The sequence below is a fragment of the Liolophura sinensis genome, chromosome 3 (assembly GCF_032854445.1).
Source record: "Liolophura sinensis isolate JHLJ2023 chromosome 3, CUHK_Ljap_v2, whole genome shotgun sequence".
In the NCBI taxonomy this organism is placed as follows: Eukaryota; Metazoa; Mollusca; class Polyplacophora; order Chitonida; family Chitonidae; genus Liolophura; species Liolophura sinensis.
The window spans coordinates 1,968,261-2,040,349 of record NC_088297.1 but is presented as its reverse complement, the minus strand read 5'-3'; the positions used below and the strand labels follow the sequence as shown (position 1 = coordinate 2,040,349).

General features: G+C 40.4%; 4 protein-coding genes across 5 annotated transcripts in view; 2 read left to right on the top strand and 2 right to left on the bottom strand.

Moving 5' to 3' along the window:
- Positions 1-18,608: 18,608 nt before the first annotated feature.
- LOC135463962 (neuromedin-K receptor-like) lies at positions 18,609-19,700 on the bottom strand. Its single transcript, XM_064741432.1, has one exon. It carries the CDS (start codon positions 19,698-19,700, stop codon positions 18,609-18,611), a length of 1,092 nt encoding a protein of 363 aa, XP_064597502.1.
- Positions 19,701-28,241: 8,541 nt separating this feature from the next.
- On the bottom strand, positions 28,242-40,809 carry LOC135464171 (uncharacterized). Of its 2 annotated transcripts, none has more exons than XM_064741672.1 (4): positions 40,677-40,809; positions 38,018-38,218; positions 35,869-36,504; positions 28,242-29,068 (listed from the first exon to the last, which is right to left on the bottom strand). In XM_064741672.1, exons 2-4 carry the CDS (start codon positions 38,160-38,162, stop codon positions 28,791-28,793), a joined length of 1,059 nt encoding a protein of 352 aa, XP_064597742.1. In that variant the 5' UTR covers positions 38,163-38,218; positions 40,677-40,809; the 3' UTR covers positions 28,242-28,790. The 2 variants fall into 2 exon arrangements, with proteins under 2 accessions (XP_064597742.1, XP_064597741.1); XM_064741671.1 differs by lacking the exon at positions 40,677-40,809 and adding an exon at positions 40,497-40,581.
- Positions 40,810-40,923: 114 nt separating this feature from the next.
- On the top strand, positions 40,924-56,276 carry LOC135463698 (myoneurin-like). The gene is made up of 5 exons (XM_064741084.1): positions 40,924-40,980; positions 44,525-45,077; positions 47,677-47,838; positions 49,403-49,478; positions 50,082-56,276. The coding sequence occupies exons 2-5, from the start codon at positions 44,580-44,582 to the stop codon at positions 51,659-51,661; spliced, it is 2,316 nt and encodes a 771-aa protein (XP_064597154.1). The 5' UTR covers positions 40,924-40,980; positions 44,525-44,579; the 3' UTR covers positions 51,662-56,276.
- An 11,101-nt stretch (positions 56,277-67,377) lies between these two features.
- The window catches only part of LOC135463896 (uncharacterized), a 20,641-nt gene continuing 15,929 nt past the window's right edge, over positions 67,378-72,089 (top strand). Inside the window, exon 1 of the mRNA XM_064741360.1 lies at positions 67,378-67,470. The gene's annotated coding sequence lies outside the window, so the exon portion shown is untranslated. The remainder of the gene's footprint in view (positions 67,471-72,089) is intronic.

Below are 72,089 nucleotides of genomic sequence, written 5' to 3'. Positions count from 1 at the left end.
TTATCCTAACTATCAATGCATCATTCGGGGTCTCCGTGGCCGAGGAATTGGCACGCCACCGCGGCGCAATGACCCAGGAGTTCAACTCCAGCTCTTGGAGGAAACAGGGCAGAACAAGAGGAAGACAACCATCCATAGGTTGCTGGCAGACCTTCCTACGAACATCATAAAGCTATTGTAATTAAGTGTGTTAACTATGGTATTAAAAGCACTAACAAACCTACCTATGGTCGTGGGTTTCCCCCGAGCTCTGTCCGGGTTCCTCTCCCCATAATGCTGACCGCCGTTTTAGGAATGAAATATTCTTGAGTACGTCCACGGCGTAAAATAACAATCAAAAAAATAATGAAAAACACGAACACACTGATGATAAAATAGTAGAAAGTATGTTAGTTGACATCACTGAAGAGAAAACATCTATTGTTTATGCTGGTGGAATAATGGAGAGTTTCGAACGAGAACCCAAAAATGTTTCGATTTGAAACAAAAGGGCATCAAAATTATTTATTCGTCGCTCACCACATAGATAAGATGATGGTACGGCTTTTGTTTAAGGATAATTGGGATAATAGATCTCAACTGTCCTCCAAACTGCTTGTAATGTATCGCTAGTATTGTAAATCACTTGCTCCACAATCTATCTAACTACACTAGTAGTTTTACTTGCAAGACTCTCGAGCTGACACATTACGGAAAAACTTTTGTGTTTTGTCTTTCTGTAACGAAGCCACCGTTTTCCAAGGTTTATTCCCGGAACATGAGCAGATCTCGTGAGATCGTAGTTAACCAGTGATTGTTAAGCACAATACACGCTTGTAACTGTTTTTGCCAATGATAGAGACTGGATCCACCTTCGAAAGGAGTTACATACGGTTGTCTGGTTGACATTTTGTATTGTCCACGTTACTGAGCATGTCGACAATTTACCAACACTAAATAGCCATATTGTACTGAAACAAATAAACCCGCCTATCCAATTTGGCGGTGAACAATGTTTTGTTGACAAAGTCAGCTATTGGTATATAGCTTACAGTTATGGGATAATTGATGTAACAGGTAATCTCAGTTTCCCAGCCTCTGGCGACAGAGCAGTGGGAACGGCTATTGCTATATAGAGACACGGCAAACTTTGCGTTCTGAATAAACATTTGTGACGGCCACTCAAGAAGCTCTACCTGAAAGACATGCTGTGCCCAACAAGTTTTCATGTGGTGTTATCTTAAGTGAAGATCCAGACAATGAGACGAGACTGGCTTAAGGCCATATAGCAATGCACATTTCCGCCATCAACCAATGGTGTTAAAGCATCTTTTAAACCTAGTGCTTCTTGCAGTCTTTAATTACTGTGTGGTTTCTCCTAACAGAAGAAGAAATTATTGTAAAATTGTTTTAAACATAGTACTTTATGAGCTGTCATCTCTCAGCCTGTCCATGGATAACCTTGGTCACCCACATGCCTTGTAAACGCATAGAGTATTAGGGGACACACAATGACAGAAGGACTATAATCCTATACCTTTTTGAGGACGTCAAAAATACGAACATGTGAAAAAAAGGCCGAAAACATGAAAGGCGAAAACGAAAAACTGCGACGCGAAATTGCGAAAGAAAACCTCGATAATGCAAAGTTAGTACAGCTTTACGCTCGGATTTTCTCTTCGTACATGTATACATTCTAGTTTTTGCCTCCGCTCTGGGCTCAACTACCAATATGGTGAGTGCCGTGACAACATTTGAGCGCTGTAACAGTAACAGTTGTAAAGCGCACCAGGACAGAGTTGCCAGGCTTTTAACGGAGCAAAATTTAACACTGGATGACCTGGACAGTGGATAGTCTGCCAGAAGCGACCGGAAGTGTTTATCTGGTAAAGTCAACGTAGTATTAAAGCGCTTTACAAAGTCTTGGCAGTCAGCTATGGTCATTCGATCAATAAAAGAAGCCAGCAAGAGTTAGCAAGAACTCAAAAGGTTAAATGGACACATACATTTTATCCATTGTTTTCTTTTAAAGTAGAAAGATGATTGTTTACACAGCGTGAACGCTGACTGTTATTGTGGCTTCTCGCCCGTATATTTCTGCGCGAAAACAGGATGTGGGCTTCTAAGTCTAATTTGCCCTTTAGAAATCCTAATACCTAAACATCGGGGTTACTCATATAGTTGAAGGTATATAAGCATTTAAACGGAGAGCGTTTCCAGTCGTTGGCACAACAAAAAACTTAACACAGCAAATCCCTTGTGCGAAAAGTAATCCCCGAGAAAATCAAACGGAAAAAAGTAGTGCGTTGAAATACACACAGCAAAACTTTTGATAATATCCGTGTCATTCCCATGAGCTAAGTTTTGGTGAGCTAATATAATCCCACTGTTACAAGCACTCTTGTCTCATGTATTACTAGTCTTGACTGTCCGTATATCAGGCGAATCGTTATATAACCGTCAACCTAGTACAAGTTTTTCGTCAGTGCTGAAATTATAGTACGTCAAGGATATTCAGGACACCTATCTAAATACGACATATACTCCGTATTTATCAGATTTGGACGCTATCAACTGTGACTATAAAACGCAAGTGTGGACTTCCTGGATATTTTCTAGTACATTTCTACTACTGATTTCTGGTGCTTAGACACTCATATTAGACTTTTACGCAAAAAGCGATTACCAAATCAGAATGTAGTACTTTACATACCGCAGAAATAAATTCTGAAATGAGTTGCATTTGACTCCTAAGAAAATCTACTGGGCCTATATTTTACAAAAAAAAAAATGTCATTTAAAAAAACTGTAAAAGGAAATTCGTTAGTGGTTCAAATTGTCCAACCAACGATTATCATGCAAATGAGAAGGCGTAAAAATTCCCACAATACAACGTTCGCTCGAGGATCACACATGTAAACAATAGCTTTGGTTGAAAGCGAATTATAAGCCTAAGTACACCAAACGCGATCTTACTTTTTATCGATGATGTTTGATAAACTATTTTCGTGATAAAACGGCACGCTTTCTCCAAGGGATATCCAATCCTAATGCAGCGCATTATCTCTCGGGAATATCCGATTGTATAATACATCATCTAACAGCAATATCCAATTCTACAGCAAGCTACATCCCGACGATATCAAATCGTACGGCACATTTCTCTCCATGATATCTGATTGCACTGCACGTCATCTTTAGGTGATATCCGATCCTAAGGCACGTCACCTATATATAAATGCTAGCAAAATTTAGGGACTTACCGCAAACATGTAAGCCAGTGTCAGAACTGCGTTTACCTTTGTTTAAAACCCTAATATACCCCTCTATTTGGACGGCAGTGATAGACATCTAACGGAAGTGTACGGTTTGCAGATTTTGTACGCTAGTAGACATTTCTTTTCAATGGCCTACATCTTGTTTTCCAGAAAAAACCTGAAGTTGGTACTAAAATATTGTGTTTAACTGCTTAACAGCCAAATACATTTGTTTACCAATGACTATAAAACATATACGAATTTATATTACTATCAAGTGCAATATAATGTTATCCTTATAATCGTTGCAATGTAATAGAAATAAGAAAAATGATAACTATCCCTGTAGAGAAGAGCAAAAATGTTCTTCACTGGAACAGTGTGGTAAAAAAATCTAATTAAAAAAAAACAACATCTAAATATCTTCTCTATGCTGCTTCCCCCCGGAGAGCTATACAGATTAGTTAACCAGGCAAAGTTCTGAAGTAATGAAGTGTTTGATATGGAAGCACGCTGAGTGGTCAATAACTGAAAGATAATAAAACAATTCGAGTAGATATAACACACATATTCTAGAGACATAAGTTCAAGTTGTAAAGATGTCATGAGGGCACGACATCGTGTAATATGTATTCCGTATGTACATGTATCAATGATTGTCAATCAGTCTCATAGAGTTTACGTAAAAATCTACGAGTTTTAACACAGGCGTTGTTGTTGTACAACTGAACATGCTTCAGTAAGCCTCCATTTTCGACACATAATTTATAATTTTGTTTACATGTACATGTGCATTTATATAACAATTAAAAGCAAACTATAACTGTTGCTCTAACACTGGGTATGGTCATTATCACGTTTGACTGGTTTCTCAAGAACAGGAATGAAAGCGCGTCATGACTGATTTCCTGATATCCCTGATATTTTGCATGATGAAAACTAACTCTAGCACAGGAGAGCTCCACATGTGAGCATTCCTAGGCAGGTTTGACATTCTTTGCGCACATTAACAATTGCGGCCCTTGTCCCTTCATAGCCCAACTAGTCCTCTCCACGTCAATATAGCCCTCATCGGCACTCTCTTGTCGAGAACAACTTTCTTCTTGTCTATTCAGTGCAGAAAGGCTAACTCTTCCTACACGGTCGATTATATCGTCGATTAGACAGTGACTGGAGATGACCGGGCTCGATATACTATACAGAAGCGTTTTGAGAAGGTTGTATAACGAAGAGGAAGCAGCTAAGACCAAATCGAGACGTCAAGTCGGAGGGAGTGGAAAAATTAGTGCTTAATGAAAGGACAGAGAGACAAGTTGATTTGATATAATGGCTCTATTTACTGAGTTCTATATCAGCGAGAGTGTACATCAATGATGGGTCTATAACGGCACCCAGCTCAAAGCGGCGCTGTTGGTTTTATCTATCTTGATAATCCATTACCTGTCAGAGGCTAGTTTACCTAGCGTTGCCAGACACTTAATTCTAGTCGATGAATCCAAGTTATATAGCTTGATAAGCCTATTTAGTCTCCATACCACACGGATGCTCCCTAATGCGTTGAGTTTGATCTGACAGCGTTATCCTGGTCGGTAAAAGTGTGTCTTACGCTAAATAAATCCCAGTCACAGATCATCACGAAGAGGTCTGGGGCGGGCACATTGATGATAAGATATATATTCTAGTGATTTACCTACAGAGTTAATAATGCCTTCAATTTACTCGATACAAGCACCAACCAGGAATTCTGACCAACACGTACCAATTTGTAACAGGGTCGATAACACTTGTCTCTGCACGGTAAGGAAAGGCTCAGCTTGGTACCAGTCATTGAACTTCCCTCCAGTTGCAACATCAATCCTCAAATATCAACAGTGTTGTCAATCCGTCAACCAATGATCCGATCACTCTGTGGCACACACATTCTAGAGTTCGAGGAATAGTAACAACCATTTAAAGATGTTTCCCAGATCTTCCCACGAACATCATACAGCTATTGTATTTAAGTGTGTTAACTATGGTATTAAAAGCACTAACAAACCAATTCATGGTCATGGGTTTCCCCCAGGCTCTGTTCGGTTTCCTCTTCCCATAATGCTACCCGCAGTTATATAAATGAAATATCCTCGAGTAGATCCACGGGGTACAACACCAATCAAATACACGATGAAAAACACGAACACACTGATGATAAAACAAACCAATTCATGGTCATGGGTTTCCCCCAGGCTCTGTTCGGTTTCCTTTTCCCATAATGCTTCGGTTTCCTCTTCCCATAATGCTTCCCATAATGCTACCCGCAGTTATATAAATGAAATATCCTCGAGTAGATCCACGGGGTACAACACCAATCAAATACACGATGAAAAACACGAACACACTGATGATAAAATAGTAGAAAGCATGTCAGTTGATATCACAGAAGAGAAAACATCTATTGTTTATGCTGGTGGTATAATGGAGAGTTTCGAACGACAACCCAAAAATGTTCCGATTTTAGACTGGTACTTTTAAAACAATAGGGCATCAAAATCATTTATGCGTCGGACACCACACAGGTAAGATGATGATATGGCTTTTGTTTAAGGATAATTGGGTTAATAGCTATGAACGAATCAAACATGCTGCCTATAATCTCTTTATCGTGTTATTCGTATTTGCTATTATCTCCTCCAGACTGCTTGTAATGTATCGCTAGTATTGTAAACCACTTGGTCCACAGTCTATCTAACTACACGCTTCTGTATCTAACTAATTACACTAGTATTTTTACTTGCAACGCTCTCCAGCTGACACATTAAAAAAAACTTTTGTGTTTTGTCTTTCTGTAACGAAGCCACCGTTTTCCAAGGTTTATTCCCGGAACATGAACAGATCTCGTGAGATCGTCGTTATCTAGTGATTGTTAAGCACAATACACGCTTGTGACTTTTTGCCAATGATAAAGACTGAAGCGACCTTCGAATGGAGTTACATACGGTTGTCAGGTTGACATCTTGTATTGTCCACGTTACTGAGCAAGTCGATAGTTCACCAACACTAAATAGCCATATTGTACTGAAACAAATAAACCAGCCTATCCAATTTGGCGGTGAACAATGCTCTGTTGACAAAGTCAACTACTGGTATATAGCTTACAGTTATGGGATAATTGGTGTAACACGTAATCTCAGTTTCCCAGCCTCCGGCGACAGAGCAGTGGGAACTGCTATTGCTATATAGCGACACGGCAAACTTTGCGTTCTGAATAAAATTTTGTGAAGGGCACTCAAGAAACTCTACCTGAAAGACGTGCTGTGCCCGACAAGTTTTCATGTATTGTTATCTTAAGTGGAGATCCAGACGATGAGACGAGACTGGCTTAAGGCCATATAGAAATGCACGTTTCCGCCATCAACCAATGGTATTAAAGCATCTTTTAAACCTAGTGCTTCTTGCAGTCTTCATTTACTGTGTGGTTTCTCCTAACAGGAGAACAATTTCTTGTAAAATTGTTTAAAACATAGTACTTTATGAGCTGTCATCTCTCAGCCTATCGATGGATAATCTTGGTCACCAACATGCCTTGTGAACGCACAGAGTATTAGGGGGCACACCATGTCAGAAGGGCTGTAATCCTATATTTTTTATGGACGTCAAAAAGACAAAAATGTGAAGAAAACAAAGATCGAAAACATGAAAGGTGAAAAAGCAAAACTGCGACGCGAAAGTGCGAAAGAAAACCTCGAATATACGAAGATAGTGCAGCTTTACGCTCGGATTTTCTCTTCGTACATGTATACAATCAGGTTTTTGCCTTGCAGTTTTGTGTTTTCGATTATTTGCATGTTAAAAATGTGGACTTAGCTTTAAATGAAAATGCTATACAATGGAATTATATGTTTTTATGTCTTCGTAAGAAAGAAAAACGGTTTTAAACATCATCATTGCTTACAAAATTCGCAGATTTGAGGTACGTTTGAAGTCCCTTCATGTTTAGACTTGTCTTTTGAGAAACATCCTTTGCTCCTCCTGGATATTCATTGTGACGTCACTGTCCTTAATGTTTTAGCCCTACCTTATAATTAACGTGAATTTCCTGTCTCAACTAAATGCATAGATATAATGTGATAATCGTTGATTGAAGGTCTGCGGAAGCCAACTCTAAAAAGAAGAGTATGGGATGCATTAAAGGGCCATATCTTGCATACATGCTTGGTGTAGGATGTCAGAATTTGTCAGGAATGCCACGCCTTGAATATTTACTAAGCAAACCCAAGCACAATGACTTATGTAATCTGTTAAAATGGTATCTTAAAGGAGACTTCTAAGTGTTCGAAGTTTAACTGTTAAATACTCAAATGCTGGCAGAAAATTGAGATAGTTTATTTAACCTTAAGTACTGCTCATTCAGTTAAGGTGTGCGCTGTATAAATGCCCGCTTTTCTTTTAAGGTCGAGAGCGAAGTTGTTTTTGCGTTTTCACCTTCCGCTTTTGTTTTTTTTTTTTTTTTTTTTGCGCTCTTAGGGCTCTTTGTTTTGACCACTAACCGTTAGGGCCCCCCTATGCAAGCAAAATCAAGAGTGTAGGACATAGCACTAGATAAGATATAATTTCAGTTTGTAGGTTTGACATTGTGTTCCGCATATCCCATCTGCTTTGAGGGTTGTTTTAATGTGTTGTCTGTTATGCTGTGCAAAATGGGCTGAAATGTAGACTCAAGTCCAGATCTGCATATTTTCTGAGAAATTTCACATTTGGATATCATTAATCAGATTTTTACCTCTCATGTACTCCAACGAGTGTTAATTTTATGTAACCTGATTATACGTTTTGAACTGGGTGTCGCGCTACAGTCCATCATTGCCGTACATGTCAGACGAAGCCAAACTGGCATCTAGAAAATATAGATTCTGTTCTAGAAATTGATATGATTTCCCATGCTCGTGCATGCCTTATTAAAAATCCCTCAAAACCGAACATTACACGTAATAAAGAACTCGCCGGCAAACAATATAGCGTCAGTATGGAAGTGTGTTATCACCATTCTCATGGAGTGTTTGGTCTTCGCTGAAGCCATGTGTCCATTATGTAACTGTTTACCCACACCTCCAGCTTAATCGACAGTCCATACATGACATGACGTATTCCACGTAAGATCATCGTCAGCAGGGACATCTTGACGACAGAAGGTGTGAATTCAGCAAAGAAATGAAGTCGAAAGAAGGCTTTTTGCTAATAAATACATGTTTGCCATCGTTACACGACCAGTTTTATTTTTTTTTTTGAAATTAAAATTACTCTCATTAACTCTCTAGAATTACAATGCAGAGGCCGGTTGGCTTCCTTCTACTCCATGAACCTCTGTTGACCAATGACCAATAGTAACGACCGTACTCTTGTAAGCCGTAACATGTTGGTGTTGTCATTACTGTGTCTGAACGTAGCGGGCGTATGAATACGGGCCACATTTTACCCAATTCGTTGATAGAGATTGGATTTTCAGTATAGAGGCTATTCATCATTCACTCATGGGTGATCTGTGACGCCGGTAATTAATGATGTAGTTTTTACCTCGTTGGATAGGTAAGACTCTGTAGTCTGTGTCTAATTTATGCGAATATTCATGAAAACACATCTCAATGTGCACCTAAACCAATGAACACTCGTTCGCCTTCGTGAGTACTCGGTTTTAGGATCTGCACGTAGAGTGTATATTGAGTCACTCGAGCCTGAGCCGATGTGACAGGTGGCCACTTACAGTTATACAATATACACCAGCTGTTTTCTAGACGCAAATTGCGGTCTCTTTTTACCTTTTAGAGACATAATATATACACGCTGCTGTCAGAAAGATAAGCTTTCTTGATATTTCTTTTCCAATCTTCGCGTAATTGTTGTTCTATAAATTTGGCAGCAAGAGGGTATTTTAACCTTCCTTTAAGCAATTTTATTCGTAACTGGGAGAAAATTTTCGTCGAATCCATTTTTACCCATCTTTGGATAATCAATTCTTGCAAGCAGGAAGAAAATTTCAAAGACAAGCGACTATAAACTCTCCGACTGAGCCCACAAAACTATTTGAAAATAAAAATGACAAAGCGTAGCATGTACCCGAACCGTCGAGTTCGTATTCACTAACTATGTGAATTTTACTACGGTTCAGTATTTTCAAACATTTCCGATACCCTGCTGACTTGCATTTGTTGGTAACGTCAAAACAGAAAGTCTCATTTGTAAAAATCCATCAAATGAAAATTCATCTTTAAGTTAGGCTTGTCATTTCATCACCTGTATAAAGCCCAATCCAGATTATCCAACACCACTCAGCTTTTATTGACTCAACAAGAGTCAGCTTAAAGTTGAGTCAACAAGTTGAGCCATGTTGAGTAGTGTGGACGGGTTCTTCAGCTTCGTTCAACAACAATCAACACCATCCAACATTTTTGAATCGGAAATATGCATGTGTATTTTTTTGTCACCAACTTGAGTCAAGTTGATTTATTTATTTATTTATTTGATTAGTGCTTGACCCCGTACTCAAGAATATTTCACCTATACGACAGCGGCCAGCATTATGGTGAGAGGAAACCAGGCAGAGACCGGAGAAAACCCACGACAATGCGCAGGTTCCTGGAAGATCGAGTCAAGTTTAGTGAAAGTAGCCAATCATGGGGCGTGTAGAAATAACGTGACCGTCTTAAGGCACGTGACCTGGGCAAATTGGCGGCACCATAGGCGAAAGAGAGAAACTGGTCTCAGGATGAGAAAGTTTCATTGATACAGAAGTGTGAAAAATACCGTTGACTGTACAACACTCTCTCTAAAGATTACAAAGACAAGGAAGAAAAAAATTATTGTGTCTCATGCATTAGAGAGAAAGCTCAACACACGACAGCAGTGTTGGACAATGTTGACTTATATGATTTGTATTTATTTATTTATTTGATTTTTGTTTTACGCCGTACTCAAGCATATTTCACTTATAGCATGGCGGTCAGCATTATGGTGGGAGGAAACCGGGCAGGGCAGGTTGCTGGAAGACCTTCCCGCGTACGGCCGGAGATGAAGCCAGCATGAGCTGGTCTTGAACTCACAGCGACGGCATTGGTGAGAGGCTCCTGGGTCATTACACTGCGCTAGCGCGCTAACCAAATGAGCTACATGATTTGTAGTGTAAACTGGACACTCAACCTAACTCAACTGCATTAAACTTGCTGTTAAGTCAACGAAAAGTTGAACAATGTTGGATAGTTTGAACGGGATTTATGTCAGAATATTTCTCACTAGCAGGAGGCTTGTGGATGAACACCGTGCTTAAGAAGTTTTAGCTCCAGGATAGTGTGTCTGTTATTGGTGGAGTAAACCGGCCTTGCCAACCATGTAGTTGGAGGATTTGGTCATGTATATACAATGGTCTAATTAAAAGCGGATAACTGTGTCGCTTTGTCATACGAAGCACCGAATAATTCCTGAAACGATTGACTGTGGAAGAAAAATATGGCAAATAGAAAAATCATCTACTATTTTGCAGACGATCTAATACAAGGCCACCGCGACCAAAGACCATACAAGGCAACAAAAGAAAACCAACCCTGCCAAAATCTTTGGCTTCAAATGTTTTATTTTCTCTTTTTCTCTTTGTTTGCACGGAACCTTGCTTGGCTAACACGGATAACGCCACTTTTCACGTCTCAGAAAACTAAGTGTTTTTCAGCAGAGCATAGAACAGAAAGATTAAATTAGTCCCTCGTCGACAGAGTAGACGCATTTATGCATTCCAAAACTAAGTAGCTTTAAAAACTTTTTTATGGTGTCTTACTGGTCTGGAGGAAGGCTTGAGTTAGAGTGAAAGTTATTCTTTGGATAGCATACTTATCACAGTGTAAAAGAAAAAATGAGACCTCAGACCTCAGTCCACAGACCTCAGAACTCAGTCCTCAGACTTCAGTCTTCAGTCCTTAGACATCAGACCTCAGTCCTCAGTCATTAGTCTTCATACCTCAGACCTCAGACCTCAGTCCCCAGACTTCATTCCTCAGACCTCAGACCTCAGTCGGATATATATCGTATAATCCAATACCATGACGATTAATTCTGACATGTAGATAATACTTAAACTGAAGGGTTCTGAGAGAAGCCTGCACTGTTAACTTCCACACTTTGATTCGCCATTTTATTTCCAGAACGAAAAGACCGGGGTTATATTAAAAGAGAGCATCTTTATCTTCCCCAGAAATACTGTTTTAAAGTGACACATTATTCAGTAGCCAACCTACAGCAGAGGAGCTTATTTCCTTCGTAGTACCTACGTATCTAACAACTTAGCTAAAGTGTCTGCTCGCTCATTGCCTTTAATTGCTCCGTGTAGCTGGTAAAATACTCAAAGGAAACACAAATTCCTTGGTTACAAATTCTTCAGGTTCGTTGGTTATCGTTAGGATGTTTATGTTCTCGTTGTGTGGATGTACACTATACCAGTATTGGCATGCAGCGCATGCGTAGGCTATTGCTTTCTCATGTACCTTCACGTGTATGACTACAGGCCTACTCCTTGCCGCTCTGAAAGATCGCTTTGCCACCACAAAAATTGCTAGATCCGTGGAGCCTGTGTCTGGCATATAAGCTTATTAACCCCTAGCCTCACCACTTGCGTCATTGTCGAGGAAATATTTAATAGAAATCAAGAATAAAATTCTTTCAGGTTTTAGTTGGAATAATGCTATGTTTACTTTAGATAAATGTATGTGATATACAATAGTATTAGAATCAAAGAGTGACCTCGAAGTCGTTAAGAAACCCAGCACAAATTGTGCTAGTGGTCATGCCGGCGGAAGTGATGTAAAGTGAACGTCGAGAGCGACGCATGTGCTATAAGGAGCCTGCGAGTGAGTGCTTGGTGTATAACGTCGTACCTAACAACTTTTCAGTCGAATGACGACGAAGGATTCCTTAGCGTTCAGACCGTAGGTCTAGTAGACGTAGCCATGTCTCTCACTTAGGTCAAATCCATTGTTAACACAGATCATATGTCGTGTTTGTTTAACCTGCAGTCCTAACTCAAATAGCCGGCAATCGCCTCTCTCTGCCGCGCAGCCATTGGCTATTGACTCGGGGCTCGACTTAGTTATGTCGGGGCCCGGGGCCCGACTCAGTTATGTCATGGCCGGGGATAATCATCCAGTGATAGTGTCACATGCATAAATGTTTCAACAAAAGCGCGAAGCACTGCGTTCCATTGGCTTATTTTGACAGAAACCGAGATCTTTTGTGGGTTTTTTCTTTTGCTCTGCTCAAAATAAAAAAAGAAAAACACCCACCCGATCTCTTTTTGTCGGAGTGTCGAAAACCAACTGAAGGAGTCTGTTATTTATACATGGTATTTTAATATATCTATATTTTGTATAAAATTTAGCAATTAATTCAGTCAATCAGACTGATGCGGACCGTTCCACATAGCCGACTGTAGTAATCCTGCTGAGCTCTAGACAGTTTTACTTTTGTGAAACATACTAGTCAATTTGAAACGGGCAGCGACGACAGATTGACAGTTTGCAAATGAACACACGTAACCGGTGAAATACAGCCTCTTGTCTATTTACCTCACTCAAGGTTTTATTCTAACTGTTCATGTAAGCTCTTCAACAGTATGAAATGACACACCAGCGAGACATCATCTTGTTTACTCAGAACTGTGTTAAAATATTGACGCCATGGGTCTAGAATCAGTGAAACTGTTGTATGGTTGATACATTTCATTTATTTATTGATTTATTTATTTATTTGGTTCGTGTTTTAAGCCGAATATTGCACTTATGACCATGGCCAGCATTATGCTGGGAGAAAACCGGGCAGAGCCCGGGGGAACCCAGGACCATCCGCAGGTTGCTGACAAACCTTCCCACGTACGGCCGGAGAGGAAGCCAGCATGAGCTGGGCTTGAACTCACAGCGACGGCATTGGTGAGAGGCTCCTGGGTCATTACGCTGCGCTAGTGCGCTAACCAACTGCATTGCATAAAGCATCACAATTAAACAATGCAAACTTGCCAGGTCTTGGGGATGCTTAGCCCACCAGCAGAATCCTGGTTTATACAGAAATTCAACATAAAAGAAATGAGTATATAGAGCACACAACGTTTAAAGCGGAATGTGGTTGCCTTTTTAAAGTCCGCTTTTCTTGAAACATTCCTTTTGTGAAAAGATGATTTCTCCTGTAAAATAAATTTGCTTTTGTGGGAAAGATTCTGTTCTTTCTAAAATGGTCATTTTCAGTGTAACAGCATGTTTCCCTTGAAAAAACTTTAGTTATAAAGTGTTTGCCGCACTAAAAGTGTAGGTATAAAATATACAAAGAATTCGATGTGAAATATAAGCACTAATAAACCCTCGTATAATCTGCTAACAACGAACAGGTTCATTGACATCAAGCTGCTATGCTTTCAATCTTCTTTTCTCGGAGACCACCAGTAAGTCAACTCTTTCTGATGTCATGGTGTGATTCATATAAACTCGAAAAGACAAAACCAGCGGATGGTCGTGGGTTTCCCCGGGCTCTCCCGGTTTCTTCCCGCCATAATGCTGACTGCCGTCGTATAAGTGAAATATTCTTGAGTACAGCGTAAAACACAAATCAAATAAATAAATAAACAACAAGACATACTCCTTACAGCGCATGGGTTGCCCTCTACGATCAGTTTATATCATCGCCACAGACAAGCTTTACCTGTAGAGTCTGTAGGACGTCTCTGTACGTAGAGTCTGTAGGCTTGCTTAAGCCTAGCATATAAGCACTAATGTCGTGCGAAATTATAATTACCACTCGGGGCCTCGGTGGCTCAGTCGGTTAGCGCGCTAGCGCGGCGTAATGACCCAGGAGTCTCTCACCAATGTGGGTTGCTGTGAGTTCAAGTCTAGCTTATGCTGGCTTCCTCTCCGGCCGTGCGTGGGAAGGTCTGCCAGTAACCTGCGGATGGTCGTGGGTTCCCCCCCCCCTCCCTCCCCCGGGCTCTGCCCGGTTTCCTCCCACTATAATGCTGGCCGCCGTTGTATAAGTGAAATATTCTTAAGTACGGCGTAAAACACCAATGAAATAAATATATAAATAAATAATTAGCACTCTGCAATAAAAGTGTTTCACAGGTGTTGCTTAGAATCATGCTGTGCATATTTTAGACAAAGAGAATGTGTGTGTATAAAAATGATTAGAAACACAGGGTTTTCTTTTCCTCCCTCGCCACTGTTACCCCAATCACCTCGGAGAAGATCAAGATTTTTGCGAGTGGTAAAAGTGATGTACATCTAACTTAAAGAGCGCCGCATGCGCTGTAATGAGTATGTCTAAAAGGACGTTCTTCCTTTTGGGCTCCGCTTTTCGACAGTAATACAGAGTGGTTTGATTAAAAAAAAATCACGTGCAATAGGTAACCGTAAAGACATTTAACACATTATAGGTTTAACCGAATCACACCTGATGTAATTGCCACTTCATAACACATGTGTGTTATCTGTAGTACTTGAGAATCTGAACATTACGAAAAATTCGATAAATTCAGCTTTGTTACTTTTCATAATGCACTGTGGGGTTCAGTTTACCGGAAGGAGGTAGAAGGGTCGGGTCGTTACCGTGTAGAATTACTGTAGCTTATCCCCTACCAGTTTATTCTCACATCAGCAACAGGAAACACGTGTAGAACTTTTAAAAGGGGCACAACCGTCGATTGATGTCGGAATCAATCTTAACAGCGATGTTAAAAGCCAAGAAGAAAGCAAACCGCTAAAGAGAATAAGCTTGTAACATTGAGTATAACGTCGTAAAAGACGGCATCGCTGTTCGAAGGAGCACCACAGATACTACAAGTTAAATATTTCTGGTAGTTAGATGCAAAGAATGTGACGGTATGTAGGCATCTAGTAAACATGTACGGCAACACGATAGAGGAGACTTTCCACGCCAAAGCCAACGTAAAGGCGGGCGATCTTGTACTGATAATTCCCCTTCCGCTATGAACAACCTCTCGGTTTACCTTGTAAGTGTGTATTGTACATGTCACCATGGTTGCTGAGGAAGACAACGACAGCTTTGTCCAGGTCGCCACTGGAGTGAATATATTTTGCACAGCTATATGTTTTAGAACATAATATACGGTAAAAAAATCCCAATAGAACATTATTTTCACAACTAATCTTAGTCCAAAAAACATATAATCAATATTTTTCAACACAAATGGATAAAAATAAGATATATATATATACGCGTCAAGTATTAATAGAAATGAAGGCTTTTCTTTATCTATTTTTTCGCTTCCTGCATCGTCACCGTCACCATACAATGACCTTGGCTAATGGTGTTAGTAGTTGTGTAAAACGAGGCTATCGGGAGCGTACATGCGCATTGAGAAGTATGACGTGGAATATCTTTATGTGAAATTGGTGGCCGGACTTGTAGAATTTCGGGGCACATTGTGATCGTGTGCAAATGTGTGATTGGTTAAAAATGCGTGTTTGCTGCAATTTGCCCGTATTTTACCATGGTATGTCGTTATTTTCTCGTACCCTCGGGCTCTGTTCGATTTCCTCTCACCATAATGTTGGCTGCCGAGTGAGCTATAAGTGAAATATTCTTGTGTACGGCGTAAAACACCAATCAAATCAATAAATAAATAAAATATTTTTTGAAATGTGTAACGGAAGATTAATAGACAATATCCATCTCGGGATCCACATGGTATCAAATTTATTAAACGAAGGGGAAAAGACATCCTTCCGCTCTTTTGAAGCGGTGACAAGAAATTAGGGGTAAGCCCAATTTTTTGCGTAAAAATATTTGATAGTTTTCTTTTAATTTAAATGCATCAAAAAATTCGGGGCGCCAAAAATGTACTAGTACGATTTGAATGCTCTCTACTGTTCTGCCTCCGAGAGGCACGATACGCATGACACCAAATATGACACCAAACCATGCTGATGTTGGCAAGGAAAAGATTGTTCTCTGAGCACTGTTTCATGTGCTGAGCACCGAGCAGAGGCAATTGGTGCCAGTTCACAATCGATCTTGTATAGGAAATCTTATTTTGGACCTATTGACTGAAATTGATCATGAGCTCGATATGCCTTACATTCCCTCTCTTTGACCACACAGTAAAATATTCATTCTAACATTACCTTCCATATACTATACATAACGGGATTCATCATTAATGTCAGGATAATAGACCTTTCCAACCTTTCAATCAAAAACACGCCATTGACCAGTCATAAGCAGTATTGCTGCAAATAGGTTAACCGGATGCCCCACACGTTGGTAACAAATGTTCAGTCTTTCTATGACGTCATGACGTCACAACTGCTTTCACCGGGAATGGAAAGAAAAGTAACGTTATTACGAGTGGGGGTGGTGGGACACCGGAGGTGTTGGATCCATCCATTCTCGACATACAAGAAACAACATGATACAGTACGTCTGTAATGAACAAAATTACAAATTTGTAATACATGAATGCCTTTATAATTGGGCAAATATACAATTTATAATATGTTAAGCTCCATGTGAAAAACAAAGTTTACAACATGCACCAAAAGACATCGAGCGTATGCAATGTACATATAAGAAGCGTTTCTCAGAGAATTAACTTAGTGCCATTCAGCTCTGCTGCAGTGCGAAGTCGTATATCAATTACCGATAATGGACTGTAAGCTATATAAGTTGACATTACCTTTATTTATTAATACCTCTATGCAGGAGACTCAGGGAAAGATAAGATGGTCCTTATACGCATGACTGGGTGTGAGACAGTGGAGTGATAAGTGTGATTTGATGTGGAAGTTCTGCCTCACTAAACACCGAGTTTGAAGTTTTCAGGCCCACACATACATTTGCACAATCACCGTAAGCATAACTGTATTCTCCTAGAAATGATCTGTTTTGTGGTATACGTTTTTGCCACAGCCATATTTTGGAGCGTCCAACTAATAATATGCCTTAATTATAAGGGTAACGAGCTAAATGGATACTGAACTGATGATAACTGACCTGCAGGACATCCGGTGTGAAAATGTATTTTTTTGTCACACTTGAACGATTTTCAATTAAATGGTATTGTACCTGGAAATCAACCCTGCCTGGGCTTGCCTGTCTCTCACAACAGCCAATAATCAACGACGGAGTATCCGTTTAAGGCTAGACAGCTCAGAGGCTCTCATTCTTATGATGATAGCAAGGTAATATACAGTTATGCCTAAAACCTGCCTTTCTAGTTGGGTTTGAGTGCTTTCCAAGAAAACTGTACTACTTACAATTAAGAATCATTTAATACAAATGTCTGGTGCTGTACCATGTAGAACTGACAAACTCTTCCCAGTCCACAACAAAGCGATCTAAAGATATGTATACTTTGTAGTACATGTAGGTCATTTTTGAGTCCTCATGAAACGGTACATGTATGTTTGCTCATGAAACGGTACATGTATGTTTGCTCATGAAACGCGTACATGTATTTGTGCTTATAGAACATGTACATGTATGTGTGCTCACGAAACACCTTAGGCAGTGCACGAGCACAACAGCTTTGCAGCAGAAAACAGAAATGCTTTTTCTGCGATTTGGACGTCCTCACAAGCGTGCGAATATCTCCAATTGTCTACGTGATCTCTCTTGGACTTTGCTACATTGCGATAGGTTCATGCATGAACTGAGCTGTTCCCGGAAAGTCATGGCGACGTAAGTTCCACATATCGTCGGACGTGCCGTTGGGGTCCCATCAAGCCAATGTTAACATGGATTATTCACACAGAATTAAGCTGCCAACTGGTATGTGCAACCTGACTAAGCCAATCATTGCTTATTGATTTAGACCAGGGGCCGATTCCACAAAACCATTTGTGACGTAGGTCAGAATTTAAAATATTTCCACAACGTTCAGTTTTTGATATTGGTAGTTGAAATTTGGATACATGTGGCTTAAGATAACACTAATGAGGTGGATAAAACTTGACTTTATGAAACCGAAAAATAAGCATTAAAATCCTATTTCAAATTTTGACATAAGCCAGAAATGCCTTTGTAGAATAGGCCTCTGATTTCTTTACAATCCAATCTTAGAGACGTCTTCAAACGAGAAACCATACCATTGATAACGACACGTCATTCAAAAATACATTGTAAAATTACTGTCAGTACGCATCATTTAAAACTTGTGCGGTCTGTCAGCAACCTGAGGATGGTCGTGGGTTTTCCCCGGGCTCTACCATAATGATGGCCGCCGTCGTATAAGTGAAATATTCTTTAGTACGGCGTAAAACACCAATCAAATCAATCAATAAATAAATAAATAAATAAAACTTGTGCAGTGTTAAGTTATGTGAGCATTTACAGTAGTGTATGAGAGAATCTCTGATTTTAATCGCTGCCTTGTGTTGTTTCCGTAGTACCTTGCTGGTTGTCCTCAGGGAAAACACGGCTCCTACAGCAACACACCCTCCAGTATCGTATCTTCTTTTTCAGCTCCACGCGGAAGTTCCTGTTCAGATAGCAGTACACAATGGGATTGAGCCAAGAGTTGCTGATGGCCAGTACTAGTGACCAGACGCGGGCCCCTGAGAAGGACGCCGTCTCCAGCTCCAGCCCTTGGGTCTCCAGCGAGTCGTGGATCACCTCAAACAGGTGAAACGGAGACCAACAGAAGAAGAACAGAGCGACAATGATCAACAAGAGGCGAAGTGTTTTCCGTTTGTCTCTAGTCGAGCTGTTGGTAGGGCCTTTGGAGGCCCACAATTTGACAGCGACCAGCGAGTAGAGAACGGACATGACGATCAGAGGAACGAGAAAGATAACAAACATATCTATGACGCGGAAAATAAAGTCGTCGCTCTCGTCCTCCAGGAAGTTGCTGCAGATACGTTGTTCTTGATGCTCTTTAAGCATCGTTTCCGTTGTTCCGTTGGCAGTCTTATTCGTTTCTAGCCAGTCTTTCGTTGTGGATGTGTCTTCGTCAGACTCGTGTTCCTCACTTGCTGCAGACTGAATGAATGTACGACAGGCATATAAAAGCGCGACGATCCAGACTCCGGCCAAAATACAGCAAGTGGCCCTCAGGGAAAAGCGCGGTTTGTTTGACTGCACAATAGTTCGGTAGCGGTCTACCGCAGTAGCTGTGAAAGACAATGTACACGCAGTGATGGCCATGATTTCTAGGTAAACAAACATAACGCAAACCGTGAGGTGGGAGGTACCGATATCTTCACTGGCGGTCAACTCGTGTAGTGAGGAAATGCATGTAAACAAACCGACGAGAAAGCTGGCAAAACAGATGGAAGTGATGTAAATGTTTGTAGATGTCCGCATCTTAGCACTGCTGAGAAGGACGTAGAGAACAGAGAGATTACTTATGGCAATCAGCGGAAAGAAGACAGCGTACAAGACCACAAGTACGTTCCGCGGGGCGTACCGGAAAATGTCCAAATTCGATACGTCGTCATCATCAGAAGCCATCCTGATTTTTCACAAAAATTCCCTATGATGGAATAAGAATGACCTCGCCGTGGGTTGTATGTAACCCGTTATAAACGCAATATAAAGTTTGTCAGGAAACTTTGATTAAATAAAAGTATCCTTTCCTGATTTTGATATCAGTCGCAGTGACCCTGCCCAAAAGCTAGATGTTCACCACAACATGTGAAGGAAAGTTGTCACTAAACACGATAATGGTAGTTCGTGACGGTACCGTGACAAACAACTCACCTCGGAGTACTCTTTGAGAATCCTTAATAAAGGTACATACCATAATCCTATTGTAAGCTTGAAAAGGAGCTGCATGAAAAACGGGACTTGTGATTTTGTAGCAAAACTTGGAACGAAATCCGTCAGACCGTTTGACTGGCCGAGCAAGGGGTATGTCCAAAGTACTGAAAATATCCACGAGAGGCTCGCAAAGACGTTTTCGAAGATCTACACTACCGCGATTACCTTTCAAACGATGCCGAAAAAGTTCATGTATCTGGCAGCATGTCCTTCAAGCTAGTTTGCGAAGCAGAGCAGCGGATTTACTGTCTTGAGGGAGTAAGGAGCACTTTACAAACTGCAACTAAAGGTACCCTTGGGGCTTCTCTTGATGCGGACGCAAATTTCTGCAGAAAACACTTAACCTATACACTCACGGCATCGTTGCTATACGAGAGAGTAACCTAAATAGCCTTCTCCACAGTCGTTGACTAATGTGTCTCGTTGCTGCCTTCAGACTTGTGCAATTGAACGTTTCTTACGAGAAAACTGTTATGACGGCTACACTCTTAAAGGTTCGTTATCACCTAGCGCCCGCCGACCAATCATGTGTTGTTTTGTCGTCTTCCCAGCACTGCGTGGTTTGAGCACCGCCTCTCTCACAAATTCTCGCCTATACGATCGCACATCGCGTCGCGATCCCCATGTATACACGCCTGTATATAGACTGCAGATACCAGCTCACTTACAATTCTAGAAAGAAAATCAATGTCTGACTAACAAGAAATGCCCAGCGCAATTAGGACTACAATGTTTTACTGTACAGCATGCTCATTTATCGTTTTAGTTTATCTGATTGTAAGTTCGCTGATTATACAAATGATATTGAGAACAGCCGTAGGTGTAATTGTCCTGGGGGTGTCTGGAGGACGAGTTTTTCCCAGAGAAAGTAATACTTTGGAATGTTTTATCATTACTTCATCATTAGTCAGTAGCCTTAATGAATATATGGCTGTTGCTGATGTCAGATAATTTAATTCAAAATATCGAATTATTTTGTTGTATATCAAATTACTCTGGGCATGTTACATTCTATAATCCACACCAAGGCATTTATTTCTAAGAAAGCAAAGCAAAATCTTATTGATTTATTTCTTTTTCAGAGCTAATGGTCATTCAGCCACTATTATAGACGTACTTCTTATTTTTGTATATATGTATTTGTTTTGGGGCGTTTTACGCCGCAACTCAGGACACTTTAACTTATAGGAAATCGACCAGCATTATGGTACAACGAAACCAGGCATAGCCTGGATGGAGACCCGTCACAATCCACGGATTTTGAACAGACATTCATATACGTACGACCTCAGAGGAAGCAATAATGAATTGGACTTCAATTCACAGAGAAAAAATGGTACTTGTTACTGCCTTGCTTGGCGCTCAGCACTTAGAGTTTAGAGCAAGGAAAGATGAAGGGTTGGCATAGTCTCAGTATAATGAGACTGAGTTGGATGTCATGTCTGGTGTTTTCCGCATGATGCTTTCGGCATGATGCTTTAGGGGCCGCCGGACTTTGACGGCATCATGAGGACACAATTTATGTACACACACCTTATGACTCCTCGGCATACTGCTAAGTACGACGTAAAACCCTGAGCGCATATATTAATTATAATTTATTTGCTGTGTGATGAATGTAAAGAAATATAGAACAACTATATGTAATGAGCATACTCGGAGTAAGGGTGCCAGAGGTAAAGCATTGTCCATTGGGAAGAATATATTATATTTATTAATTTTATAGCGTAGTGTAACTCATAACGTATCTTAATTTTATGGTTGGAGTCTTCGTGATAAACCACCAAAGATTGACAAAGTATTCGCAAACTTTCCCGCGTGTCATTTGCACACACGCGGAGTATTGTTGAACGATAAGTGCCGTAGGGTTGCGCGGAGGCACCTCAGTGCCACCCAACGCTAACTCTAACCAGGCAGGGAGTCAGTGACAGTCGGGAAATTTACTGACCTTCTGTGCAACCTTTGGCAAATAGGTGGCGAATTTCCATAAGCATCCACCGTTGTGAAAACATTCCAAACTACTCCATCCGCGGTCAAGGTAGTCTCCAATGTCCACATTCCAGTCTCGAGAAATTCAAATGCGGTGTCCCATAGATAGGCACGTCGTCTTTGCATGTATTTGCATGTATTTGTTGAATAGGTTCACAATGCTAAAATATATTTTATTGTATTCCATGAAGGTATGCTGTACCCTCCTTCCCTGAATGTAGCCAATTTTACGTTCCCAAAGCCTTTGTTTCCTATGGCCCTCCCAAGATGAAACCAGTTTAACATTGCAAAAGCTTTGTTTGTCACCGCCTTCCCAAATGTAGTCAGTTTAACAATTCAGTAACTTTGTTTGTCACCGCCTTCCAGGAATTTAGCCAGTTCAACATTCCAAAAGCTTTGTTTTGTCACTGCCTTCCAGAATATAACCAGTTTAACATTCAAAGGCTTTGTTTTGTCACCGCCTTTGCGAAATGTAGCCAGTTTTACATTTCAAAAGGCTTTGTTTTGTTACCGCCTTTGCGGAATGTAGCCAGTTTTACATTTCAAAACGATTTGTTTGTCACCGTCTTCCAGAATGTAGCCAATTTTATAGTTCAGAAGGTTTTGTTTGTCACCGCCTTTCTAGTAGGTGGTAAGGTTTACAATCCAGGAATGTAGCAAGTAAAAGGTTTGTTTGCCAACGCCTTTCTTAATGATACCGGTAGTACGTTTTTATTACAAAAAGGCTTGCTTCCCCCGCCTTCTCGGAAGGTATCCGTGGAAAATTTTTATTTTACAAAGGGTTGTTTGTCATTGCCTTCCCAGACGGTAGCGAAGGTTCACATTCCAGGAATATTAGCATATTTACACGTCAGACTGCAGTGTTAGGTACCCCCTTCCCTGGATGTATCAAGTTTTACCTTTCAAAAAGCTTTGTTTGCTGACGCCTTTCAAGAATATAGCAATTTTTATATTTAAGAAACCTTTGTTTGTCACCGCCTTCCCGGAAGACGAAACGTTTTACATGCCAAAAGGCTTTGATTTCAAAAGCCCTTCCGGAATGCAGCAAATTTTACATTTGGAAACGTTTTCTTTGCCACCTCCCACCCAGAATACATGTATATACCAAATTTTACACAGCAGCCAGTTTTGTTTCCCACTGCCATCGCGGAATGTAGCATTTTTATTTCTTGCAAAGCTCCCTCTTGAATGCTATGACAGCCCGGAATGTTACAGTTGAACGTCTTGTTGTTCAGAGAGGACTTATTATGCCTCCACCTAATCCTCACTCCCAATCACAAATTACATGCATGTATCTACGTGTACCTGATTTGAATCTCCCACAGTGTACATGGAGTAGAATACTAACTCTGCTTAATAAACTCACTATTGATCACTCGATATGAGAAGGCAGTCAGCAAGAAGAATATAATGGTCTGTATTGTTCGAACAATACTGACATATGGCTGGCCAAATGCGTGTTTCTGGATGACAGTTGGAAGGGTGGATCTTTTAAACAGTCCAGCCGAGAACATTTTAGACTATTGTCGCAGAACTATATGACGCGTATTACGGACTCCTTCCCGCTTTCCATGACAGCTATTATATGTCATTACTGTAACTGCTGGGTTGTGAAGAATGAAACGGTGGAATAACTGACAGTCTATATAATTGATTGCCATTCAAGTTGCTCTTCATTACCTTTCTTGAGAATGTACATGTACAATTAAGACAATATCATACACTAAAGCAATAACACGACAAACGAAAAATATCAGAAAAAAAAAAACAATGATAAAAGAATGGACGCCTGTGGTGGAGGGCTTTGGGGGCCAACGGATGTGGACAGGGAAAGTTCAGAAAACTGACTTAAACAGAGATAATGACTTACGTTCTGGCTGGAAATTCGTTTGATTGTATCGGGGCCTGTAGTTTTTACAGGAATGCGTGGATCTGTTAAAATAACTTGATGGATGTTTTTGTTTATAGTTGGTTACAGTCCAACGGCTTCATAAATGCCATGGAGTCCTGATGGAAAGACATTAATAGCCAGATTTGCCGTTTTTCCATGGCTTAGGCCCATGTACCTTTACAGAGTAGTTCATACCCATCATTCATTTATCTACAGTATAATTTTGCGAGGCTGACATCTGTGTCAGGAAAATTGTAGATTATTTATAACCATTAAGTATTTACATGGCTTCGGCGGCACATTTGCTGGAATTTGCATGTGCGTATCACCCGAGTATGTTTTGATCAGCATTAATAATAATAATACAAAAAAAAAGGAAACAGAAATTTATAAGGTGTTGCATCCCCTGATTCCTTCGCAAAGCAATGGGTCAGTTGCTAATTAGCTTCAAGAAACAGGACAAGAATAACCAAGGAAGAGCTTTGCCTATAAAACATACGTCTACGATACCCGAGTCACCACCAATTCCCAGTAATTCAAATACGACAACATTTAAATTCGAAACATTTCCCCTTACCTTCAACAAATTCATTCACAGGAGGTTCCGAGTTTGCCGGCATGTATTTGTCTGTTTGACGGAAAGTTTACGGAATTTTTTTTTCAGATTTTGGAGGAATGCATGAATGAATGCTTAGGGCTTAACGTCGTACTTAACTTTTTTCATTTAAATTAAATTTTGTGGGAAATTTTGTGCACGGCTTGGTTTTGAACAAAGCGCCAATCCATGGCAACTGATGGTGATGCGTATCTGGATGCACGATATTTATTTCACGGATCGGGGGTGGTGGTGGAGGGTGACAGAGTGATGGAGGTGTATGCAGATGTCTGCAAAAACAACCCTTCTACATGTAGTAGTATACCTGCTTTAAGTGAACGGTTCAAAGCTAAAGGGAAATGACCACACATAGTCGGGGGCCTCCGTGGCTCAGTTGGTTAGCGCGCTAGCGCAGCGTAATGACCCAGGAGCCTCTCACCAATGCGGTCGTTGTGAGTCCAGCTCATGCTGGCTTCCTGTCCGGCCTTACTTGGAAAGGTCTGGCAGCAAAATGGTCGTGGGTTTTCAATGGGTTATGCCCGGTTTCCTCCCACCATAATGCTGGCCGCCGTCGTATAAGTGAAACATTCTCGAGTACGGCGTAAAACACCAATGAAATAAATAAATAAATACACATGGTCTACAGAGGGCTGTTTTTCAAAGGGGCCGTAACTTTACATTGATACAATTACCAAAGACAGTATGCGACGTCATGGTGATTAGGCTGGCGTAACGTTGCGACCCGTTATGGGAAACAGCCCACAGAGGCGTTGACTAACTAGCGTTGATCTTGGCGTGACCAACGGACTGAATAATGTCCATCGGCCAGTTGCTTACCACTGGTAGTTTTACTCTCTTGGTTCCGGTTTTTGACTAATTGTCCTAATCAACCCAAGAATTAAATCAAATAATTTATCAGATTATTACTTTGCAAACTCAGCTATATTTCAACCAGTACAATGTATTGCTTCTTCATGATTCGCCAGTTCTGAAGTCGCTAAGCACTTGTGGTAGAACGCTTATGAAGATATCTGGCACAGGGACTCAGTTTGTACAAACAATAACGGAAAGAAGCACCTGCCACGGAATTCCATCAGGGCCGATTCCACAAAGCCATTTCTAACTGAAGTCAAAATTTTAAATACGATCTCAAAGCTTATTTTAGGGTTTTAGAAATGAAGATTTCTATCTTTGTTTTGATCAATGTTTTCGTAAGGTAAATGTGTCCAGATTTCAACTTCCAGAGCCAAAAACTAAGCATCGTAGAGAGTTTTTAGAATTTGATACAAGTCAGAAAGAGCTTGGTCGAATCGGCAGCTGATATCAGTTTTATCTGATTTATTTATTTGATCGTTGTTCAAAGTTATACCCCGGATGATGGCGGTCATTACGGATTATGGATGCAGGAACCGGTGTGCCCGCAGTAAACTACCGACCATTGGCAAGTTTTTGACAAACTTTCCCACGTGTGACTGTATACATGCACATCATAATGGTGGACGACATGTTGTTGTCAACGAACGTTAGTCAACGAATACGGGCAGGCAAGCGTCGTCTCCAGGTTATTTTTTACCAAAGCGACACTAACAACGAGTGGGGGAAATTGGACGTTACCTGTTCACGTCACGAGATTGAACCCGTAACCCATGTATCCTTGGGACTTAAAAAGAAAAGAGCTACTTTGATTCAATATTTGTACAAAAAAAGTATGAGTGTGACATGGGAAACGTCATATTACACAATAATTATTTTATACCGTATAGATTTATTTGATTGGTGTTTTAAGCAGTTCTCGGGAATATTTCACTTACACAACGGCGGCCAGCATTATGCATGGTGGGAGGAAACCGAGTAATCCGTGAACAAGCCTTGGACAAACCAGTGTGTAGGATATAGGTCATATGTGGCAGAAGAGATATCAGGCTTTTTGGATCGGTATATAGAAAGAAATAGAAACAATGCGTATAGGTAATAACTTCATGTTAATCCAACATCTTTATCAAATCATACATGACCACACAACTGTGTGTAAAACATGTAAACTGATCTTAGATTACACTGACGGCCCCAAAGGTGAATTTGATCATTTTACGTTATTGCAATCAAACATGTATCAAACTTTGTATTTAGGAGATATGAGCAAAGCAGGAAAGTGCGTAGTTTTCGTACTTATTTAATTCTTTGATTGGTGTTTTACGCCATACTTAAGAATGATTCACACATACAACTGTGGTCAGCATTATGGTGGGAGAAAACCGGGGCGTGGTTTTCGTATGAAGTTACAAAGAAAATACGAAAACTATGGCCCGGTTTCCTCCCACCATAATGCTGGCCGCTGCCGTATATGTGAAATATTCTTGAGTACGGCGTAAAAGCACCAATGAAATAAACAAAGACAGAAAACATTAGGTCATAGTGACGGGAGAGGAGTTATTTTCAAGTGTTGTCAGGTCATTCCTCTCTTGTCAATTGGAAAAACTGCTGGAAGTTTGTCTGAAGTTTGTTCCGACGTCAAAAAGTGCTGATCCACCATATGTTATCACCTATCAGTTGAAGCGTTAAAGGAGCACTGTCAACACTTTCTCGGGCATTTGGCCACCTGTTAATTTGTACTGAGTAAACCATCAGATTTTATCATCTATCAGCTAATGAGTTCAGGGGCATCTGTCGAGACATTCTCTAACATTTGGCCACCTGTTAATTTGTACGTTATCTGAGTAAACCATCAGGTTTTATCATCTATCAGCTAATGAGTTCAGGGGCATCTGTCAAGACATTCTCTAACATTTGGCCACCTGTTAATTTGTACATGTTATCTAAGTAAACCATCAGGTGTTATCACCTATCAGTTGAGGAGTTCAGAAGCATCTGTCAAGACTTTCTCCGACATTTGACCACCCGTTAGTTTGTACATGTTATCTGAGTAAACCATCAGGTGTTATCACCTATCAGTTGACGAGTTCAGGGGCATCTGTCAAGACTTTCTCTGACATTTAACCACCACTGACATTAAACCAACCACTAACGGTTGGTTCATGTTATCTCAGTAAACAATCAAGTAATTCGGGAGCTAGCAGAGCTTTATGGGTCAGGCCGCGTACAAATGGTTTGATACATTAAACATACAGAACCATAGTGGAAAACTCCAAAATGGTGATTCGCAAGTGCAACGCCCTTGCCAATGCACCCGAATTTAATTTTATGGCCCACGATTCAGTACAAGGATGAAACCCATTTTACACAGCCATGACAACCTGAGTATTCAAGAGGAACGTATCACATAAGTTTCATCCTCGTACTGAATCGCGACCGATACCCTTGTTTTAAGGTAATTTAGCCCAAATACTGACATATGACACGTTCTAATATGGTTTTGAGCATGGAGTTAGAACTTAAGAATTACTATTTCATAATAAGCACATCTTAAGGTATTTTTTGTTAAAAAAAAACATGTCTTCGTTCTCCAAATGACCGATAAAAGTCATTAATTAGGCCGTTCTTAAGCGGATTATAGCATGAACTAGGAACTTAAGAAATGACTTCAATGATCAAGATGTCATGAGGAATGTATAACATGAGCTTCATCCTCCTATTCAATCGTCATGGATAAAATTAGTCTTGGGGTACTTTCAATATCACACCTAGGGACGTAAAACAACGAATCAAATAACTAAATCCTATAAATCACCCCTGGGGTGCTATTCACTGATGCAGCACTAAAGAATCACCATTTTGGAGTTTTCCCACTTGGTGTGTCAAACTGACCGATTGTATGCGGCCTGACCGATAAACCTCCCATTGTTCCCGGACTAAGGTGTTGCCATGTGTCAGTTCATGCGCTCAGAGGCTCTGTGCCATCGCTTTGTATGACTATTTGCGCGTAAATGTCCCCTGGAGTTCAACCATCAAGTAGTGCAATGAATCAACTAAATGTTGGATTTTGTTTGGGGACTGACTATCTGTTGATTCAGATCACCCTGCCGTTCAACCATCAAGTGGTGCCATGGTTCAACTGAATGTTAATGTTTGCCTGAAGATTGACCCTCAGCTCTTGCATGTTGCTTATGTCCACCGTCAGATGTTACAACTGTTCAGTTAACAGCTGAAGTATGTCTCCCGACTGACCATCAGTTCGTTCATGTCTCTCGACGGTCAACCATCACGTGCCGTCATGGTTCAACTGGCATTTGAAGACTGTCAGACCGTTGGCCATCTGTTCTCCATTGCCCTGGTTAAGCCAGTGCCTCCAAGAAGCAACATAAACCGTTATTCTTACGTCAAACCATCTGTTGCTACATGGCAACCATCAGGTGTCTCCAAGGTATGGCTCCGCTGGCGTATCCTGCGAGTTTTGTGCGTTATTTCTTTGACGTTTCATCATCTGCTGGTACATGGACCAGGCCTGAAACTTCACCTTTTCCCAATGCCTCGTACCCAGCACCGGCTCTCTCTCTAACAACTCGTACACGTCGGATTTCGTTGGCGGTTTTCTCGTACGCTGGACGATCGGCAGGAGGTTGGTAATAATGGCTCTCCTTTCCTCGTGTGACCAGTACGTCCTCTCTCGCTTCTGGGGAGTAGACCCTGCAATAACACCAACAACAACAAACACGTTAGTTCATGCTTAACGAGATTTACTTAATTATCTTTTTACCTTATTCTCATTTAATGGCATGCGTCTAATAAATTCACCTACAGGACGGTGATTAGTGTTCTAGGAGAAAGTGTCCAGACTAAATTTATTTATTTGATTGGTGTTTTACGCCGTACTCAAGAATACGACGGCGGCCAGCATTATGGTGGGAAGCAACCGGGCCGAGCCCGTGGGAAACCCACGGTCATCCACAGGTTGCTGGCTGACCTTCTCACGTACGGCCAGAGAGAAAGCCAGCATGAGCTGGACTTGAACTCACTGCGACCGCATTGGTGAGAGGCTGCTAGGTCATTAGCGCGCTGAGCGACTGAGCCAAGGAGGCCCCCGAATGAATTATACATGTACATGAAAAACAATTGTGTCGACAAACAACCTGTAACTGTTTTTTTACACATATTTAGCGTTAATACTTATTTTTCAGACTGTTATCGTTATATAACCTATAGACATTTTTTTTTAAAATATGTGGAACAATGCTTTCTTTCCAAACACTAACAATGTTCATGTTATAATTAGAGACGATGCTTTTGGATATAGGGTTTATTTTCTGTGTTCGCCTGTGTATTGCTTTAATCCTGTATATGATTAGGCTCTTGGGGCGACCAATGGTAGAGTTGTTAAAGATGGCTGCATTTTCATGGCCAGGATACACGTGGTGGGGCTTCAAACTCGCCCATGGTCAAGGGATACGTAGATTCTGCAACTCTCACTGATCATGGGGCTTTTGTGCCATGACAAATAACGTGCAGTTGTTCGCTGAAAGATACTTCATTGTCTTTCATGAAAATAGGAAAGCATACGGATATGGCCAATTTCACACCGTGGATTCCTGTAAGCAAGAAAACTAATTTAGAAAGAAGAGGTATGTTTCTAGTTCTGGCATATATGGTATGGTTGTGAGCAAGAGCTTAACCATAGCAATTCGAGAGGGAGAATATGGTGTGCATACTGTATCTCCAAGTTGGGGAGCTTGTTAGTAATTTCCCCAGGGTCGCCGGTATTCATCGGACACTACTTTTTGCTCAACCCATAGGAGTTATCGGTCGGTTGGTGAAAATTTGTTTGCCATAATGTTTAACAACAATCAAATAAATACGTATAAAAATATGGGTTCTGAAAGATTAGCAAGGAAAGGTCCGCTGAAACTAATCCGACAAACTCGACGCGAGTCACATGGTTTTCAGAGCTGGTGAGAGCGTGTGAGGATCGTATGTCGCTTTTCAGCCAATTGACTGGGCCCTTTAGAATGAACGATTATGGCTTAACGACACGTTAGCCACACCGTGAAGAGTACAGGTCTATTTAGTACGGTCACGCTGTTTATGTGTAGATGGTAAGACGAGCATCCCCTGGTGTCATACAGTTGGACTTTTCCACCACCAACGAGAAAAAAGTGCTCAAAACTCAAAACTGTTCTGTTGTCAGCATGACTAGACCTTTTATCGTGATTTAAATTAACTCAGTGGATAAAGATAATGTTTTCTTTCTCTTGTAAACAAATATAAGCATGTACATCTGTGTGTATGGCTGACAATCCCATCCTCGTCGATTACAGTGTAAAAATACTTTACTTTCACGACTATATACTGTGTTTCAAGTTTGCGTTTTCCGTACATAGGGGCCTTAAAACGGCACTTTTGATACCAGTACTTTCTCTGATAAGATATTGAAGTATTAATCAAACTTTCCAAAAACCTTTTAAGTTGTCCCATGAGGTGTGGACATCAACCAAAAGCAAGTAAAATAAGTCACCTGAAAAATGCTAAACTGCTGGTGAAATGCGGTACTTCGTTTGTAGCAATCCTGACCCAGATTGTCATATCGGTATAATACTACGGATTTGACGAAAAGGTAGTTAGAGCAATCACATAAATGAGTTTTTCCAAGAAACTTAGATTTGGTAGCAAGACCTGTAGGAGACACATTAATGCAAAACTTCAGCTCAATACCTGAAGTACTGAAATTGTGAATTTGGTAATTTACCCTAAACAATATGCACACAGCACATGAGCAATGGACCATCCCCCTTGTGTCACTGTGCTTTATATGCATGTAAAACTTAAGGTCAATACGTGCTGTACCTTTTTGAGATATTACCCCTAACAATTTGTTTAACTTTGATTCCAATACACATTGCACTAAGTCAGGGATTCGGGAATTAACAGTATTTAATATGCACACACCGAATCAACGATGGAATATCCTCCTTATGGTACTGTGATCTGCATGTGAGAAACTCCTGATCTCAACACCTGCAGCACATTTTAAGATACAACCCCTTAAATTTTGTTTGACATTGCTTTCCGTATTATTACACGCCGACGCCCAGGGTACAACAAGAGTAAGGCCTGTACAGATGAGCTAAAAATGTCGAAATCACAAAATGTAAAGAACCTTAAACAATAGCCAAAATTACTTGTCATACTTGAACGCAAATTGGGGTTATGAGTTTGCTCTGGAAAGCAATGACTGCTGTCTGGCTGTCCGATTTCACGTCATCAAGAGGCAGACCGCCGCCACTCGTGGAGTCGGCTTTAAGTGGTATTAGCCTAGGTGGGCTGGTGGAGAGGACAGCGAGAAAGTAAGGCTTGAAAACAAATTATAGAGTCACAACAGCATAAGAATTACTTTGAAAGAACATGTACCTCTTGAAAACCATTCTGTAAGCGGCTTTTGGTTACAGAATCCAACTCGTGGACGTTATTCATACTTGTCAACTAAGCTCCGTTCTTCTATTATGAATGTCCGCTGGATATACCCTCAAACTCATTTTAGTTTTTCACACGTATAATAGAAGTAAAACAGCCCACGTCGTATGTATGAGTTTTATGTCGTACTTAACAATTTTTCATACGACGCTGCGGAATAATTCGGTGTGTGTACATAAACCGTGTCTTCCAAAGCACCGTTGACACTGAAGTATCACGCAGAAGACAACAGACATAACACCCCACCCAGTCACATTATACTGACACTGAGCCAATCAGTCATGTTTTCGTTGCTCTAACCCCTCTGTGCTCAGCGCCAAGCGAGGTAACAACAAGTATCACTTTTAAAGTCTTTGGCATCACTCGACCCGGGTTTGATCCCAGGTCTCCGAGGACGACGCGGTAACCATTTGGCCACCGAAGCGGTCGCACCCAACACTGTATTCTTGTCACTACATTCCTTCAATTTCCTCCAAAGTCATCCCAAATCGCCATTAACAGAAACCGGAAATGTCCTGCAGTGTTCTCTACGTTCGAGATTTTCTCAGATACTGCTAACTTTCTCCAGACGACTCCGTCCTACTTAGCTGTATGTCGTACCGAGAACTTCTTGGAAGCTCTTTGACGTCATCTAAGCTACAGTTGTTGTCCTTCATGTATCGCAAACACTGCTGTTTGATGGAAACAATGGTGCTGGGTCGGATGGCTTTATTCAGCAATACAGAAAAGTGTTGACTAGCTTTGGAGACCCCAATTTGAATAGCGTACCGCGCCATGTCGGCTCGCTGCTTGGCAGTGTATATAGCGTACTTCCCTCGCTTGTCGCTGAATAGTGCTGGCAGAGTGGAGGAGCGTTCCGTATCTACTGTGGGTGATCGCCAGGGCGTGTTGTCTGGAACAAAGCCCGAAAAGGAAACACTTGTTTACCATGGTTTGAAACCAGAGCTTATCAATGCAGAATATGTACATGCGAAAATACCGATACACGAAGAATGGAGAAGACTACGAAAGTTACAAATCGAGAATTTCACCAGAGCGTCATCACACGGTATACACAAGTATAGGTGCACTGATGCATTTTCTATAATCCAACGCCAACAAAAGCACATAAAACGATCCTAGGCCCAATTGCGGTCGACTTTTTTTCTTAAATACATGCACTTAACCAACTTTTCAAATCTGCTCCCACAGCATGTAGGTGCGGAAGGTTTGTAGGGACATAGGGACATATAACCCAGAATATGAACCAGGACAAGCCATTCAACACGTCCTTTTTTGGGAGCTACATAATCTGACGGTATAATGGCAGGAGTGGTAGGGTACTACATGTTGCAGGACAAAAAAAAACCATGCCAGATATGCCAGAACTAAAAAACATCCTCCTTCTCCCTCAAATGGCCTCTATTACAGCTTTGTTGCTGCCTCGAATTCACTGTTGTCAAATTGGACATGTCTGTACCCTTTCCTATCGTCATAAAATCTCCTATGAACACACTGACCATTTCTTGCCTTTTGACACTGGCACAAAACCAAACTCTTAGCACGGGAATATTCTCCATGTGACACTATCTCCCAATTATTGCTTTCCTAAACCGGTTTGTCTGGCACCGATAAGCTCTTGTGGACCAAAAAAACACACACAATCTCATTCATGAAAATTTTCTGAGGCACCCCTTGAATGAATATTTAATCAATGTCTTCACCAGAATGTTTCAAAATTGTTAATAAAAAAGTTTGGGGCTAGTGACTGAACACAAAAACAATTTAAATTTCAAAAAATTAGGCCTACATCCAATAAGCAATCATAAAACAACTCTTACAACATTCACAGCTCTGGAATAATAAAAAGAGACTAGATACATTGGTTATTTTGGCATAATTCAGAAAAGCACATTATCTGGAGCTTTTGTAAACTCACACACCAAACCAATCATGTCAACACATAACTGTTCACAAAAGTTTTAGCTAATAGATGGGAAAATCTTAAACTGCCAAATGGTCACATAATCACAAAATCTAAATGCAACTGGTGTGTTAACATTGTTCAGGTAATTCTAATGGGCAGTTTATATTTATATTATTAACTGTCCTGTAGAAATTGACTGGTTGATTGACTGAAAAACATCTGGCATCTATAACACCAATACAACAGGTGCTACAGTACCATTCTCTGATGGTGACATCAAAGTGTTGATATTCTGATGACTAACCTGCACTTTGGGAGTAATCAGCTGTGCACACCATGATTTGGAAGCCAAGTGGTCTTCAACACACTTCAGGCTGTGCAAATGCTCACTAAAGAGGCAAGAACTCACTTTCAGGATACACTAGCCAATGATCTCCTTATAATGTTCAATGATCACATGAGATTATTCCACTGGCTTTTATGACATGTGCTTGTTTGTGAAGTAAACATCAGGTTTAAGGTTTAAACTAAGCTATATGTAATACACTTTTGTTTTTTCTTCGGTGTAATTAAAGATTTGTTGTTTACTTCATTTTATTTTTTTCATTTCTAATGGATGTGACATCAGAAACTGTCCAGCTCTTGACAAGTTATTTATTTTTTTATTTGATTGATTTGATTATTTGTTTTACGCCGTAGTCAAGAATATTTCACTTATACGACGGCAGTCAGCATTATGGTAGGTGGAAACCATGTACAGCCTGGGGGAAACCCACGAACATCCGCAGGTTGCTGGCAGACCTTTCCACATACGCGCTTGGCAAGTTAATTTTTAACTTGTGCTTGCACACATTGAACATCACTTCTCTTGAGCATAATATACATATATACATCTATCTGTGTTGCAAAGTATTTGATTTTTCATCAAATTTTGCCAGAAAATCCACTTAAGTCCAAGTTGAAATTCCTATTTATTCAAGCTTTTCTTCAATCCATTCATTCAGGGCACATATTAAAGTTGTACATGTGAGGGACAGTGAATAAGGACATGTTAATATCACGTACTCGACAAAATATCAAAAAAAAACTCCCCAAAGCATCATCTATCTGATTAAGGGAGTTCAGAAATTGACAACAACGTTACAGATTAAAGGTATCATTAAAAATATATTCACTGGGGTTATTAGACCCAGCCTGAAAAAAAGGCCCCTGCCTCTAAAGCTTAGCTCACGATTTTCTGGTAAACGTTTTATTCACTTTTCTCTTGAAGATCATTTCATTAAAATATTTTTCATAAGCCATAAAAAAAAAATAAGGTCCCTACTGACCTTATCTTACTTTTATTAATATAGGGTTGTTTTAGTCTGAACAAAGGACTCTTCATGGACGGTCTATACCTACATACATGTAGACTGCCTAACAGCATTAATCACCAAAAAGACGTTTTGGTGGCCTAATGGCTAGAGCATTCTCTTCGAATTTGGGCCGCTTCGGGACCGATAGATCAAGGGTCAATCCTTGATCGAGTCACACCTAAGACTTTAAAAGAGGAAGTTGTAACCTCCTCGCTTGGCGTTCAGCATGAAGGGGATAGTGCAATGACTGGTTGACCCGTATCAGTATAATGGCTCGGGCGGGGCGGCTTACTTGCCTTCGGTAAGTCGTCTCAGTGAAGCAGCACTAAATAAAAGAGCGGTGGAAATCCGTCCTGCAACAAGGAGGCACATTACACGTACATGCACCCTAATGATTCCTTCGTCGTCATATGACTGAAAAATTGTTGAGTACAATGTTAAACCCCAAGCACTCACTCACTCGAACTTGGGAGAGCTGGGATCAAACTGGGGTCCGGTTATACCACAAATTGTACTTGTAGATGCATTGCTTGGCATTCAGCACTGAGAGGTTAGATCAATTAAAGAGGACTAGCTGGCCCGGTGTTAGTACATGTATGCGTAGGGTATCTTCAGAATGATACTTCAGTGGCGGTAGGACTTTGGTGGCAGGGACTCGCCCTGCCAGAAGAAGACACAACATATGTTCACACACCTAATCACTCATTAACAAAAAAATCGTTAAATACGATGCAAAACTCCAAGCGTAAATACGTACTCACCAGAAGGACTTAGCACACCGCTCATCGACGTGAGCACATTATACTCCAATGTGTTCTCTGCTGAAAGATTGCTTTCCCTTCCTGAGAATGACGCTGCAGAACTTTGTGGAAAGTACACAGACAAATTGGACATATCTCCCTGGTGACAATCATTAGTCCCAACTCTCCCACTAGCATTGCCATCCAGTGCCAGGTTTACACGATCACTTACAGATGACACAGAACTGGGGACAGCCTCGACTGCTGAGCCAGGTACCTGTATGATGGACACAAGGCTCTCTGTGTAAGAAGGATTGTGAATGTCAGCACTGGCCGCCGTTGTGCTGGACAGTTTTAAGTTTTTGGGAGGAGAATGATACTGGTCCTGGTGAAGCGTGCCTGCAGGGTTGTCTCCCCTTTTTCTCCAGACTTTGCGTCTTTCCTGAGAAACTGGAGGGCTCCTTGAACTGTGCATTGACACAGGATGTGGAGGGTGCGCAGAGGTTTCATCTGTGACGATGACATCGTCTTCATCTGCGATGCGAATAGACTGGTCCGTGAAGTCAGGCTGCCGCGAGCGTTTGTTATGCCGGTTTGCAGCAATGGCTTCCTCGAGGCCCTGCATCCAGCCTGGAGGAGTTGGCTCCCCTGAACAATCTACCATCAACACAAACCACAAGAATTGATAAAGGTACACACACTGTAACATAAGAGGCAAATAACAAAAACTGAACAGTTCAATCATACCCTATCACGAATGAGTACGAAGAAGCCAGCTGAAATCATGAGAAACGACGTAAATTGTGAAATTATACCCAAAAAATAAAATGTATAAACAGATAAATGTGCAAGCAGCAATGTGTGGACTGATGTTATGGACTTAAAAATGTATTATTTTCAACATGAAGTACACCTAAATGTAAATGTGTATATGCATGGGACATTTGAAGTACCCTTCTATATGGCAAAGTTAATGTAACATACACTACATTTTGTAATGTTTCTAAACTTTATTTCATTTGTTCATGTAAATGTCCATGTAGATCTCTAGCCAAACAACAAAATACACACAATCAAAACAACTGTTCAGTGAGACAAGACAAAATACACACAATCACAACAACTGTTCAGTGAGACAAGACAAAATACACACAATCACAACTGTTCAGTGAGACAAGACAAAATACACACAATCACAACAACTGCTCAGTGAGACAAGACAAAATACACACAATCACAACAACTGATCAGTGAGATAAGACAAAATACATAAAATCATGGCAAATGTCCAGTGAGACAAGACAAAATACACACAACAACAACAACTGATCAGTGAGACAAGACAAAATACACACAATCACAACAACTGTTCAGTGAGACAAGACAAAATACACACAATCACAACAACTGTTCTGTGAGACAAGACAAAATACACACAATCACAAGTACTGCTCGGTGAAAGAAGACAAAATATGCACAATCACAGCAACTGTTCGATGAGACAAGACAAAATACACACAATCATGTCAACTGTTCACTGAGACAAGACAAAATACACACAATCACAACAACTGTTCAGTGAGACAAGACAAAATGCATACAATCACGGCAACTGTTCAGTGAGACAAGACAAAATGCATACAATCACGGCAACTGTTCAGTGAGACAAGACAAAATACACACAATCACGACAACTGTTCAGTGAGACAAGACAAAATACACACAATCATGACAACTGTTCAGTGAGACAGAGACAAAATACACCCCATCACAGCAACTGCTCAGTGAAATAAGAAAAAAATACATGTACTGCAGTTTTTATACATTCAACATGCAAATATGCATCGATAAGGTGCACCCTTCCTCAAGATGACAAGTTTAAAACTTATACCTTTTTATTTTCATGACGCTGCATAAATTAGATATCACAGTTGAAAGGAATGAAAAGTACACACATTAAGAGAACTCAAAGAGCTGAAATGTCATCAGTTTTAACCAGTCAGGTATGTGTTATTTTTAAAGCCGGAGAGGGCAACTGTTTCTGCAGACTTCACCTGAACCTTGTTTGCTTTTTTAGTCTGCCATGTGCTTTTTAACATTATGGGCTTTTTGTTTACAGATGTGAAGAAAATACCTTCACACAGATGATATGATGAGGACTGATACTTACCTAAGGTAATGGATCCCCTAAGCTTGAACTCTGCCAGTCTCATGTCAAGCCACACAGCAAACTGAGATAGGATTTTGGGTTCATTACAGAGCTCTCCTATGATGGAGGCAAACTTGAACTGCACCCTCTCGAGGGTAACTCCCATGGTCACGTCTCCAGGGCCAGCCGTGTAAATCCTGGGCAAACCTTTCTGATAAACACCTGAAACAAAACACACAAGAAAAATAACCTGCTGAACTTACTACATTTCAATCCATGATACATGTATTGTAGCTCTTTCACGTGTCTTTAATGCAATGAACATTTCAGATTTGGCTCAAAGGAATGTTCAATTTTAAGAATATATACCATGCCAGATTTTCAGTAAAACATCAATCAGTACAAATCTAATCACATTTCAGCTATTCTTTCAGAATTGCCTCAAAACATGCATGATCGATACTGGTAAATATCAGAAATTGTACAAAAATTTCACTTCTGCAAATTTTAAATGAAGCCAAATGCTACGAAAGTGACTTGTCATTGTTTACATATGGGATGCAGTGGTGATAACAGGTTGGTTTCATTATAACGTGGGGTGATCTTCTAATCTTAGACTGCTCTGTTGTCATGTTTGGCAAAATTTTATTCGGCTGTGGATGGATCCAAACATCCCGAACCAACACCAGAGCGCTCTTCATTTAAAACCGAATGAAGTTGCTGTAGCAGTGTGTCGCGGTGTTAGAGTACACATCAAATGTAAATCTACATCGCCCAACACAGAGTGTTAGGAGATTTACAGGCAAATGACTGCTTCTAATGTGTCGGGCCAATGGCAAGCCACATTTACCACAACTTCACACGCGCACCAGATCTTCCCTAGTGTAAAGTGATGTCAACCGACTGGTCCCCACAATCAACTAACCTCTTCTGAGTTTCGCTGAACCAAAAATAATCCATGACAAATCCACAAATTCACAAAATAAATACACTTTCAGATGCTACACCCACTGTGGCCACCATCTCATTCTGATAGTTGCACATACAAGTCACGTGATTGATGTGAGCGCAAAATAAAAAATAAGATCGTTAACAGGAGAGAATACCTATAGCAATCATTATATATGTAACTCTAGGCAAGTCCAGTCGTCCATTTGGCTGGTTCAGTCCTCTTGTTGTCAAATGGCGCCAATCTCTTCAGTTTCGTTCGTTCTTGCACGTGATGAAAATGGTGACAGATGGCTTACAGCCACAGTGGGTGTTGAGTCTGAAAATATATTTATTTTGTGAACTTGTGCAGTTGTCATGGATCACTTTTGGTTTGACGAGACTCAGAACAGGTTGGGGAGGACTCGGTTGACATCGATTTACACTTGTGAAGACGTAATGGACGTGTGAAGATGTGGTAAATGTGGCTTATCTTCAATCTGAAACGTTAGAAGCAGTTGTTTTCTGTAACTCTCCCAACACTTTGTGCTGAATGATTTCACATTTAGCAACTGGGCGCTTGAAACAGAAAATGTCTATCAAATATGTCCCCACGGCCTTAAGTTTGCAGACATTTATGTTTCTTATCTTTCTGTCTATCAATTTATTGTAACCACAATGTCCATCTGTTATTTCTTAGGCCAAGATGCCCAAGCATTAGCGAGGCTCAACGAGGGCGACTGTACTGACAGCCTCGACATGTTTGACGAAGGCAGGAAACTGCATCAGGTTTCTAAATGGAGTGCTCTCTGATGTTGGTTTGGGACCATCCATGGTCAAACAAAATTTGGCCAAACATAATGGCTAACGTCGGAGCAATGTCGGACTAATGGTCTTCGAGGCTGGCAATCTCCTAGGCCTCAGCGATTAGTGTGAAACGGACATCATGATGCTTAATCACAAGACAGTGCCATCCAATACCCTAATTAAATAGACGCTGAATGCAAACAACACGTTTATTTACTTATTTATTTATTTATTTGATTGGTGTTTTACGCCGTACTCAAGATTATTTCACTTACACGATGGCAGCCAGCATTATGGTGGGTGGAAACCAGGCACAGCCTGAGGGAAACCCACAACCATCCGTAGATTGCTGGCAGACCTTCCCACATACGGCCAGAGAGGAAGCCAGCATGAGCTGGACTTGAACTCACAGCAACCGCATTGGTGAGAGACTCATTACGCTGCGCTAGCGCGCTAACCAACTGAGCCACGGAGGCCCCCGACACTGCCATCGATTACCCTACTTAAATAGACACTAAATGCAAACGACACGTCGTGACTGGCGTTAACATACTGTTTATACCAGCTGAACAATGTCTAACACTGTCTAACTCAATTGTCGGGAATTTTAAACTTGAAGGTGGTGTCTGATGGTAAAGTGACGTCAATTCATTGAAGAAGCAGCTTTTCCCAATGAACACATGAGAAGGAGCTCACTGACTAACAACAGGGTCACCCTTGTCTTTACAACTGGCCAATTGTCTATAGACTGCTCCACCGTCCTTACGTTTAATCCGATCGGAGCCCTGGTGTTGTAAAGTTCCGATTCAAGAATTGGCAATATGATATTTGGCGCAAAGAAGCATGTATGGTCCAGAATACAGTAACTCAAGCGCAACGAAAACTGCCGCCCCTGTCGTGCGTCTTTACCACAAACGTTGTGACTGCACAGTAACCTTTTTCTTACCTCCACGCTAGAAGAGTTCCAGGTATTTATGTATTTCGAAAGTGAATGGAATGTTAATTACATACATTATCGAGATTCCTTTTAGGAATTGATAATTTGTAAAATAGGTAATAATAAAATAAACAGTTTTGTGACAGGATTCAGTACGACTATGGAAAAGTCGCGTACAACTAATGACTGCTCCCTGATCTCAAACAGTGATGACGTAGAGCTCATGTTCAACAGGTCGCTGGAAAACTGCAGATGACATTAAGTGGGGACGTCAGGGAGCTGTTGGAAATCCGGGAAAAACTTCTGAAGAGAGGTAAGAAAGTTGAAACCTGGTATTGAAACCCCTCTGTAAGTGATTGTGGTCTGATTAACATGGCTGTCAGTCTTCTGTTTTATATCGTTTTCTTGTGTCAAGTTCACCTCCTGCAGTTGGCGGTCACTGTCGTTACTCCATAGTACAGACGTCCGTCTCGATAGCCAGTATTGGATACGAATGCCCATCCCAGTCGTGTCAAGTCACACGTAGTATCGTCAGTGAATCCCAGTTTTACTTCACTATTCAGCTTCATTCCAGACCCTTGGATTTGTATTCAGACAATTAAGTGTCGCCAAATTTGAGTTCAAGTCCACGTTATGGCGTTCATTTGTGTGTGTGTGTGTGTGTGTGTTTTAAATAAAAAATGTACTTATTGTTTTGTACTTGTTTGTACCTTTATTAAGTTTCTTTAATGAGGTACAGATAAACTGCAGGACAGGTTAATTTCGATCACAATGGTAACTTTCACATACATGTACTGTATATGTACATGTATAGCCTACTTGTATTGAAGACTGCACATCACGGCAGTTCAGCCACGTGTAGTAGTGACAACCAGATGGGGTGATGTGAAGGATAACACGGAAAGGTATATTCCATCTCTATAGGGTGCTATTTTATAATTCCAACAAATGTTATAACACATAGAGGCAGGGATGCACTGTGTGTTACGATAGGCCTAAATGTCAAACTTTATAAAAAAAAACACACAATGTCCTAGCCTGAGTGACCCCACTATTTGTGAATGAATCTTTGTGAATGCCACAGAAGCATAGTTTAGATTTTTTGTCTTGCAATTCAATTTGTAGCCCCAGTACATAAGAAATGATAATGATAATAAAATATTCATACATGTTCCCACATATACCTGTCTAAGTACAGAGAACCATGACTAAATCACCAGAACAACTAGAAGAATGCAATGTACACAGTAAGTCACAGTAAAGTACACTCAATGGCCTAATGGTTAGAGCATCTGTCTTGAACTCGCGAGATCCCAGGTTCAAACTCGGGTCAGGTCATACCAAAGACTTTAAAAATAGTACTTACTGCTGCCTCGCTTGGCACTCAGCTCTCAGAGGATAGAGCAGGTAAACATGATTGGTTGGCTAAGTGTCAGTATAATGTCACTAGGTGGGGTGTCATGTCTGTTGTTTTTGCCATGATACTTCAGCTGCGGCAGCACTTTGGCAGCATGAACTTGCTGTTCCACAAGAATACACTTTATATGTAAATGCACCTAATGACTCCCCACCAGGATATGACTGAAATATTAAGTACCATCTTAAACCCAATACTTACATACATACACACATACATACATACATACAAACATACATACATACAAACATACATACATATATGTATAGACTAATATTTGAGACCCTGCAGATGGTCGTGGGTTTCTCTCGGGCTCTGCCAGGTTTCCACCCACCATAATGCTTGTCGTCGCCATATAAAAGAAATATTCTTGAGTACAGCGTAAAACACCAATCAAATATATAAATAAATAATATTTGAGACTGAGCTGGTTTCTGGCCCATTTTGCCTTTGTTGTAAAAGTTCTCCACATATGATACATGAACAGCAAATGATAATCAAGAGCTAAACTATCATGTCCTGTTTCATGGTGTTTTACACTTGGACCAGTGTTTTTTTGTTTTGTTTTTTTTTTTCTCAGTTTGAACTTTCTTTTATTAAAGTATGTGATCTATGGGCTTAAATTTTGCCAAGTATTTTGCTAGAAAAAAAGTATGTGTGGTTTTTTTCAAGGATTGCAAGCAGATTGTGAACTGTATTAAAAACCAGGTGAACTTTCAGTGTCAGTGTATACGTCATTGTTGTAAATTATTGTTTAGTCTCATTGCACTTGGAATTTCTTGTGATTAATGCTTTGTTGTTCACTGATCAGGCTGATAATCGGAATCAAGAAATGAATGCAACTGAGGGTTTAGAAAATAGAATTATAACGTTAGTTTACATGTCCTGAATAGGTACACATTTTCATTGGTCATGTTGACATTTGACTGAGCTGTAGTCTGCAGCAGACTGAGGTGATACTGTGCTTGGTGTGTCAGTTGATTGTGACCAGCATGTGAGTTTGCGCTATAGGCAAGAGATATTCCAAATATTTTGGGTATTAACAGGATGTAAACATTCTATATTTGTTACACAGATGACACTGTGGTTGTTATTCATGGTTTGTGAACTCCTGCTCGAACAACTATACTTTGAAACTGTGTGATTGTTACCTACTGCATCTACATGTACTAATGTTTTGTACAAGAAATTCACCAAAAGTACATGTAAAACACAACGGGCTTGCACTGCGTATGATTGACTCTTGTCGCTTACCGTTATGTGCTACACGTAAATGAATATTAATGAGTACAACATAAAATGCACCAATGCAGTCGCTGTGAGTTCAAGTCCAGCTCGTGCTGGCTTCCTCTCCGGCCGTACATGGGAAGGTCTTGCAGCAACCTGCGGATGGTCGTGGGTTTCCCCTGGGCACTGCCCAGTTTCCTTCCACCATAATGCTGGCCGCAGTAGTATAAGTGAAATATTCTTGAGTACGGCGTAAAACACCAATCAAATAAATAAATAAATAACATAAAACACTAATCAAATCAAGTTATGGTGAACATTTACATGGATATGCTACTTGTAAGTCACCATAAGACATGCATATTTTCAAATTATCTTAGCCTCAGACAGAATTGGGCTCTCTGGTTTCCATTGTTTATTGGGCCTTGGTGGCAAGAATTAAGAATCAGGGGTCGATTCCTCAAAGTCGTTTCTGACTTCAGTCAAAATTTAAAAAGCTCTTTACGATGTTTAGTGTTTGACACTGGAAATTGTAAAATCTAGACATGTTCATCCTAAGATAACATTGATGATGGAGAAAAAATTTCAATTTCCAAAGCCCAAAGATAAGCTTTAAGATATTATTTCAAATTTTGACCTAAAAGTCAGAAAAGAATTCGTAGAATTGTCCTCTGGGAAAGGGGAGAGGTTCACTGTAGGCGCTGAACTGGAATTCTTGAGTACGTATCTTACAATTTAGTACAAGTGAAATAATAACAGGTTTCGGACAGTTTCTTGAAAGTTACGTAACAGGCCGTTTATTGCAGTTCAGTAGATTCAATGACCTTGGGAGGTTTGGAAAGTTTTGTTTTAAGGGTTCTTGAAAATCTTGAATTTAGGAAGAATACAAGAAGAATACAATATATTTAATAAGAGAGTGACCTCCTTCACATATTTACCATGTCTACAAAGCATCTGTCATTGATAACAACGCCAAAAAAGATGTATATCTGAATGCTCGAATAAATTTCTGCATCTGGAGTGTTGAAAAGTCCAGTTAGTACTATACATTCAGAACCAGGACTTGGGACTTTCATACAGAAATACCTACAGTACATATGTACACATCTGCTGAAATCCAATGTTCTTTAGTAGATGAAATAATAAATAAATAAATTAGTAAATAGAATGTAGGTAAATAAATAAATTTGTTTTTTTTTTCTCCTATTTCTAGGAGCAGATAGGCATAGCTGATTGAGGTTGGGCATTAATTTCTGCTCCGATGTGGCATGGAAAACCCCTGGAACTATGTGTCCGACAGTCACGCGAGTCACGTTATAGACGCGATCACAGAGCTCAGGAAGAACAAAGAGCTGTGTGACGTGGTCTTGGTTGTAAATGGACGCTGTATCCCCGCCCACAGGCTCATCCTGTCCGCATGCAGCCCTTACTTCCATGGGCTGTTTGAGGGCCCTTGTCACAGCTCCCAACCTCTAGGGAATCACCCCATAGAGGTGCCGCTTTCTGGGATTGACGCCTGCGCCGCTGAGAACGCCATAGATTACTGTTACACTTCCCACCTTGTGATTGATGATGAGAATGTCTGGAGTCTTCTCCCTGCAGCCAGCCTTCTTCAGCTTGAGGAGGTACAAAATGTCTGCTGTGATTTTCTCAAAGGGAGGCTGACTCTGTCAAACTGTGTCAGAATGAGGCTGATGTCATCTTCTTGTCACTGTGAGGAGTTGATGCATCTCTGTGATGCCTACATCCAAAACAACTTTGACAGGGTGAGTGATATCATCTATATACTGTTACAGTAAAACATGTAAAAGGTATATGTTCTCAACATGCCCAGAGTTGTGCACCAGTTGTTCTTGGTTAATGCATGCTTGGAGTTTGGAAAGATGTATAAAACATTAAAAAAACATAAAAAATGATGCCAAAATCAGATAAAAGAGCATGAAAATTTATTTGCTTTTTAAAGGATTTGAACATATGGTTTTTAACATTTTTATTTAGATTTTGTTTCTTTCAGGAGAAAAAGGGTATTTGGAGTGTTTTTGTTTGGTGGGTAGTTGGGACCTCCTCTTGACATATATTGTCTTTGCATAAAAATGTTCTAAATAAGAATGTGATACATTTAATAATAATTAATAATAATTTAATAATAAATTTACTTCAGTGTAAATGTGTTGTTTATATATATATCCGAACATATGCATGTAATCTGACTTACGATCATATTTATGATTAATATTAAAAATATAAATACGATCAAAATCCAGGTTGAACACATTTGGTAGCTGCAAGAAACAAATTCTAGTTCAATTATAGTTATTAAATATGTGTTTCATCATCATTTATAACATAATTACAGAAAGGGAATGTATGCTAAGTAGTTATCACATTTACCGACCTCGTAAATGTAATTTCCAAGTTTCCTTTTTTTGTCTTAAAAAAAAATGGAAAAAAAATTTTGAAAACCACATTTTCAACTAACCTTTTGCACTCTTTTCTCTGCACTTTATGTAAATTTTGATGTTTTCTCCACCTTTAAAAGATACATTTACTGTCTCTTTTCATGATAGAGGTCGACAGTTTTAGTCTAAATTCTTGCGCACTTTACTTGACCTTATGTGGTACACGGAGGCCTTAATAGTTGCCTGAAATCTGACGACTCTGTTACATGTATCACGAAAGGCTGTGACTTCACAATGGTTTTATGGAACCGTACACTGTGCCCAGGCATTATCATCAGTCATTGTCCTTCTGATCTTTTGAAAATGAAACAAGCTAATTTTTAAAGCTTACATGTACAAAATACCTTTATTGGAGCACCATGTGTCATAAGAGCTTATACATGATTACATGTAGCTTTTTAATTTGTTAAATGTTGCTTTCGTTTTCTCAGGCTTCATACAGCACAGACTTAAGTGATGTACTTTTTCATATCTGCCAGGGAGATGCATGTGGGTAGGGCAGTAAGGACAGATGATGTGTCCGGAGACTCAAAAGAGTTTCTGCAGGAGTTGTCTCCCTTTAATAGGACTTCTCAATAAGAAACTTTCATGTGCTAGCTTATTTATTTGATTTGTGATTTGAGAGAAAAAATCGAAAAAAAAAATGCTACTTTTGAAAACACCATATTTGCAAATAACTTTTTACGTTCTTTCATCTGATATTTGCATCACTTTTATATTTTCCTCTCCTTTAGAAGATATGATGCCAAAACCTTAACCACTCGATGGACTTACTGAGCTGCTTTACAGCACCTAAGACAGCTTAATTCTGTCCTTGTAAAGCATAGGTCGATTTCGAACAGAGAAGACAAAAATTAGTCATAGTATTTGCCTTTTCCAGTTTTGTTACTTATTTGATTCGTGTTTTACGTCGTACTCAAGAATATTTCACTTATACGACAGCGGCCAACATTATGGTAGGAGGAAACCGGGCATAGTCTGGGGGATACTCACGACCACATATGCGAGCTCAAGGAATTGATACTGTCGGTGTATCTATGTTTTGTTACTGGGACATCTCTAGATTTTACTTTGCTCAGTCAGCAGGGTAAGGTGTAGAGGTGTAACAAACCTCTGCATCATATGAATGGTGTTAATCTTTCTGTCTTGCGTGAGTATTGTATCCCCATATAATCTTTTGAATTTTAAAACTGGAAAATTTGAGATTTTTTTTCATGATTTTAGAAGTGGTGTACAATGTGTACATATGTTGAAAAATCTGGAAGCAAGCAAATTTTTTCATTTCTTGATCAACTGAATACATATTTCAATGAATGTAACAAAAAGTGACAAAAAAAAAAGGACAAGCAGTCTGATTTAAAGGTATGGTATTAAATGTTTAAGATTGCATGTGTAATGTCAGGGCCGTATCCAGAAAAAGAATTTGAAGGTTCTGACCCCAAACTTTAAAGGTGTACAAATAAAAGACAGCGTGCTCAAATTTTATGAAACACAAGAAAATGACGGTTTCTTGTAGCCTCTGAGTCTATGAATGAAAAAAAATTTGTATGAAAACTTAACTTTTCATTGGTAAATTATTCAGTATTTACATGTACATGTGTACTTGTTAGTTTTAATACAGCTTGATTACATGGAGTGTAGGTGCCAAACAGTTTGGGGGGCCCAAACGTTTTCTAGAACTTAAACGGCTTAAGGTATGGCCCTGATCATCATAAAAAAACATTGAAGTGGATAAAATTCAACAGTTATTTCAATTATTTATGTGAGGAAAGTTATGATTGTTCAAAAGGAAACTCGTCCTTTTGATGACGTGAGCTCCACGAATAACCAAACATTTTGGCCAACAGGAAAGGTCATCATTTGTCATTACTGAATCTCTTCATTGGAACTTTGTTGTTTCTTTCAGATTCTATCCAGTGAAGACTTTTTAGGGGTCTCTGCAGAGAATTTGATTGTGTTCTTGTCCCAGTGTCTTTCCCAGCGATTGGTGACTGAAAACTCTGTGTCTGAAGCTGTACAGAGATGGGTGGGAAGAGAGAAGGAGCAGAGAGCAGTCTGTATTAGTATGGTGGGTGTTCCATGTGTGTGGGTGTAAGGCTCTACAGGGATCTGTGGGGTGGGAAGGGAGAAGGAGCAGAGAGCAGTCTGTATTAGTATGGTGGGTGTTCCATGTGTGTGGGTGTAAGGCTCTACAGGGATCTGTGGGGGTGGGAAAGGAGAAGGAGCAGAGAGCAGTCTGTATTAGTATGGTGGGTGTTCCATGTGTGTGGGTGTAAGGCTGTACAGGGATCTGTGGGGAGGGAGGGAGAAGGAGCAGAGAGCAGTCTGTATTAGTATGGTGGGTGTTCCATGTGTGTGGGTGTAAGGCTGTACAGGGATCTATTGGGAGGGACGGAGAAGGACCAAAGAACGGTCTGGGTGGTATCTTATAAAGTACTTCATGTAATGAACTCACGGTTTTCTCATACATAAAACAAAATGTTTGGGGTGGTATCTTATAGAGTACTACATGTAATGAACTCACGGTTTTCTCATACATAGAACAAAATGTTTGGGGTGGTATCTTATAAAGTACTACATGTAATGAACTCACGGTTTTCTCATACATAGAACACAGTAGCACGAAGGGGGATTTTCCATCATTGATTCATTTTGTGCATAATAGTTAATATACTTTATATAATCTGCAACTTAGTGTATTGTGTGCATATTAAAATCAATGTAAAGCAAATGTTTGAGTTGGGCTTAGGGTTTGCACACTTTTTTTTTTTGTTAATGAAGCCAGAGATAGATATGAATTGAATTGTGTTTACTTGCATTGCTGAAGATTATTGTATGTATGGAGAAAACAGATGCATATATACAAAACTAGCAGTAAACCCTGTTACCTGACAATCCTCTGGACCTAAATTATGACGTATTTCCAAACTACTTGGAAATATTCAGAGGCTATGAAGGAAACAGCCTTGGAACAGAGCTCTCTCCATGGCTAAGAATGATTGAAGACGAATAACACGGTTTAACCCCTGATAACGAAAAAGCCCATAAAAATGTGAATCTTTGGGAAGAGCACTTTTGGAAGTGCAGTGTCATTTGTTTCCATATGTCATGGACAGATGATGCCATTTTTTATTGCGTAATGTCATGTCAGGCAAAAGTGAAAAAGGCGGAAAACTCTTGTTCCCTCGTGATTCTCCTAAATTTTGTACGTGTACCTACCTTCTCTATTTTTTTACGGAGAACAGGAAGCAAGAGATTTTTCCCATCTGGCCTAATGTCCTGTAAATCTTCAACGTTTTTGATCTCGGAAGCTAATTTTCAATCTCTAAATCACCTTTTGAGTGGAATATATGCATACAGTTAATATGAAAGTGACACTTATTTGTGTCACTAAAGATGCAAGCATCATGAAACTGTGCAAATTATTTGCCTACACCTCCTAGTTCTCTCAAAATGTTTAAAAAAATTTGTTGCTGTGGTGATTGAAGTGGTTGAAAAAGGTTGGAGAATTAGGGTACATAAAAGTATATCACGGATACATATCAGAAAAGCAGTAATAGCTGTGTGAATTATGCAATAATATATGATTTCAGGCATAGTCTTACCTGTACTTTTCTCGGATTATGTTGTAGATCTCAAGAAGACTTCCTTGTGTTCAGAAGTTAGTGCAGAGGGACAACATTCCAAGTTATTCATCCGATGTCCAGAGTAAGTTCATCAAGCTCCACTTGGCATGATCACTTGTATGTCTGTGTGTAACCTGTTATATGTTATGGATTCTAAGAAATGTACTATCTGTCAAAAAACTGTTAATTGCAGTCTCTAACAGAGATAGTCATAACATGTTATTGTTTCAGGCATGTGGTGAACAACATGTGTGTCAATCGCAATCAAATAACAGTTACTGTTTAATTTGTATTTATTGGATATAAAAAGGCGAAAAATATTGATACCTTCCCTGAAAATGATCGCAGTTGCCTTTGAAGCACTGACTGATCATTAAGGATCAAAAATGCATCTAGATGTGTGTGTGTGAATAGTTGATGGGACTGCATGTACAGGGACTCTTAAGAAGCCAGGTGTTCCTCTCTGGCCAGATAGCTCAGGCTGCAGTGTGATAGTAGACACTCTGCATGCTGTATAAAGTTGTGAGTTCAAGTCTCACTTAAGCCGGAAGCTTAACAGAAGGGGTTGTTTCAATGTCAGAAATCAAATTATTAAATCTCGACGAAGTGCTCTGTATGTGGAATTTAGTTGTTGTTTGTTACATTAATGCTGCATACGTTATTTCTCTGTTGTTTTTGCGGACAGAAACGTCAGGGGACATTCCGTTAAATGTGGACAAGAGAGATTACCCTCAGTGCTCTGTGTGCTCACTTCTGCTGCCGTCCCAACAAGTCCTTCAAAGTCACATGTCTGAGTGGCATGAGGGACCCCAGACGGAGCTCTGCCTGACCCCAGCAACCCCAGAGTTCCAGAAAGATCCTTCAAACAGGAAGGCTAAACCTCCAGAACCTCCTGATATAGATATCATTTGCCAGATCTGCAACAAGCATTATCATAGCGACATAGAGATGACAAACCATTGCCTAGGCCACATGGAAGGGTATTCGCCGGCACCTGAGCAGGCTAGCACCCCATCAGTGACCCCATCAGTGACCCCGAGCAGCCCAGAGCACCCAGACTCGCCTGTGGCCAGTTATCTCCAATCCTCATCCTCAGAGACTTTCCTTAGTAACTACAAGGGAGAGAAGCAGTACTGCTGCAAGATTTGCGGGGAGCAGATGCAGAAGGAGAGCCAGATGTACAGCCACTGCGCCCAGCACCATGGTTATGGAGACATGCCCCTCCAGTGCCAGGTATGCCAGAAGCTGTTCCATGACAAGGTTAAGCATCTGCGACACCTTGTGCACCATGCCACGGTTGTTTACTTCTGCTGTCCGTTTTGTGACAAGCAGAGCCGAACCAAGGCGAATTTGCAGATCCATATGCGTATCCACACTGGAGAGCGGCCGTATGTCTGTGTCTACTGCAATAAAGGCTTCCGCAACTACTGCGTGCTGAAGGTGCATGTACGAAGCCATACAGGTGAGAAGCCCTTCACATGCAACATCTGTGGTCAGTCCTTCACAAAGAATATTCATCTGAAGAGGCATGTCAGCACCCACTCGGGTGAGAAGCCCTTCTCCTGCGACCTCTGCGGCAAAGGCTTTGGTAGGAATGACCATCTACAGCGCCACATCAAGACCATCCATACCCGGGAGAAACCGCACGGTTGTAACCTCTGCGGTAAGGACTTTGTCAGACGCTACGAGCTGGAGCGCCACATGCGCTTCCACCAGAAGAAGGGCAGTGCAAAAACAAAAACATCTAAAAGAAAACAGGTCAAGATGGAGGCGCACGAAAAGCAGAGCTCTGATACAAGTAGTTCTGAAATCTTGGGCGCGGGTAATGTGAATGTGGAGTCCAGAGATGAGAGATTGGTTTATGACAGCTTTAAAACTGGCAGGGGTCCTGTGCCTAGTCAGCCTTACCTTTCAAACCTACCAGACATGCTCTGTGTTAGCAACCAGACAACAAACCTAGCGATGGTGAACGACTTCTCAAATAGCACTACCTCTTGTGGACCAGAAAACAACAACAACAATATTGTTCCAAACCGAAAACAGTTCAACGACAACCGTTTTATGTCAGTGGACGGATCAAATCTTGACAGTGATAGGACTACAGAAGCGTATCGTTGCCAAGCCAGTTTTGAGGGAGGTAAAACAATGCTTCCAGAACAGAAAGTATATTCGATGCAGCCGAACCCTTTGGTCATCAGTCCTGTGAATGCAAGTTTGACGGTGGCACAAAATGGAGTCACAAACCTGCCATACCCAATACAGTAATCCGTACTTTTCATTAATCCTACAAGCGTCTGTCTTGGCTCAGATGATGAAATATCGAAACGAAAGAGGAGGCGCTGAGGACAAATTCAATCAGAAAAGTATTGGTGTCTAAGACTAAAACAATACATCTACCTGTTATGTTATACACTGAAAACAAAAAATGAAAAATGGACTAACGTTAAGTTAAGATTTATTTTGGCTTAAAGTCTTGTGAGGATGGTATTACATAAACTTCATTTCACGAAAGGTTCATAAAAGCCGATCTGGGATGCTGGTTAGCCAAAGAAAAACGTTTAAAATCGGCGCAAAGGTTTTTCTAGTTACTTACATGTAATCGTTTTGTATGAGGAAATTTGTTTTGCTGGTTGCAGGAGATTTTTTGCGAGTAAAAATTGTTGGGGTAGGACGGAAGGTGCTTGCCCCGGTTTTATTTCCTTGAATATGCATAAAAAACATAATTACATCATTGCACCACTGATGTAAGTGCTTTATTCACTGCCTTGTTGGTGGTTAATTATTTTGTTCATTGACTGATAACTGAAGCATGTAAAATGCTAGAAAGAAGTAACAGTGTTACTGACTAATAAGTGGTTTTTCATTTACAGTTCACTGTACCTGTTTCCTCATCTTTTTTTTTGTATATGTATCTTAAAATACCCCTTTCTTTATCAAAGATTCACTGCGTGTAATAATTCTGTGATGACAGTTTGTAAAGATGTTGACTTTTTTTCTTCTGATATGACCTGTAGAAATGACAATGTCTATGCTGATTCTTCCAGTGTCCAGTATATCTATATATTGAACCACAGCCATTCCATGACTCTCTGTAACGTTGTATGTACACTACATATCTGCACATTGTAACAGTTCATAATGATCAAACCTTGTGATATCTAGCTAGGCCAGTTTACATTATCTGCTCATCACAGCTCATTAAAAACCTCGACTAAAATTTTGTGAATGTTACTCAGGATATTATATTGGATTGCATCAAATTATTTAAGGCCTGATGACGTAAAAGCTGAGGTTTTCATGATAGTAAATATTCTTTCACCTTTGTACACGGATATATACTGTACAAGAACGTATATTATGTTTATGTATAAATAAGGCTGAAAGGCTGGGTGTGAATAACCATTAAGACTACTTCAAAATTTAGATAATTCACTGAAGTAGTAATTTTTTTTCATTTTCTAAATTTTTTTCATGTTTTGTGTAAAGGAAAATCACCTTTTGTCTTCTTGGCCTTATATGCACGAAATGTTAAGACTACTTGATCGTTTATATTTAAATCTTTCGAAGGAGAGCTGTTTTTCTGTTTATAATAGTAAGATTTGCATATTAAGGTTTAGAAACGACCATTTGTGGTGCTACTTCTGCATGGATATACCTGTGGTACAATGTATAGGAGTCAGACGGGCAAGTGTGCTACTTTCAAGTCTTCCTGAGCTCGTATTTGTTAAAAAGTTTTTATTTTTGTACACATAGGCTTACATATATAGTCATGTACAGTCACATTTTGAGTTGAAAAAATATAGTCTTTGTTATTGTTGTTAAAATCCTCGCTCACACGGCATGACTTGCCATGTCGAATTCCATTTGCCAAACGAAAAGAGGAAATGCATTGTTTCGCACATTTGTAGAATTTGAGAAAACACATTGTATGCAAAGGGCTTACCAAATGCTTGTAGTTTGTCCTGCTTTCGTTGGACATGTCGCAGTTCGATGAATTGATTTGACAAATCAAACCGAATTACAACCGTTAGCATGGCCTTGGGTACATATATGACAGTGTCTTAATTCATATAGAATAGGATAAACAAGCATTGAAGCATTGTTCTCTCATGTAAATACGGAAATCTATGCATTGGAGAAATAGAAATCACCAAAACAAAGCAGATCTTATGGATTCTATTGAAGTCAACTATGTAATTATTCTTTTTAACACCTAGATCTACCATCGTTCTGGATGCTGAGCCCTTATCGGCAAAGGGATATATTTTAAATTTTACTGCAATAATTATATGTTTAATACAATAATACCTGTACATTCCTTTCTTTTGTCCGCCATAATTTGTCCATAAAATGGAAAAAGATTATCAGTCTTAAATTGAAATGATAATAATTAACCCTTTTATGAAAAGACGACGACTGATGTTTAAAACATTATATTTTCATTCCATCAGAGACGCATTTTAATTTTATAAAGTGGTCAGTGATAATTTTAAATAATTTGTTTTCCTTTGTAAATGGAGAGTTTTTAATATTTTACACATCACATGAAAGGCAAGGAGTTGTTTTGTTGAAGTATGTGATTGTTGTTCTTGTTTCTTATTTGAGGCACTGTTGTTCACCTACTCATACCTCTGAGTTCCCTCTGTAATTGGAAGGCGGTCTATTTTGCAATCCTTTGGGGTGGCACTAGTGTGAAGCAGGACTTCGAGCCATTGTTACTTCAAGAATGAATTGTCGCGTAACATCTACGCCATTACAGTATATCAGTGTCTATTGTAACGTCGTACTGTCTATATATGTGACGTCATCATGATGAGCCGGGAAAGGAACATTTGACGTCAATAAAATGACGTCACGGTCATGATGCTGGGTCTTTGACGGGTCCACATTGATATAGATGGTTATGAGAGCAAATGTTACACATTTTGACTGTTGCAAGAGAGAATTGATTAGTTTTGTGTATAATAAACACCCACATATCCGTAATGTCGTAAATTAAATATCATTATGTCTTTTTCATTCCAACAGAAAGTCACACGCGTATTAGAAAATTTTTGTACTTGATACGAGAATTGTGGACGTCAATGAAAATTTTTTAGATGGACAGTACAGAAAATTTGCACCAACCATGATCACTAGATACTTATATAATATGGCGTGTATTTTCTTATATTGATTCTATTTTATTTATGTACGCGTACTTAAAAAGTTCTGTTTTAGCTGCAAATATTATTGCAAATGTGTACTCGAGATACTTTGTCCATGTAGATCTGTCTGTTACCTGTTCTCCTATGTACGGGCGTATATCATGGCGGTTAGGATCTTCTGCTACATTGAATGCCATGTCCTTAAATTCTAAGCTAGATGTTTTGTTCTATTACTGTACTTCCTCAACTTTTTCGCATGTTTACAGGGTATTCATTCAAGCATTTTCTGAAGGCATTATTCTGTGTTGACAGATAAAATTGTACTTTTTGTGAAGGCCTGAAGTTTGCCAACACCACCGTTTAGTTTTATCTTCAAAATCTAATTATAAATGTGCATACGTTGCTGTCAATGTTGCTCTTTTAATGCGAAGAGGTTGAGGAATTGGGTACTCCCACTGTGTGTTCACCAGAAGTTTTCCTGATACTATTTTATGAACCAATTTTTTTTCAAATATCTTATGTACTAATTTTTTTACTCCCAAATTTATGGTATGGATTTCATGTGCTATCATTGTAATTTTAGACATGGGTCTATGTGCTGCAAGGATCACTGTCTGTCCATCAGACAGCCAGATGTTTTTCTTCTAATAGCGTATGCATTGGTAAGGTGATCCCCACGCGTCCACGTCAGTGCTAACTTTTAACCATTCTTTGTTCATGATATCTGTTATTGTGTTTCTTTTAAACTTGTTATAAAATACATTCCTATATTTATATCAAATATTTTGATGAACTTGTAATTCTTTACCATTGAGCATAATAATGACTAAGTGCTATGGTAGAAGTTTTTCATGACTAATATTTATTTTAATGAAATTATTACTAGTTATTATTAAGTGCACATATGTTTCTCGATATCTAAAATAGTATAACTCTGCCTTATTCTTTAATTTAATCAAGATTTACTTTTTAAATGCACTTCCATTTTGGTGGGAAACGACACGTAAAGGCTGGAATGCTATGAAATTCAATTTGTATTGGGCTAAATTTGCAGACGTGTAAGGAATGCAGTTTGGTATGTATAGTTCATACTAGTTTACCCGTGGATAGTTGGGGGATATACACGACGTTAAGAAATGTTCTTTCGGAAAATGATGGGTGGAGTTTTTAACCGAGAAAGGAATGAAATTTCATAATTCTTTATTATGCAGACATTAAGAAATATGGCACCTTTGAAGGTAAAGTGCGGATTCTATGCATGGCTGTGTAAATTTGATCTCCAGTCTTTGCCATTTGCTTCTAGGTCTTTTTGCCGTTTTAATGTACTCGTTTTTGATACACGGAGCTGTATGCTATATCCATGCCCCACTTCTAGCATTTGTTCTGCTGTGGGCAAAACTATTCATTGATGGTTGGTACAAAAAAGCTCAAGTTATTTTTTGATACATGTGTGAATGAAACTGCAGAGTAAAGGGTTGCACATACTATCTGACTGATGCAGGATCAGACAATTCACGAAATGAATGCGAGAAAGGCTGATAGAATGAATGTGGAGAATTTCTGTAGAGTTGAGAGTGTTATGAAGCTTCATCGAATGAATATCATTAAGATCCAAAAAGTGAGTACGAAGGTTAATTGAGTAGTACTAATGTGATGAAGTTTAGAGAGTAGTGAACATGGTGAAGGTTCAACAAATTTTCAGAAAGCTTTATTGAATAAAGATTGTGATACAAGTACATGGCTATGGATTAATAAATGTGGTGAAGGATGAAGTTTTATTGAGTGAATGCGATGAAAATTTATTGAATAATGACTGTTGAAACTTTATGCAGTGAATGTGATTAAGTTTATGAAGGTAATGTGAGGCAGCTTTATTGAATGGATGTGTTGAAGCTTTATTGAGTGCATATGATAATGCTGATGGTGCGAATGTGATGAAAACTGTGTACTGAAATTGATGAAGTGTTAACGGTAGATCCACGTCAATCCTGGGTCGGTTCACACCTAAGACCTTAAAAGCGGAAGCTGTAACTTCCTCGCTTAGCGTTCAGCATGAAGGAGATAATGCATACTATCCGTATAATGACTTGGGTGGGTCCGCTTACTTGCCTTCCCTTACTCGTCTAAGTGAAGCAGCACTAGAAAAAAGAGCGGTGGAAATCCATCCTGCAACAAGGAGGCACATTACACGCACATGCACCCTAAGGACTCCGTCGTCATATGACTCACTCACTCACTCAAACACCAAGAACTCGCTCGCAAAGCAAGGTGAAGAAAAAGTGAGGAAGTATGGTGAGGTGTAAGTGATGAAGATTTTTGAAGGGAATGCGATAAAGCGTTTTGACGTGTGTGATAAAAGCGTTTTGAATTGTGTGTGATGAAGCATGGTGAAGTGAATGCGATGAAGCGTTTTGACGTGCGTGTGATACAAGCGCTATGAACTCTGTGTGATCAAGTATTTTCACTTATTTATTTATTTCATTGGTGTTTTACGCCGTACTCAAGAATATTTGACTTATACGACGGCGGCCAGCATTATGGTGGGTGGAAACCGGGTAGAGTCCGGGGGAAACCAATGACAATCCGCAGGTTGCAGACAGACCTTCCCACGTACCAAGTGTTTTGACGTGTGTGTGATAAAAGCGTTATGAATCGTGTGTGATGAAGCATGGTGAAGAGAATGTGATCAAGCGTTCAACTCCGGAAATCAGCGAAATTTCTGCATTAACAATCAGATTCATTAATGGTGTCGTTATTTACTAGTTTTAAAGCAAATGTTTGTGATCACAGCAATCTCAAGGTTGGTTATATCTTGACCAGTATGGGTTTGAAAATCCATGATCATGGCAAGTCCGTATCCAGTATTTACCTAGAACACCTGACCACTATTTGCTAGGTTCGTGAACACACTTCTTGTCATTTTTTGTTATGTAATTAAAAACGCTCTTTTGAAAGACAAATGTTATTGCTCTCAACTGGAAAACACATAAATTGCAACGATGATAGAAAACTGTTTTTTTTTAAAATATAAATTCCCTTGTTTTTTAAGTCTCCTTATAAAAGCTGATGATGGTGAACATATGTGTTAATCTGGGTTTAATCTGCGTTAATCTGGATTTGAATATAAAACGATATTATTATGTAAATGATTTGCAATGTACATGTGTTGTCTTTTTAGAAACATTGGAATGGAGATTAGTCCAGATTTGACCTCGATTGTTGCTTTACTGCTCTAGGCAAAAATTCACCAGGTATATCTTTTGGGGTTTACCTGCCCCGATAGCATAGTTGGTAGAGAGTTCGCATCGGGAGAGGTAGATCTAGAGTGAACTGAGGATCGAGTCACAACCTAAGACCTTAAAAGAGGAAGTTGTAACTTCCTCGCTTAGCTTTCACCATGGAGGGGATAGTGCTGGTCGACCCGTAACAGTATAATGGACCGGGCGGGATGCCTTACTTGCCTTCGTTAAGGCGTCTCGGTGAAGCAGGACAAGATAAAAGAGTGGTGGAAATCCGTCCTGCCACAAGGAAGCACATCACATGCACTCTAGGGGCCTGCGTCGCTCAGTTGGTTAACGCGCTAGCGCAGCGTGATGATCAGCAGTCTCTCACCAATGCGGTCGCTGTGATTTCAAGTCCAGCTCATGCTGGCTTCCTCTCTGGCCGTAAATGAGAAGGTCTGTCGACAACCTGCGGATGGTCGTGGGTTTCCCCCGGGCTCTGCCCGGTTTCCACCCACCATAATGCTGGCCGCCGTCGTATAAGTGAAATATTCTTGAGTACGGCGTAAAACACCAATCAAATAAATAAGTACATGCACTTGAAGGATTTCTTAGTCATCATATGACTGAAAACTTGTTAAGTACGACGTTAAACCTCAAGTACTCACTCACTCTTTTTGAGGTTAAATGTTAGTGGTTCAGGTTTGTCAACAAATGTAATCGATAACGGAATCCTCCAAACCAAATCCATATTTACAACTACATCATTGTTTTTTGGTTTTTTTTTGGTTGTTGGGAAAGAGGCATTTAAAGATAGAGGGAATCTGAAGTAATATCCAACAACTTTTCGCCACTGTTGCTGTTGTTTTGTAGTAGTTGTTTTTTTTTAGAGAAAGCTTAAACCATCCTTAGTAAGTCTTGGAGCTCTCGTTTCTGTTGATGCTTGGTTCTTCCATGTGAAATGTTCATTAAAACGCATTAAATATTTATTTATTTATTTGATTGGTGTTTTACGCCGTACTCAAGAATATTTCATTTATACGACGGCGGCCAGCATTTCTGGTTGTACAACTTCTGCTTGGGCTGTAGAATATTACTATTTACTAATAAAACACAATTCCTATAACGCACGTTTGTAATTAAAGGCATATTATCTATGCGTCGAAACAGACATTTGTATACCAGGCTGTCACTGATTTTTTTGCATGAAACCGCCCTTTGTCAGTACTTTTCTCTGAAATGGAAATGTAGATATATGTGTCAGTGTTTGGCCATCGTATACCTTATTTTAATTTATTTAATTGTATTCATTTGATTAGTGTTTACGCTGTGCTCAAGAATATTTCACTTATACGACGGCGGCCAGCATTATGGTGGGAGGAAGCCAGACAGAGCCCGGAATAAACCCACGACCATCCGCAGGTTGCCGGCAGACCATGGATGATATATGAGGCAATCATCTTCTTGTTACTGGGTCGAGACACATATTAAATTGGCAAAAAAAACTTAAAACTTCCGATTAACTACTTTTTTAGGCAATGTGTTCACAAAAGTGGAGGCTTTGTGAGACAGTTTCCGACAAACGTGTGTCCCTCTTTGTTTGGCTGTTTAGATGGTGCTTTGTGGCTCTCAGGCGAGAACTGAACAGGTCGGCGGACGTACATGTGGAGCTCAGAAGAAAACTCTGGGATGGCATCGGCCTACACCCTATGTGTTGTTTGGTAGCTATACCCACTTGTTTTACTCTGCCACTGAGATTGCTTCATATATAAGTGTATATAATATATTGTTTGTGTATACATATATGACTGTAATATATATTTGTACATTTGCGCACGCCCAATTTTTTTATTTTATTTTTTTTTTATTTATTTATTTTGTATACACTTGCCGTGTGTGGACACGTCTGTTGGTGACTAAGTTGTAAATATAGTGTAGTGTGGAAAATATTCCGCAGTTGTAAATTTTGCTGTGATTTAAATAGTGGTAGATATTACTTAGTGTAGGGCTATAGTTCCTATACCTTTGGTATAGTGGTAGGATTGTATGCAGTACAAATCCTGTACGTGCACTGTCTACTCTGCATTACTAACCCGAGCGCCGTTTGTCTTGTCCCGGCCCGGAGCAGCTTCCGGGCAACACCCACTTGTGCTTTAACAGTCTTACGTAATAACACACCTGTCCTATACACCTTAGGTATTATATTTAGATTAACTGACCATGCACGCCGCCGAAGGGGGTGAGGATTCCATGGAATTCTCGGAGGTCCGTTCCAGTAATAAACGCGTGCGCGATTTATCCTTGGATCGGGCGTCCTCTGAGGTGAAGAAACCTAGACAAGTAAACACCAGGTCAAATTCAGCGTTGTCCTCGTTGCGCAGGAGAACATGAGTTTGAACAATGTAGAAATCTGGATAGACTTAAGTGCGTTAACTGCGGCTCCCTCGGCCATTCATCTGCCTACCTGGGCTGTCCATATCGCAAGCAGGTTAGTAAAGCCCAGTATATTAAGGTAACGCAGACAGTTTCGTTTGCCGAAGCTCTTAAGAATGTTCGTGAAGAGAACAGTCGACCTTATCCTGAAAGTCCTGCAGAGAGGGCTTTACTTGAAGGCTCTGAATATTCACCATCTATGTGTAATAGTACACCACCTACGGATAATAGTACACAACCTACGTATAACAGTACACAACCTCGTCCAGACGTTCGTCCTGTGAAACACACCTCACAATTTAAGCGGGTTAAGCCCGTAATGAAATCTCCATTTACCCAAAACATGTCGGATTCATGTAATCAAACCGAAGACTTGTCTTTGTCTACGGCAACTAAAATCATAGCCGTGTTCACTGAAGTAATGCTCAAAGCTTTTGAGCTTAGAGAGGCTGATCAGTTTATAGCTGAAGTCTTCCATATCGCCCAGTCACGGCTCGGGCCTGAACATGTCAACTTTACCCGTCTCAAGTCCGTACTCTCTAGTCTGGTTTCTGCTGAGGTTTCGTAATGTTTATGTATTCTAACCTTTATTGCTTCACTGCTTCGCCTTTTTCGGCAATAATGGCGTTTAATTTGCTTCATCAGAATATTCGGGGTAACGGTACCCATGGCCAGGAGTTTAAGTTCTATCTCTCTAATGTAAATCCTGAACCGCATGTTGTCTGCTTACAAGAAACCTTTTTAAAGCAACATCTTGATTATACATATCCTGGATATTTTATTAACAGATTAGATAGGGAAACGAGAGGTGGGGGCGGCTTGGCTATGTTCTTAAAACATGGACTTTCCTTTTCCGAGGTTAGATTGCCTTCGTTTACCAGCATAGAAGCCCAGTGTTTCAATATAGCTAGAACTAACGGTCCATCCGTTAGTGTTGTAAACGTTTACAACCCGTCGAACCGTCTGGATCGTTCCGACTTTAACTCCCTTATGTCATCTCTGAATAACTCCTACATTTTATGCGGGGATTTTAATGCGTACAGTCCGTTGTGTGGTAGTGCAACTGTTAACCAGAATGGGTGGGTACTTGAAGAATTTATTGATCAGTATGGTGTATGTATTCTTAATGATGGTTCAGGCACCCGAGTTGATCCCCGCTCCGGTATTTTCTCGCATCTTGATCTTACTCTGTGTTCCCCTGACCTAAGCCTGTCTTTTGATTGGTCCGTGGATAATATCTCACCGTGTGGGAGTGATCACCTACCCGTCCATGTATCCTGGGATTTCAATCCTTATGTAAACTCAGTGGGTCACCCTCCCAGATGGAGCATTAAAAGAGCAAACTGGGGGCTTCACCAAAAGGAATGTAGGAAATCCTTAATTATGAGATTTTCGATGACAATGTGGATGTATTTTCTGACAACATTGTGGACGCCATTAAGGCTGCCGCCACCAAGACGATACCTAAATCTTCTGGTGATATGAGATATAAAATGCCAGTTCCGTGGTGGAATACCTAATGCTCCGCTGCCATTAGGGAACGTAAACGTCTCAAGAATCGAGCACGTCGTGCACGACATTACGATGATATTATATTGTACAAGAGGGCGAAGGCTGTAGCTCAACGAACAATCAAACGAGCGCAGAAAGATCACTGGCGGCAATTTTGTAGTAGTTTATCCGAGAATACACCAATCAAAAACGTTTGGGCTCAGATTAAGTCCATTAATGGCAAGGGGAAATCTAAAGCTATTCCCACCATTGTTCATAACGATTCTCAATATGTCACCTGGAGAGGATTTGGTTACTTACTCTATGTTGTGTAACTTGTCTGAACAGTGCCTTACGGTGTTATTAATGTTATACAATACGGTATGGACCCAAATGAAACTCCCCTTTAAGTGGAAAAGTGCTATCGTCATACCGGTGCCTAAACCCGGCAAGGACCTAACTGCCCCTTCATCGTGCAGGTCCATCGCGCTCACTGCCACTTTGTGTAAAGTCAAGGAAAGGATGATTAATGATCGTTTGGTGTGGCTTTTAAACAAACACAATATTTTCAGTCCAGTTCAAAGCGGTTTTAGAAACAAACGCTCTACATCCGACCATATCATCATTTTAGAATCTTCTATTAGAAACGCCCTGTGTAATAAGGAATATTTGTTTGCTGTGTTTCTAGACATAGAAAAAGCTTATGACATGGTGTGGCAAACTGGTGTCCTTATGAAAATGAGAAGCATGGGAATTGGCGGAAAGATGCTGGGGTGGGTGAAAAACTCCCTTTCGGGCCGTTTTATTAAAGTAAGAGTCGGTCGAGACTACTCTCGACCAGTACCTGTCGAGAATGGGGTGCTCCAGGGTAGTGTTTTATCTCCTACTCTTTTTCTCTTTTTAATATTGCAATAAATGACCTACCGGACGCACTGTCACCAAAACTGACATGCACATTATTTGAGGACGACAAAGCTGTATGGTATAGTTCCAGGAGTCTTAAACTCTGCACCAAGTACATTCAACAGGGCTTGGATGACATCATGAAATGGAGCTTAACATGGGGCTACTCTACCGGTCCTTAATTGGGTCTAGGCTTGACTACGGCTGCGAAGCCTATGATTCAGCGTACTACGTATTTGTCCTGGAGGTTTACGCTCCACTCCTCTCAGCGTATTGCAAGTCTTCTGTAATGAGTGGCCGTTACACTTACGTCGTCGGTTGCGTGTCCTAGAGTTAACTTTCAGGCTAAAGTCTGCCATTAATAATTCTGCAACGCCTGTACTTAAACCCTCATATTATGATCAGTTATATAGTAAAGACAGTAAAAAAGCATTGCCATTTAATTTACGGTCGAACGAAATTCCTGACTCCTTTCAGGCCAGGGATATTTCTATTCAGCCTGGTTGTGTTCCTCATTTTCCTCCCTGGAAGTTATCGAACCCATTTGTCTCTGTGGAACTACATTGTAAAGTCAAAACGACGGATAAGAGTAATGTATCGTTGTTATGTGTCAAGGACCATATTAAATCAAACTGGAACGAGTACTTACAAGTATTTACCGACGCTTCCAAATGCCCCGACATTAACAAAGTGGGCGCATCAGTGTGTATTCCAGAAATGAGGTATTAAAAATCTTTCCGCTTGTCAGGTTATGTTTCAGTGTTCACGGCAGAGCTTACCACAATCTTGAGTGCTCTTAAGTGCTACTCGAGTTAAGATCGATTATGGCTGTTATTTTCACAGACTCCTTAAGTTCTTTACAGGCACTTGGTAACTTTATTTGGAATAAGTCGGCAACGCTTGTGTATGAAATACTGTATATCTGTACTATATTGGGCTATCAAGGTGTATCTGTGGCGTTTGAATGGGTGCCGGCCCACATTGGTGTTGACGGAAATGAGTTGGCCGACAAACTGGCCAAAAAGGCCCTTGATCTACCCAATATATCCCACACCATCCCGTTGTCTGTACAAGAAGCTATTAGTTGTGTCAAACCGAAATTTATACCAGTGTGGCAAAATGAATGGGATAACTCTGTGTTATATGCACGGCTGCCGTCAGTTTTTAAATTTAGCTTGCCACTGTTAACATGCGCTGAGTTCAGCGCCTGCTGTCTGCCTCTACCTTAAAATATTCCAGAATGCGCTCAGTTCGGTGCCTGTTTGTTTACATCAAGTGTTCAGGAATTTTCTTATTCTGGAAAATTCCACCAGTCTATACAAGACCTATGAAAGCAGGTCAAACGAGGAGAACGGAGAATTATTGAGAGTTTGGATGCTTTTGCTGTGTATTACTTTAGTAGGCCTTTTGTGCTGAATTTTGGTGTCTTTATAGCCTCTGGCTTTGTTATATCATATCTCCACCGAGCACTTGTTCAGTCTGAACTTGTATGTTTAATTTGTACTCTTGTACACACAGTGCTTATTAGTACACGGACCTGTCTGTGCAATTTTGTGTATATTTCGTCATACACTCAGTTATACTGCGGATTTTCCCTCTTGTGAATTTACCTCTGAGCATTTATGCCTGTGTGATATATATTGTGGAATATATGCGTCCGTTTGGACTTGACACCGTAAGTACTTTAGTATTTGTACAGATACTGCTATCCTTTCTTGTTAAACGTAAGTACTTTAGTATGTGTATAAGTCTTATTATCTGTTCTTGTTAAAGCCAATAAATTGTTGTAAAAGAAAATCTGCTGGCTTTGGTTACTTTTTTGTGCGGCTAAACTGTCGTGTATTTCGAACAAGCCATCTCTTTATAATACAGACAGTTTGGGTCGTAACATCTGTTATAGGAAGATTCTTTTACTCTCACAACCCTCAAATCTCTGTAAGCTACAATCTCTCTCTCTCAAATGTCGCTGTGACGAAATACTCGTATTTAGACTTTTGTCTGGTCACATTAAAACAAACAGCTATTTGTATAAAACCAATCTCCATGACACGGGTCATTGTGAGGAATGTTTTGTAGAAGATACTGTGCGCATGTTCTTTTTCGTTGCAGACGTCATATTGACACCAAGAGCGTATTTTACGCAGAATTAACTCGTGTGGGTGTTAGGAACCCGTCAGAAGACACGGTTTTAAAGCTGGTGAGAAATCACAACAAAGTTTTGCAGGCTGTTGCCAATTTTCTCACTCGCTGCTATAGATTCTAACACCTAAAATGTGTACTTAATGGTGTACCCAAGCATGTCTTGAAATGTTATCTATCGTTGTTTGAAAATGCGTAATTTGTGAAGGGTCAAAGCCTAGCATTTTCTGTGGACTCAATGTGTTAACATTCCCCCTCTTTACTGTCCACGCGTGTATCCTTATACCATCGGTGTTCTTTACGACAGTCGTGTAAAGGCTTAGTTCTCTTGGGAAAATAATTTATTCAGCGTTCCGTTATTGGCGTGCATCATTCAACTTGGATGGGGAAACGCCATTACCAATTAATCTCTCTCTCCTCCCCCCCACCGTTTGTTTAGGAACTCCAAGGCAGAAACAGTCTCCGTCAAACCTCATTTGCTCTTCATGGTGTTTGGCTGTTGTTTGGATGGAAAAGTTTAATGTACGTCTACAAGAATTCGTCTATGGAAAACTAAGGTTTTTAGTTTACCAAAATATGATTCTTATCTGTCAGCTGACGGTATGAAAATTATCGTAAAAGTACCTGACAAACAAAACGCAATAAATTTAGATGCAGTTTGATATCAGATAATACCTAAGCCGATTTGCAATACAAGGTTTAAACGCTATACCCAGCATTAACACCTACAATTGGGGCCTCCGTGGCTCAGCTGGTTAGCGCGCTAGCACAGCGTAATGACCCAGGAGTCTCTCACCAATGCGGTCGATGTGAGTTCAAGTCCAGCTCATGCTGGATTCCTCTCTGGCCGTATGTGGGAAGGTCTGCCAGCAACCTGCGGATGGTCGTGGGTTTCCCCCGGGCTGTGCCCGGTTTCCGCCCACCATAATGCTGGCCGCCGTCGTATAAGTGAAATATTCTTGAGTACGGCGTAAAACACCAATCAAAAAAAAAAAAAAAAAAAAAAAAAAAACACCTACAATTACCTCATGAATGGGGAACATTTTCTTGAAAATATAATACTCGATAATTCGAGAGATGCTTTAATCCGTCTAGTACTTGTTAGCCCACCATTTCTCGTTGCATGAACACATTTTAGAATGATGTGAATCTTTCCGGACCCAAAACTGATAAACTGACTACAAAATATAGACAAAGCGTGGGAGAGACTTCGGTGGACTTGGAGAGTAGCAAACCATGTTCAGCGCACTCCATAATACTTGGACAGGCGCAGTGCATTCCATACATCCTGTGGACTTGGAGAGTGAAAACCGAAACACACACAGTGCATGCCATATAACCGGTGGATTTGGGGACTGAAAAACTACACTTTAATGCCTACCATAAACCTGGTGGACTTGGGGAGTAAAAAAACAAACAAACACACACAGTGCATGCCATATACCCGGTGGAAGTGAAGATTAAAAAACAAACCTTCCATACACTCAGTGGACTAGGAGGTATGACAAAAAACATAATAAGTGCAAACGGACCTTAAGACTGAAAACGCACTCTACATGTTAAGCAATGTGGCTGTCACGTTTGGTTTTAATATAAAGTTATTTGTACCACTTTGCAGTTCGACCCATTTAAATGCAAACGCGTGTTGAACAAGTGTGTTTTCATTTTAGCTTGAGTAGGCCTACGCGTGCATACTACAGGCGAACTGTGTAAACGAAAATATAAATCTTTCAAAGTATAGTTACATATTCGCGTTACGAAACACGGTTTTAATCACCTCATCCAACATGATTTCACAGGTACATGTAAGTAACATCTAGGTTAAATATTAGCAATACTTACATCATGCACAAAACATGAACAATGTATTCCATTCCAGTTAAATTTAGAAGATACATCATGATATCCGAATCGATCGACGTTATCGGGTTATCGGTTTTTTTCGCATGTCGCAATGTCTTAAGTACGCACTTATGGTTATGACAAAGCCGAATTTATAACTGTGTAAAATGTGCAATTTTATACTGTACTATCTCGTTCAAGGTACATGTATAGAGGCCAAGGCATAGGTCATGGCCTACGACTGCAGGCCGAGGGGACATTGAGGCCGGTTTCTGTAACACTAAAGTTGCTACGTGTGTCGGCCAATCTAAGAGTCGTATGGCCATATAACCGACTGGGACCAAATAGGTATGACAAGCTGAGTTGAGTTCAGTCACGTCTTAAGCTCTCGTGCCTGTCGCGGTTTATAGTTGCGTTAAATCGTGTGAGATACGTTAATGAAATCGGTGAAACTTATCATATAGAAATGATTCGCAAGCAGACCTACGTGTATCAGTACATGTTGTCAATTTTCTGTGTGACGAGAGGCCCTTTAAAAGACATGTAATCTCAGGTATATAAAGCTTTATGTGTCTTGCCTTCATATGTCCGCCTTGCCCAGAGCATTTGCACTATAGTCTAGGTTAATCCATAGTGTGTGTTTGTCTCTCAACGTCATGCTGTAGTTAATCGGCTGTGATAAAGATTGGCATTATTATATACATATATTCAGGCTTCCTGCCAATTTTCACCACAGCCAAGGACAGCATAACGTCAACTTTATTATTAACTCAGGGGGTTTTTTTTGCGCGGACTTTCGCTTTCGCTTTTTACCACGAAACTCAAACATACAGCTGTCCCGCTATATAAACAAGTAAGATCTTCGGGGACGCCTGTGCAGACAGTAACCCTCCTACAGGTAAGAGCGTCTGGCTTGTAATAGTCTTTTGTTTAACGCCATTTGCTATTCACTTTACAACTGGCGCGGGGAGCATATTTCCGATCCGTTCGTGTGCGTTCATTAGGCGTTTTGTCAATGTCCAGTGTTACACCATTCAACTAGCCAAATCGTGGCTGAGCGCTCATTTGATATTTTTGTTAAATGTCCTCGTTCATACCATTCAGCTAGCCAAATCATGGCTGTGTGTTCATTTGGTGTTTTGGTGATGTCCAGTTTTACACCATTCAACCAGCCAAGTCGTGACTGAGTGCTCATTTGGTGTTTTTGTGACGCACATCAGTTACGTTATGGAGAAGTGTTTGAAGGACATTTTACTCTGACCTACTGGTGGGAATAATTTCAGTTAGTATCAACACTCCCAGGTATCTTAACGGGGGTGAGGGTGGGGTGGGGGTTGGGGTGGGGGCACTGTAAATTTAGCAGATATGAGTCATATAATTTATAGGTAGCTTAACATACCAATGACGTTAATAGATTTTTTTTTTTTTTTTTTTGATTGGTGTTTTACGCCGTACTCAAGAATATTTCACTTATACGACGGCGGCCAGCATTATGGTGGGTGGAAACCGGGCAGAGCCCGGCGGAAACCCACGACCATCCGCAGGTTGCTGGCAGACCTTCCCACGTACGGCCGGAGAGGAAGCCAGCATGAGCTGGTCTTGAACTCACAGCGACCGCATTGGTGAGAGGCTTCTGGGTCACTACGCTGCGCTAGCGCGCTAACCGACTGAGCCACGGAGGCCCCCGTTAATAGATATTCAGTAGTTTATTTTAATTGAATTGATTGGTGATTTACGCCATACTGAAGTATTTCACATATATGAAGGTGGCCAGCATTGTGTAGAGCCCGTGGGAAACCGTGACCGTCGAGAGTTTGCTGGAAGACCCTACTACGCACGACTGGAGAAGCAGCCAGCATGAGCTGGACTAGAAGTCACAGCGACCCCAGTGGTGAGAGGCTCCCATGTCATAACGCTGCGGTAGCGCGCTAACCAACTGAGCCACGGAGTCATTGCTCTGGCACGCTGACTATTCCTCGTATACACACATCGATTTAACTAACTAGCAGTTCAGATAAACGTATAAATGTTAATAACGTCAAATTTATAGCCTTCTCAATTTTAAGATGAGGTGTAGAGGGAGCTAGATACACCAGTGTCTTCAAATTTGGCTTCTGATATAAAATTTAACGCCATATATGTTCCACATATAGGAATAGCCTAAATGACTAGCCCGGGAGGGATTGGTGTCCTATGCCGATGTTTTCTGTATGAGACGCCGTTTTTCTCAGAAAGGCAATATAATCCTAAGGAGAATCGACAGACCAGCAGCCGAATGTGATTCTCAGAAACTATTTATTTGCTCAAGTTCTGTGTTATTTACTAGGAGCTTCCGTGGCCGAGTATGGCGCAATGACCCAGAAGCCTATCGCCAATGCGGTCGCTGTGAATTCAAGTCCAGTCATGCTGCCTTCTTCTCCAGCCATACGTGGGCAGGTCTGCCAGCAACACTGTTGATGGTGGTGGGTTTCCCCCCGGGCTCGACCCGGTTTCCTCCCTCTATAATGCTGGTATTCTTGAGTACGGCATAAAACTCCAATGAAATAAAATAAGTCTTATTTACTACATATACGAGAATACTACATCTTCACAGTCTATCTGCTGTGAAGTAATGGAATGTTTCGCCAACTAATTACCCTATTGTAAGACCAGTACTACAGAGGGTGGCGAAAAGTCAGGGGAAATTACCTGTGATTTACAATCACTGTAAATCAGACGTCCTGTAAGCCTACTGGGGATGTACTGTAAGCCTACAGGAGATGTACTATAAGCCTACAGGGGACGTACTGTCAGCCTAAAATGGATGTACTGTAAGCCTACAAGGGATGTACTGTTAGCCTACAGTGGACGTACTGTAAGCCTACATGGGATGTGCTGTAAGCCTACGGCGGACGTACTGTAAGCCTACCGTGGACGTACTGTAAGCCCACAGGAGATGTACTATACGCCTACAGGGGATGTACTGTCAGCCTAAAGGGGATGTACTGTAAGCCTACAGGGAATGCACTATAAGCTTACAGGGAACGTACTGTAAGCCTACAGGAGATGTACTGTAAGCCTACAGGGGATGTACTATAAGCCTACAGGGGACGTACTGTCAGCCTAAAAGGGATGTGCTGTAAGCTTACAAGGGATGTACTGTCAGCCTACAGGGGACGTACTGTAAGCCTACAGGGGATGTGCTGTAAGCCTACGGTGGACGTACTGTAAGCCTACAGGAGATGTACTATAAGCCTACAGGGGGTGTACTGTCAGCCTAAAGGGGATGTACTGTAAGCCTACAGGAAATGCACTATAAGCTTACAGGGAACGTACTGTAAGCCTACAGGGAATGTACTGTAAGCCTACAGGATATGTACTGTAAGCCTACAGGGGATGTACTGTCAGCCTAAAGGGGATGTACTGTATGTCTACAGGGAATGCACTATAAGCTTACAGGGAACGCACTGTAAGCCTACAGGGGATGTACTGTAAGCCTACAGGGGATGTACTGTAAGCCTACAGGGGACGAACTGTAAGTCTACAGGGGACTAACTGTAAGTCTACAGGGGACATAGTGTAAGCCTACAGGGGACGTACTGTAAGCCTAAATGGGATGTACTGGAAGCGTACAGGGAATGCACTATAAGCACAAAAGGGGAAGTACTGTAAGCCTACAGGATATGTACTGTAAGCCTACAGGGGATGTACTGAAAGCCTAAAGGGGATGCACTGTAAGCCTACAAGAGACGTATTGTAAGCCTAAAAGGGATGTACTGTAAGCCTAAAAGGGACGTACCGTAAGCCTACAGGAAATATGATGTATATAGTTGAACAGGGTTTCTTTTTTCACGTAAAATAGACTTAGATGTGAATGCACTAGTTGAATAAGCATAGGGCGAAATAGAAACGTAGATTAAGCTATTCCTGGAAGTGCAATGTTTTGTTGACATCTGCGCAATACAACCTCTTGCATGTCCTGGACGCCCAACTCTGGTCGACGATTCAGTGAACACAGAAACTATAGGCTAAGCTATACGGCTTTCTAGGAAGCGTTCAATGAACCAGAACTGTCAGTGTTTTGTAAACAATTACGTTAAAATAGGTCAGACAAAAATGCTGTAGGCTTGTGAGTGCTTGAACTTTGTCAATGATACCAAGCAGAATGTATATCAATGCCCTACTTCATATGTCATTAACATTCAAGAGGTTCCTGGAGTGTCTGTGTGGCTTTCAATTGATATATCCATGAGTTATCGGGAGGGGAGGGGAGGGGGGGGGGGGCTCCGTCGCTCAGTTGGTTAGCGCGCTAGCACAGCGTAATGACCCAGCAGTCTCTCACCAATGCGCTTCTTTCAGAGGCATTTAGGAATTGGGATGGTATAGATTGACAGAGGCATTACTTATGGAGAACAATTCCTGGACTTATTGTGTCGGTGAATTTTCTATGTAGGTTCTTACATCGTTATCAAACCATTGGTTTCAAACCACATGGTTTGATAACGATGGTTTCAAACCACATGGTTTGATAACGATGTAAGAACCTACATCGAAACGTCACCAACACAATAAATCGAGGACTTGTTATCCATAAGTAATGCCTCTGTCAATCTCACCAATGCGGTCGATGTGAATTCAAGTCCAGCTCGTGCTGGCTTCCTCTCCGGCCGTAAGTGGGAAGGTCTGCCAGGAGCCAGGTTTCCCCCGGGCTGTGCCCGGTTTCCTCCCACCATCATGTTGGCCGCCGTCGTATAAGTGAAATATTCTTGAGTACGGCGTAAAACACCAATCAAATAAATAAATAAATAAATGAGTTATCGGAATTGTGACCATGCTAAAAATGTATCCTCTGGAAGTTAAAATTAATCAAATGAACAGAAAGTATGTTGCCTGAGTGATTCTGTCATTGCAGCAGATTATTCTGCTAAATACAGTGTACTGCACACATATTCTGTTAATTCAAATACATGATTCTGTTAATTCAAATACATAATTCTGCTAATTCAAATGATATGTTGTATTAGAATGACAGGATATTATGTTGAATATGACACAGTATTGTGTTATGATAATAGAGTACAAATACATCCTATAGCATCGCTCAGAGAACAAACTATGTGTTAAAATTAACAGATCATTTTTAGTGTAATTTTCATGTAATATGAGCATATTCATTTTTATCCTTGCTGTATACATGAAATAGAGGACATGGGTTTAAGAGTTTTTTTCTTCCTTTTTGAGCAGAAAATATGCAGGTCAAAAAGAACCTCTAATATTTCAGAAAATTACAGTTGCGAATTGCAAGAATTGCAAATACACTCTAAAACTAATCTGTTTAATCGACAAAATACTGTTTTTTGAAGTTTTTGCTTCAAAAAAGTTACTCGTTATTGATGTAATGGGGTATTGTTCTCTAAAACATGTAATTAGGTAAGTAGCATAATCTATTCTATTATCACTCACAAAACATAGTATATTAATATATAATATAATAATAATATATTACGTTAAATGAATCGAATAGATTTTAACGTCTAT

Bases quoted from the DNA above. Each gene is read 5' to 3' on its own strand.
- LOC135463698 (XM_064741084.1), top strand. From the start codon at position 44,580: ATGGAAAACCCCTGGAACTATGTGTCCGACAGTCACGCGAGTCACGTT. The intron at 45,078-47,676 runs GTGAGTGATATC...TGTTTCTTTCAG, and splicing joins TCCAAAACAACTTTGACAGG to ATTCTATCCAGTGAAGACTT. The intron at 49,479-50,081 runs GTAAGTTCATCA...TTTTGCGGACAG, and splicing joins TTATTCATCCGATGTCCAGA to AAACGTCAGGGGACATTCCG.
- LOC135463962 (XM_064741432.1), bottom strand. From the start codon at position 19,700: ATGGCTTCTGATGATGACGACGTATCGAATTTGGACATTTTCCGGTAC.
- LOC135464171 (XM_064741672.1), bottom strand. From the start codon at position 38,162: ATGGGAGTTACCCTCGAGAGGGTGCAGTTCAAGTTTGCCTCCATCATA. The intron at 36,505-38,017 runs GTAAGTATCAGT...TGTTGATGGTAG, and splicing joins TAGGGGATCCATTACCTTAG to ATTGTTCAGGGGAGCCAACT. The intron at 29,069-35,868 runs GTGAGTACGTAT...GTGTTATTGCAG, and splicing joins CGGTGTGCTAAGTCCTTCTG to GGTCTACTCCCCAGAAGCGA.